The 63,715-nt window shown below is 43.4% G+C and overlaps 5 protein-coding genes across 6 annotated transcripts in view; all 5 read right to left on the bottom strand.

Annotated features, from left to right (window-relative positions):
* Nucleotides 1–4,020: 4,020 nt before the first annotated feature.
* On the bottom strand, nucleotides 4,021–4,825 carry LOC145345371 (histone H2B 7). The gene has a single exon (XM_080193191.1). It carries the CDS (start codon nucleotides 4,594–4,596, stop codon nucleotides 4,216–4,218), a length of 381 nt encoding a protein of 126 aa, XP_080049317.1. The 5' UTR covers nucleotides 4,597–4,825; the 3' UTR covers nucleotides 4,021–4,215.
* Nucleotides 4,826–8,188: 3,363 nt separating this feature from the next.
* LOC145345370 (histone H2A-like) lies at nucleotides 8,189–8,708 on the bottom strand. Its single transcript, XM_080193189.1, has one exon. It carries the CDS (start codon nucleotides 8,588–8,590, stop codon nucleotides 8,201–8,203), a length of 390 nt encoding a protein of 129 aa, XP_080049315.1. The 5' UTR covers nucleotides 8,591–8,708; the 3' UTR covers nucleotides 8,189–8,200.
* Nucleotides 8,709–9,895: 1,187 nt separating this feature from the next.
* Nucleotides 9,896–10,273, bottom strand: LOC145345369 (histone H2B 1.2-like). Its single transcript, XM_080193188.1, has one exon. The coding sequence runs from the start codon at nucleotides 10,271–10,273 to the stop codon at nucleotides 9,896–9,898; it is 378 nt and encodes a 125-aa protein (XP_080049314.1).
* Nucleotides 10,274–14,363: 4,090 nt separating this feature from the next.
* LOC145344712 (uncharacterized) lies at nucleotides 14,364–56,118 on the bottom strand. Of its 2 annotated transcripts, XR_013886967.1 has the most exons (5): nucleotides 55,907–56,118; nucleotides 54,469–54,568; nucleotides 51,144–51,248; nucleotides 43,820–43,922; nucleotides 14,364–17,754 (listed from the first exon to the last, which is right to left on the bottom strand). XR_013886967.1 is itself a non-coding variant. In XM_080191817.1 (4 exons), the coding sequence occupies exons 1-4, from the start codon at nucleotides 56,007–56,009 to the stop codon at nucleotides 17,596–17,598; spliced, it is 465 nt and encodes a 154-aa protein (XP_080047943.1). In that variant the 5' UTR covers nucleotides 56,010–56,118; the 3' UTR covers nucleotides 14,364–17,595. The 2 variants fall into 2 exon arrangements, 1 of the variants encoding a protein (XP_080047943.1); XM_080191817.1 differs by lacking the exon at nucleotides 51,144–51,248.
* A 6,413-nt stretch (nucleotides 56,119–62,531) lies between these two features.
* LOC145345302 (uncharacterized) overlaps nucleotides 62,532–63,715 on the bottom strand; it is a 22,778-nt gene continuing 21,594 nt past the window's right edge. The window contains exon 8 of the mRNA XM_080193118.1: nucleotides 62,532–62,648. Coding sequence (XP_080049244.1) covers nucleotides 62,532–62,648 — 117 coding nt within the window. The remainder of the gene's footprint in view (nucleotides 62,649–63,715) is intronic.

The following is a 63,715-nucleotide window of genomic DNA, read 5'->3' as shown; positions in this document are numbered from 1 at the left end:
TCATCTGTGAATTTTGACACATTACACTTGATCCCCAACTCCAAATCATCTTTGTAAATGATAAACAATTGTGACCCCAACACTGATCCCTGAGGCACAACGCTAGTCACTGATTGCTAACCAGGAAAATACCCATTTGCCCCGACTCCTTGCTTTCTGTTAGTTAACCAATCCTCTCTCAATGCTAATATATTACCTGTAACACCATGCACCTTCCTCTTACGGAGCAGTCTTTTGTGCAGCACCTTATCAAATGCCTTCTGGAAATCCAAATACACCACATCCATAGGTTCCCCATTGTGCACTATGCATGTAATGTTCTCAAAGAATTCCACCAAATTAGTCACACATGACCTGCCCTTCATGAACCCATGCTGTTTCTTACCAATGGGACAATTAATAACCAGAAGTCTCGCTATTTCTTCCTTGATGATAAGCATTTTCCCTTCCACTGAAGTTAAGCTAATCAGCCTATAGATAACCACCATTTGTCTACATCCTTTTTTAAACAGTGGTGTCACACTTGTTGTTTTCCAATGTGCAGAAACCACCTCAGAGTCCAGTGAATTTTGGTCAATTACCACTAGTGCGTTTGCTATTCCCCCCACCATCTCTTTTAGTATCCTGGCATGCAGTCCATCAGGACCAGGAGACTTGTCTATCTTTAGCCCCATTAGCTTGCCCAACACTATCTTTTTTGTGATAATGATAGTTTCTAGGTCCTCACCTGCCATAGCCTTCCTGTCATTAATTTATGGCATGTTATTTGTGTCTTTCACAGTGAAGACCGACACAAAATACCCATTCAATGCCACAGCCATTTTCCCATTTCCAGTTATTACATCTTCTTTCTCATTCTCTAAAAGACTGATTTAGTCACTCTTCTTTGTTTTATATATTTGTAGAAACTTTTGCTATTTGTTTTTATATTCTGAGCTAGTTTGCTTTCATAATTCATCTTATTTTGCTTTATAGCTTTCTCATGGATTTTTGTTGGCCTTTAAAGATTTCCCAGTTATCTAGTTTCCCACTAATCTTTGCCACTTTGTATGCATTTTCTTTCAGATTTGATATCCTCCTTTAATTCCTGAACTATCCATGGCTGATTATCTATTTTTCTACATTCCTTTCTTATCACTGCTGCATATTTTTGCTGAGCTGTGAAAAATTGCTTTCAAAGTAATTGTCCCACATAAAGTTTATGCTCACAGTTTACCTTAGCTAACTTGATCCTCATCCCATTGTAACCCTCTTTAAAAATAAGACACTGGTATTTGATTTTACCTTCTCACGTCCATCTGTATTTAAATTCAACCTTACTGTGATTGCTACTTCCAGGAGGACCCCTAACTGTAAGACCATTTATCATTCCTGTTTCATTACACAGGAATAGATCTAGGATAGCTTGCTCCCTTGTTGGTTCCATTACATGCTATTCGAGGAAGCTATCACAGATACATTCTATGAACTCCTCCTCAGGGCTGCCTTGACCGACTTGGTTTGACCAATTGATATGTAGATTAAAATCCCCCATGATAATTGCTGTACCATTTTTACATGCAACAGTTATTTCTTTGTTTATTTCTCACCCCAGCGTGTTGTTATTATTTGGTGACCTATAGCGTACACCTACCAGTGACTTTCTCTCCTTACTATTTCTAATTTTCACCCAATGGATTCAACCTTTTTTCCCATAGAACTTATAACACCTCTCACTACTGTTCTGATGCATCCTTAAATATCAGAGCTAAACCCTGCACATCCACCCCTGCCCCGCGCACCTATCTTCCTGTCAGTCTCTCTGAACAGTCTGATATTGATATGACTGATATGACATTCAATCACAAACTCAACCACAAACTTTATCACAAACTGCTGAGACAGGAGAAGTTGCCAATTGTTTCAAAACATCTGGAAAATGACAGAACAATGAGTGGTACATATCTGAAAGCTGGCACTCTCAGTGAGGCACTAGATGAGACAATGACAGATACAAAATGCATTCCAATATTACAAATCAAGACAAAAATTCCAACCTCCGAATAGATCTCAAGCACAGCATCAGGGACTGGATTCTACTGTTAATTTAATGAACACGGGTTACCAGAGAATGGCATGAATAAATCACACCCTCATTTCAAGGGGATTAAATCTCACTCTGATCCATTACAAGACATAGAACAGACAGTGGCATGAAAGGTTTGATGGGAGTGTTGTGATAATGTCTTTGGACCAGTACTTTGCAGGCCTAATCTAATGATTTGGGGTTCAAATATCACGATGACAGCTCGTGAAATTTCAAATCAATTCAATTGAGTAGTGATGGTCTCGTAGTATTATCACAAGACTATTAATCCAGAAATGCAGCTAATGTTCTGGAGAGATGGGTTCAAATCCCACCAAGGTACACGGTGCAGCCTGAATTCAATACAAAAAACATTTGGAATTAAGAATCTACTGATGACCAGTAGATGACAATCATTGATTGTAGGAAAGCCCCATCTGTTTCATTAATGTCCTTTAGGGAAGGAAATCTACCATTCTATCTGGTCTGGCTTACATGTGATACCAAAACCAAGTTGACTCTCAGCTGTCCTTGGGCAACTGGCTGCTGGTAGAGGTAGTGGAAGCAGATTCAATAGTGACTTTTAAGGGATATCTTGACAAATAATGAATAGGATGCGAAAAGAGGGATATGGTCCCAGGGAGGGTCAAGGGTTTTAGTTTAGATGGGCTGCATGGTTGGTGCAGGCTTGGAGGGCTGAAGGGCCTGTTCCTGTGCTGTAATTTTCTGGTATATGAATACAAATGGAAATTTAGCATGGCCAATCCACCTAACCTGCAAACCTTTGGACCCGAAGAGACAATTTAGCATGCCCAATCCAACTAATCCGCAAAGTTTTAGACTTATAATGGTGCATTAAAAAACTTATCGTTGGGGCCATTGTAAATAAATGTGATACATGTGAGGAGGTATTTTTATTAGATCAATGGCTAAAATATCTATTTCTTCAGACAACAATGAAAGAAAGCTCGGCTGCTATAATGAACACCCAGAAATAGTAGCCCTGTCACTGAGTACGTGGGTGGCTCTGAAAAGCGCCTTCGGGTTACTCGACTATTCACTTCTTCTGGGAGCTCTTAGTGTTTTTCGTGGCCAGCAACCCACCCCTCCTACAGCTTGTTTCGCTCACAGGAGAACTCGCCCATTAATTTACCTGCCTCCGGAATAATGCTGGGTATACCTGCTCTTGGACCCTCCGCACTGGATCCCGTTGGATGGCCCGTTCTACCAAACAGCCTATCATTCTGCACCAGTCCAGACAGGAAAATGCGATGAGGATGAGAATAAAGCACGCCAAAATTCCAGGACGGCAAACCAATTTTCTTTTTGGCTCAAATTTAAAAAGTCAGTCAGTGTATTCGTGAAATAAGCAACGGCATTATATAAAATATCACATCAAGAGGTAATACTTGTCATAACGTCAGACCTTTTTAGATTCGTCAAACACATTTCTCCTGACTGATTATTGCACATTTCCTCAAGCTTCCTTTCTGTAACTTACTCTTTTTCTGGTATATTCCATTTCTTGGACATCGCACCCCATTCACAGCATTCCGTAATCCAATACTATTCTGGCCAATCTTTACAAGGATGAGGCTTCAAGCGTGAATCTTAATCGAGGATGCCAACATGAAGGGCTTGTTTTTATATTTTAAACTTGTGTAAACTGGTGACTGGTCTGCTTCAGAATGGCACATAATGAATGAATTGTATAAACGGAGAAGGGCATCAAGTGACTGAAGACTGAAGGGTTCGACTTTGAACGGGTGGCACATACACTGAAACAAACATGCAAAACCAGCACACACAGACAAAGCGATTACACACTGACACATAGTTCTGATCGTGTAGCTATCACCCATTCTGACAAAACAGCCGCACACCGATAAATGCATGCTGCCAAAACTCACACACCCGCTTACAGTAATAACGTAATCATACGCACTAAATTCACACAGATAACAAACACGGGCAGTGAAACTGCACAACTCTGTGTTTGAGACAAAGACATACAATTACAAAAACAAAGATTTATTCAAAGACAAAATTCGAAAAAAGATTCTGTACAGATGGCATTGCTCTGTCTGAGAGGTTGTGGGTGGCTCTTAGAAGAGCCTTTGGGGTGTATTTTTACAGTGCATTGGTCAGTTTTACTTGGAGCTGGTGTATTTGGTCACGGCCTTTGTTCCCTCCGACACGGCGTGCTTGGCCAGTTCCCCAGGCAGCAGTAGGCGCACGGCGGTCTGGATCTCCCGGGAGCTGATGGTCTGCCGCCGGTTGTAATGGGCCAGACGGGAAGCCTCGCCGGCGATGCGCTCGAAAATGTCGTTAACGAACGAGTTCATGATGCTCATGGCCTTGGAAGAGATACCAGTGTCGGGGTGAACCTGCTTCATCACTTTGTAGATGTAGATGGAATAACTCTCCTTCCTGGACCTCTTCCTCTTCTTGCTGCCCTTTGGGGCCGTTTTCTTCACGATTTTCTTGGACCCTTTCTTGGGCGCTCCAGCTGTTTTCTTGTCTTCAGCCATGGCACCGTCTCACTGCAAACACGGAGTAAGTGAGCGAGCGCCAGTGCCGCGTCTTTTATAACCAAGCCCTGGGCTCTATGCTAATGAAGGATTGCTGAGATCCAGTTTCATGATTGGCTCATTCAGGATTATGTCAATTTCTTTGATTTATCTCTTTCCCATTGGTGGCTGGTTTTGTATTGGTTATGTCCTGACGTATGACTAGCGGCTATTATTTTTGCAAAACTCTATTTTAAACGTGTGAAATCTGAAAGGCACATTAGAAAGCATTTAAAAGTTTTATTATTAGCGCAGGCTTATATTGACACTGCAAAGAAGCTACTGTGAAAATCTCGTCGCCGAACTCCGGCGCCTGTTCGAGTACACTCAGTGAAAATGAACCTAACCAGCAAGTCTTTTGGACTGCGGGAGCACCCGGAAGAAATCTACGAAGACAGGGGAAGAACGTGCAACACGCCACACACTGACCCAAGCTGGGAATCGAACCCGGGTCCCAACGCTGAGGCTGCACTGCTAACCGCTTTGCCTCAATGCCACCTATGTGCCACCACGGTGCCCATTTCAAATAGTTATAACGGTAAAAATGCAATGATATTGATGTTTTAACATAAACATAGATAAGAGGAGGAGGCCACTCAGTCCTTCAAGCCTGCTCCGCCATTTATTATGATTATGGCTGATCACCAAATTCAATATTCTGATTTCCCCTTTCTCCCATACCCCTTGATTCCAATAGCCCCAAGAAATGTACCTAATTTCTTGATTGGTTTATATACTATTTTTCACATGCATCCCATTATTATTTTCACGTGTTTCTTCCAAGTAGTTGCAGAAAATAACATACCGTTTACAGAGGGCATGGCGGGAGGGGGTGCGGGGGGTGGAGGGAGGGAAGAATGGGGTGCAGAATATAATATTGCAGTTATTGATAAGGTGAAGAGAAAGATCAGCTTACTGTGTAATAGGACCATTCAGAAGTCTGATGGCAACAGGGAAGAAGTTGTTCTTGAATCGGTGGGGGAGGCTATGGAGTTTGATACAGTTATCCTCCCTCACCCCCAGTGTCCATTAGCTGGGAGATATAAGAACATAAGAAATAGGAGCAGGAGTAGGCCATCCAGCCCTTCGAGCCTGCCCCGCCATTCAATAAGATCATGGCTGATCTGTCGTGGCTCAGTTCCACTTTCCCGCCCTCTCCCCATAACCCTTAATCCCCTCTCCTATCAAAAACCCATCAACCCGCGTCTTAAAAATATTTAGCGAGGCAGCCTCCACCACTTCAACGGGCAGAGAATTCCAGAGATTCGCCACCCTTTGAGTGAAGAAGTTCCTCCTCAACTCCGTTCTAAACCGCCCCCCTTTTATCTTGAGGCTGTGCCCCCTAGTCCTATTGTCTTTTTTGAGCGGGAAGAGTCTTTCCACCTCTATCTTATCCATCCCATTCATCATCTTATACGTCTCAATGAGATCTCCTCTCATTCTTCTAAACTCTAACGACTACAAGCCCAGTTTATTCAGCCTCTCCTCATAGCTCAACCCCCTCAACTCCGGTATCAGCCTAGTAAACCTCCTCTGCGCTTCCTCCAAGGCCAAAATATCTTTGCGCAGGTGCGGCACCCAAAAATGCACACAGTACTCCAGTTGCGGCCTCACCAATGCCCTATACAGCTGCAGCAAGACCTCCCTACTTTTATATTCAATCCCCTTCGCTATGAAGGCCAGCATCCCATTCGCCTTCCTGACCACCTGCTGCACCTGCAAGCTGGGTTTTTGCGACTCATGCACAAGGACCCCGAGGTCCCCCTGCACCATCGCCTGCTGCAGTTTTTCGCCCCGTAAGTAATAGTCCTTCCTACCATTCTTCCTACCAAAGTGGACCACCTCACACTTGCCAACATTAAATTCCATTTGCCATTTCCTGGCCCATTCGCCCAGCCTATCTAGATCCTTCTGCAGACTCTCCACACCCTCCGCACAATTTGCCGTTCCCCCAATCTTGGTGTCATCAGCAAATTTCGACACTGTACACTCGGTTCCCTCCTCCAGATCATCTATATAAATGGTAAAAAGCTGAGGCCCCAGCACCGACCCCTGGGGCACTCCACTAGTCACCATCCGCCAATCCGAATAGCACCCGTTGACCCCCAGTCTCTGCCTCCTATTTGACAACCAATCCTCTATCCATGCTAACACCCTACCCCCAACTCCATGTCCCTCGACCTTCTGCAATAACCTCTTGTGACGCACTTTGTCAAACGCCTTCTGAAAATCTAGAAAGACCACATCCACCGGCTCTCCTCTATCCACCGCCCTAGACACATCCTCATAGAACTCCAGTAAATTTGTCAGACACGACTTCCCTTTAATGAAACCGTGCTGTGTCTGCTCTATCAAGCAATTCCCTTCAAGGTGCCTCGCAATTTCCTCCTTAATGACAGATTCTAACATTTTACCTACCACAGACGTTAAACTAACCGGCCTATAATTCCCCGCCTTTTGCCTGGCACCCTTCTTAAACAACGGCGTAACATTAGCCGTTTTCCAATCATCCGGCACTTCCCCGGAATCCAGCGACGTTTGGAAAATAACCAAGGCATCCACTATCACCTCCGCCATTTCTTTCAGAACCCTTGGATGCATTCCATCCGGTCCTGGGGACTTGTCCACAATCAGCCCCTCCAGTCTGTCGAGCACCGCCTTTCTAGTAACAGTAATGTCATTAAGACCCTCCAGTCCTACCACCTTTCCATCGCTAACACCCGGCAAATTATTCACGTCCTCCTCCGTGAAGACAAAAACAAAAAAGTTATTCAATACCTTAGCCATATCCCCATCCCCTACCACTAGGTCCCCTTTCTCATCCTCTAAAGGACCAACATTCACCCTAGCCAGCCTCTTCCTTTTTATATATTTATAAAAACTCTTGCTATCCTTTTTTATATTAAGCGCTAGCCCAGCTTATTATTATGCAGTAGCATTAAGTATTTTGTAAAAGTGCATTTAATGTTTACCCTGAAGTTGCACAGTGAATGGCAGGGTGGCAGTCGTCGGCACTGATGCATCACATCGCCAGGGGACACGCGTTCAATTCTGGCTTCGGGTCACTTTTGCTTTGGCGTGTACAGTTTGCACGTTCTCTGCGTGAGTTGCCTCCTTTAGGCGGGTTGGCAATGCAAATACGTGTGATTACGAGCGTCCATCCTGGGTCAGTGCAGGCTCGATGGGCCGAACGACCTCCTTTTTGCACTGCAGGAATATGATTCGAACTGCTTACCAACATCAAAACAGAATCTCAAACAGGACATTGTTGGACACGTCGAACTCGAATGACTCTGATCATCGTAGATCACTTTCTTGCCTCCTACATTTACTAGATGTAACAATATTAAAACTCTCAGAACTCTTGTGTTGTAAATCCTGAGACTGTAATGTATAATTGGCCTAAAGCCGGAATAAATAAAGTTCTCGAAACAGCATGGAGAACGATAGCATGGTACAGACGCTATATAGATAGCACCTCATTGACAACGATCAGCCCTTTTTCTAGAGAAAGTGGGTGGCTCTGAAAAGAGCCTTTGGGTTGTTAGATTGACGAATGGCCACCTTACTTCTTCTGGGAGCGCTCAGAGCTACTTTTCTTGGGCAGCAGCACGGCCTGGATATTAGGCAGCACTCCGCCCTGAGCGATGGTCACTCCTCCCAGCAGCTTGTTGAGTTCCTCGTCGTTGCGCACGGCCAGCTGGAGGTGTCTGGGGATGATGCGGGTTTTCTTGTTGTCCCGGGCCGCGTTACCGGCCAACTCCAGGATTTCAGCCGTCAGATACTCGAGCACAGCAGCCAGATAGACAGGGGCTCCGGCACCCACACGCTCCGCATAGTTGCCCTTTCTCAGGAGCCTGTGAACACGGCCCACCGGGAACTGCAGTCCAGCCCGGGAGGAACGAGACTTGGGCTTGGTGCGAGCTTTGCCGCCGGTCTTTCCTCTTCCAGACATTATCACAATCTCACAAAGACTTTAACAGAGAATGAGAAAAGCCGCCCAGATTCACTTCTCTTATAGCTTGGGGAGGGATGGCGGTGCACACATTGCTGATTGGCTATGGGGAAAACCAAATGAGATCTTCTCCACAATGCCCAATCAGATATCTGTTTAAAGCACCAATCGGGAAAGGCCCCGGTGCTGAGGGCGGAAAGTAAGGGCGCCAAATTCTCAAATTCCAACCAATTCTTTATTTCAAATTTTAAATTAGCGCCAAAATACACAAAAATTCCAGTAGGAATTGTAAAAAGACAGCTAATATATAAGTTTCAGTTTAAGACTATTGGAAACACTCCAGATGTCTCCCCAACCTATATTTTCCTTACAAGTCAGTTTGACTTCTTGTGGGATCTCTGACAGCAAAATAATTTCAAAATTATTTGAAAAAATAAAATACCGCGAGACATTGGAATTTAAAAAAAACAGAAAATTCTGGATAAACGCAACACCGGTGGAGAAACAAGAGCTAATGGTTTGTTTCTGAGCAAGTGTCATTTCCACCCGGAGCTTTAGCTGTCTCACTGCATTTCAGAACAAATCAGCGGTCTGAAATGTGATAGAACACCTCAGCAGTCACGGGCACTCAATCTCTGTTCTTCGGGTCAGCGTTCTCCAAGACGGTCTTCACGACACACGACAACACAGATTCACTGAGCAGAGACTGATAGCGAAGTTGTGCACACATGAGGATGGTCTCAATCGAAATTTTGGGTCCATTTCACACTATCTGTAACCCCCTTAACGATTTGCCTGGGCTTGCAACATCTCACTAACTGTCCTGGCTGGAGACAATACACACCTCTTTAACCTGTGCTTAATGCTCTCTCCGCTCAGATTGTCTGTACCTTTAAGACTTGATTACCTGTAAAGGCCCGCATTCGAACAATTATTTTGTAAATTGAGTTTGTGTCTTTATTTGTCCTGATGTCGAATGGAACTCCCACTAAACTGATGAAGGGGCAGCGCTACGAAAACTGCTGGCTGGTGGTACTAAATAAACCTATTGGACTTTAACCTGGTCTTGTGAGACTTTCCTATCGCGCTCACCACATTCGGTCAGACTTGCTGAATGTATTCAGTTTTTCCTCTAGCTCAAAAATGAAAGCGCCAAACTTGCAGCTTTTTTATGGATGACTAATCGTAACAAAACATCAACAAATAATTACTAAAAGCGGGTTCAGCTTCTTCATGGAAGTTGTGGGTGGCTCTTAAAAGAGCCTTTGGGTTTTTGGGGGTTGAATATTTTAATGTATTGCTGTTTTACTTGGAGCTGGTGTATTTGGTCACGGCCTTTGTTCCCTCCGACACGGCGTGCTTGGCCAATTCCCCGGGCAACAACAGGCGCACGGCGGTCTGGATCTCCCGGGAGCTGATGGTGCTGCGCTTGTTGTAATGAGCCAGGCGGGAAGCCTCACCGGCGATGCGCTCGAAAATGTCGTTGACGAACGAGTTCATGATGCCCATGGCCTTGGATGAGATGCCGGTATCGGGGTGCACCTGCTTCATCACTTTGTAGATGTAGATGCTGTAACTCTCTTTCCTGGACTTTCTCCTTTTCTTACCGGGCTTTGCTGGCGGCCTCTTCGGGGCTTTCTTAGCGCCCTTCTTAGATGGTTGGAGTTTCTTCTCTTCAGCCATGGTACACACAGTCAAAAGACACACAGTAACTGAAAATTCAGCCAGAATTCTTCTTTTATAGACCTAATCCAGATAACTATGCAAATGAGAGATGGGAGAAAGACATGTTCACCATTGGAGAATTTAGAATGATGCGACATTAAAGATTCATCTGATTGGTTAGTTCAGATAACCATTCACAGTCACTTATCTTCAGATCCACAGATTCTCAGAGCAGTCACGTCCTGCGCTCCCCTTCCTTATTCACACAATTGCCTGATGCCCCGACTCCCTCTGGTGGTCATGATGTGGAGATGCCGGCGTTGGACTGGGGTAAACGCAGTAAGAAGCCTCACACCACCAGGTTAAAGCCCAACAAGTTTATTTGATAGTAAACCCACTAACTTTCAGGGTTTTGCCGCTTCGTCAGGTGAGTGGAGAGTTCTGATCACAAACAGAGCATATAAAGGCGCACACAGTTTGCAGAATACTGATTAGAATGCGATTTTTTTTACAGCTAATCAATTCTTAAAGGTGCAGACAATGTATACACATCTCTTTAACCTATGCTTAATGCTATCCCCACTCACTCCGCCCGAATATTCCTTGATCCCTTTAGCCTCAAGACTTACATCTAATTGCTTCTTGAAATCACACAACGTTGTGTCCTCAATCACTTCCCTGGGAGTGAATTCCACAGATTCACACCCTTTGGGTGAATACATTTCTCGTCACCTCAACCCTAAAATGTTTGCCCTTTATCCTTGCACTATGACATCTAGTTCTGGATACGCCCACCAACAGGAACATCCTTTGTATATCAACACTGTCTAAAACTGATGGAAATTTATAAGTTTCATTAAGATCCCCCCTCACTCTTCTAAACTCCAGCGAAAATAATCATAACCAATTTAATCACTCCTTAAATGACAAACCTCCCACCTCAGTTAAATTATAATGGTTCCAGTCCTTGTCATATTCTGCTTCTCTAATTGCTATTCTGCCCAGTATCTCTGAGTTTCTGGTATTTGAGAGTGGAGTGATTCTTCACACTCTTTCACTTGTATGTGATTGTGTTTGTCAATCAAATTATCGGTTTCTCTCACATTTCAATGTCTCTAATCTGTACTTTTTTTTTGTTTTTGTAACGGAATATGAATTATGTTTGTATTATGTTTGATATTTACGTGTCTTTGCTTACAATTTCATATTTGGCTGCCATCGTGATGAAAACCTGTTGCTTTATTTTGCATCTCATATTCAAATATGTGAATATGGATTATAATCTGGACCACTTGTAGCACCATTGTTAACCTGTTAGCGTCTCATCTGTTATTTTTAAATTGTGCACTTGCACATCAGTTTCTAATTTGTGAATCTGGATTTGCCTCAGTGCCTGCTAGTTGCAGCTATGTAAATCATTGTATGTAAATGATTGTTTTACTTTATGTATGGCAATTTCATCTATTGATGAAAAATCATTTATTTGTACATTTTATGTTCTGGTATGTTAATGCGAGATCTTTCTATACCTGCCACATTCTGATATATATGTTACTTTCTCTCTGTGTCCTCTTTCAATCTACTATTTTTGATTTGTTCTGTATCTCTCCATTTCTGACCTATTATTTTTGGCGTTATTCTGTACCATTTTATATTATATTATTTCTGTTTTTATTCCGTACCAAGTCTGATCTTGTAGTTGATTGCGATCCAATCAAAGCTTTTGTGTTAATTTTATTTTGTGTCATTCAATCTATGGTGTGTTATATGTCTGTGGATTCAGTTCCGTGTCTATTAAGACTGTTCTCCAGAAATCTACTGCAGATATAACTGTCGATGTAGCTCTGCACTTATTTTTTTTTGTAATGTCTATGATGTGGCGTTCTTGTCTTGTTTCTGAATTTCTTGGATAGCCTGTGACTGTGGACACGATTCTATGTCAGTCGGCCTCTCAAAGCAAATGTTAGTATAAATTAATTGAGTTCTCATCAAGATTTAGCTGACATTGAGCTTATGATTCATTTAAATTCCCTGCGTAAATGCCGTTGTAAGTGAATGTCCCACGATCTGTGTCTTTCAGTGCGTGATACTTTGCATCATTTGGGACTGGCTTATATTTGATTGCAGGGTAGCTCTTGTTTTCCTTTAGATTTTTTGTGAATGCAATTATTTTCCAGATACTTGGTAGTTTCTATAACTAAGGCTGCATCCTTAACTTGTCAGCCCCTAGTATGGTGTGTATGTTTCTTCTTTAATGTGTATTTGAAGGTATTGCCCTAGTGTCTGTCTGAAGCAAGAATGTGAATGGTTGATTCATTTTGCAGCTATGTTTCTCGGTTATCCACTTAGTTTTCATTCACCATCCCTGCCTTTTGTTGCATGTAAGTTGGAATATGCTATATCTGAACTTTATTTTTACCTCAGGCACCATGTTGCAAACTATTCATTGAACGTCTTAAGTTATCAGTACATTAACCCATGGGGTCCAATTTATGGTGCAGATTTGATGTGTGTTATAGTAACAGGTTAATCTCACTAGTTGTATCTGAGTTGTGGAATGATACTCATTTTGAAATTATGTGAATAATATAATGTGGATGCTTTAATCAGATCCGTGGCCTCATATACAATTCTTGGAGTGTAAAGGAATTGTCAACTTAATTTTCAGTTTTATATAATGTCTTTTTTATGTTGGACCTGTGTGCAACATGCAGCCTTGACTGAATTCTTGGGCAGTTTATATAGCTTCTGTCTACAAGTTATACCCTGTTCATTCAAGGTAAGAATAGCTTTTTTTTTATTATTTCTGCAACATCAACAGGATATTTAAATTTGAAAGTGTGTTTTTAAAAAAAAAACATTCTGTAATTGATGTCTGCAACTCTCACCTGGGTTGGAGAGAAATTTTGTAAAGTCACTCAATGACGCTCTGTTTAACTCTTGGATTGAAAAGTGTTCTCTTACCTTGGGAATAGTGTGAAACTGAATAATTATTTTCTTTGTTACATTGGGCCTAATGGCTTGGCAGTATCTCTGTGTACTTTGTAAGTGATGCTTTATCTACATTGTGTCAGAATTAGCTCAGAATTTCAGGTGTTTAACTTCTGTCTTCTTATGTTAACACTATTTTGTATCTACCTCAATTATTGATTTCAGCAGGCATCAGGAGTATCCATTGCCCAGGTTTGCTCATTTTTTAAAATTGTATGTTTCAACCCAGTACTATGTTAACAATTGTTTTTGACTTCAAATTCATTTATTAATTTACAGGCCTATGCTTTTGTTGAAACAAGGTTTCTTTTGGACAACAAACAGAATTTTACTTTGAAAACACAGCTTTGAAAGGATTTTTTGTTGCTCTCATTTTAAGAGTAACTTAGTTCAATGTTGAAACTATCTCATGAAATGCATTAACAGGACGGGTCATAGGGATCATTGTAAAAGCTGGCCATCAAACTATGGTAGATTTTTCACTGCTACCTCATCATTGAACTTCATACTACACAATGAACATTTATAGAAATGCTTCACACCGTCAAACTTTGGGACTTTAAATTTGATTAATGTAAGGATTTGCGAACAATTGAATCTGTAGATCTGAAGTTCCTGTTACTTCACTCCCAGTTAAAATGTTTCTGAATGAATATTTGCCTTGGTAGGCATGGTGGCACAATAGTTAGCACTGCTGCCCCTCAGTGCCCAGCATGTTGATTCAATTCCAGCTTTGGGTGATTGTGAGGAGCCTGCACTCTCTCCCTGTGTCTGTGTTTTAAGGTTTTCTTTTTAGAAGTTTATTTATTAGTGTCATAAGCAGAATAGGTTTACATTAAAAACATGATGATGTTACTGTGAAAACCCTCTATTCACCAAACAGTCTGACACCTGTTCAGGTACACAGAGGGAAAATTTAGCATGGCCAATGCACCTAATCAGCACGACTTTCAGACTGTGGGTGGAAACTGAAGCACCCAGAGCAAACCCAATCAGAAACAGGAGAATGTGCAGACTCCGCACAGATAGTGACCAAAGGCCGGATTCAAACCTGGGTCCCTGGCACAGTGGTGCAGCAGTGCTAAGCACTGTTCCTCTCTGCCACCAGGTACTCCAAAGATATGCAGGTTAGGTGGACTGACCACGCTAAATTACCCCTTAGTGTGCAATGATGGTTAGCTGGATTGGCCATGGAAAATTGCTCCTTGGTGTCAAATTATGTTCCAGTTAGGTAGATTAGCCATGCTAAATTGCCCCTTAGTTTCCAAAGATGTTTGGGTTAGATGGATTAACTATGCTAAATTGCCTCTTAGTATCCCAAGATCTGCGGGTTAGATAGATTGGCCATGCTGATTTATCCTTACTGTCCCACAATGTGCAGGTTGGATGGCGTTAGCCATAGTGCAGGGGAGTGGACCTGGGTAAAGTACTCTGCCAGAGAGTCAGTGCAGACTCAATGGGCAGAATGGCCACTTCTGCACTGAAGGGATGCTTTGATTCCATAATGATTCCGTGGTAGAAAGATTAGAGGTGATCTGATTGTGATAGATAATATTTTAAAAGGGATTGAAAAAGTAAATGGAGACTAAATGTGTCCTTTTTTGGGGTAGTTTCGAGCAAAAAGCCAAAGATATACGTTGAGATGTGGGAGATTTAAAACAGAGATGAGGAGGATTTACTTCTCGCAAAGGAAGGCAAATTTGTAGAACTTGCTGCCCCGTAATGCGGTGGAGTATGAATTGTTGAATATTTTCAAGAGGGAGATAAATATCTTTCTAATAAAAAAAAGGAAAGAGGGATTAGGGGAACAGGAGTGAAGGTGGATTTAAGATAGGGGAGCGATCAGCTGTGATCTGATTGAATGGCAGAGCAGGTTTGAAGGGCTGAATTTGCCAACTGCTGCTCCTAATTCCTATGTCTGTATTTTCTTCTGTTTGTTGTATGTCTCATATCTCATTGCAGATGGCAACAGCCCACAACAAATTGGAGTTAGCTGTCTGCAAACAGAGAACTGGAAAGCAATGGGCCTGATGCTGCACTTTGAGCTAGTGAAGATAGCCTTCGACAAGAGGCAAGTGCAGTCACCTTCTAATTGTCCTCCATATAATAATTCACAAAGCTTTTAATTTCTGCAATGTGTTGTTTCTGCAATGGATACTGGATTCCATTCAGAAGTTTCCTTCCCACTGTGCTTTATTACCCCACGACACTACTCAACCAGTGCAGTGGGAAAATTGTGCCCTGAATGTTTTCAAGAAGCAGTTAGATATAGCACTTGATGTGAAGTGGGTCAAAAGATATGAATGGAAGGTGAGATCCATGTATTATGTTGTGATCAGCCATGATCAGAATGAATATCCAAGCAGGCTGAATGGTCTATTCCTGCATGTGATTGTGTATGTTTCTATGGAAATCTCTGGAACTGTGCCTGGCCTTTCTGAGTAATTTCTGTGTCAGAGGAATTGTCTGAATGTGCTCTACATTATATCCATCTTTTTTATTTGAGGGTAAATGTTCTGATTATCTCTGGCACTGTATGGGACAAGTAATGTAACTCAACTAAGGTCAGAGTGTCAGACCATTTGTCAATATTGTAATCCATCCAGTATGGTGTTGAGTTTGTGAGGCAGCTGTGACTGAATGTCAGAGGGAGTGTGAGATTGTGTGAGAGAGAGGGAATATGAGAGAGGGGTGAGTGTGTAAAGGATAGGGGTGACTGTGTGTGGGATGAGTTAGTGAGAGGGTGAGAAGGATAAGTGTGTGTGAGAGAAGTGCATGTGTGAGAGAGCGAGAGAGAGGGAGAAAGAGAGAGAGACAGACAGACAGAGAGAAGTGTGAGAGAGAGGTTTGTGTGAAACAAGGGGTGGGAGTCTGTATGAGGGAGACCAGTGTGTGTTTAAGAGAGAGAGTTGAGTTTATATGAGAGAGAGGGATGCATGTGTGTGAGAGGGGAGTTGAGCGTTTGTGGGAGAGAGGTGAGTATACATGAGAGGGTATGTGTGTGTGTGAGAGAGAGATAGGAGTGAGTGTGTGTGTGCAAAAAATGGGGTGAGTGAGAATAGCCCCTCCCCAACCAGGCTGCTGCAAAAGAGTGAAATGAGTGTGCATGAGAGATTGGGGTGAGTGTGTGCATGAGAGATTGGATTGAGTGAGTGTGAGAGAGGAGGCATGTGCATGTGAGTGAGGAGGATGATTGTTACGAGAGAAAGATGTATGTGAAGGGGAGCAATGTGTGTGTGTGTGTGTGTGTGTGTGTGTGTGTGTGTGTGTGTGTGTGGTGAATATTTAGGTTGAGTGAAGTATGTGTTTCCAATATGACAATCAAGTTTCTAGCATCACTTCATCCATCAAAAATGGCAAAGACATTTACATATTTTTTAATAAGTGAACATTTCAGATTTCACACTCCTCAAGTGAGCTCCAGGGATTAATGTTAAGGGCCAGTGGAATGTAGTTTGATCTGGGGTTAATATGAAGGAGCAATATTTCTTGCAAATGTTTTTGTGACTGTGTAACTCTTTCTGGTTCTATGGAGATGCAAAGTTTTAGCTCAAAAACTCCTGTTCACATTTCATTTCTCCAGTAGCACCCATATTGCAGCAAAGAACATTCTTAGAACGCTTGGGGTTCCCTGAGGTCACCAGGTAAGCAGCTTGAAGGATTTGGGAAATCCTGGAGTTGGGAAGTGGGAGGAGCTCCCAAAACGTGTCCTGGGGAACTTCCTTGATCAGTAATTGCTCGGCCAAACTAGGAAGGAGGAATCACTGGATCTGGCAGTGGGAAATGACATGGGACCAGATCTCCCTGGGAGAGCATTCAGGCAAGAGTGACCATTATATATAAAACATCAGGCTAGCAATGGAGAAGGGTATGGATCAATCAAATGTGGAAGCTATAACTTGGAGGTGGGCTAACATCGATGGGATAAGGGGTGAATCTAGCCCAGGTAAAGTGGAAGCAAAGGTGGATAGGCATTACCTGCAATGGGATTTGTATCAATGAACAGTAAAGTGGCCATGTTTTGTGTACAGCCTAGCTCCATTCGAGCTCAGATGAAAGGTTGAGGAATGGCAGCCAGGGTTTATAACGCAGCATTAGATCCTTCCTCAGCCCTCATTTCATCGGATTATTTTGTGATGAACAAGAGTCGGTGTGGCTCAAGTGGAACAGTGTCAACTTTGATATTCCACACCTTTGTGGTTGGATGTGTGAACTTGGCTGAGGCCCCCCACCAGGCTGCTACATTGGCACCACTGGAATCATTATCACCACCATGAAAAACAGCTCTGTCACAGAGCTGGTCCCAGGGACTGCCTGCACCCCAAATAGCATCATAAGCTAATAAGCTATCATGGGGGCATCATGCCCACTGTTCCCACCCAGCCTGAGTAGCTGACAGAGGTGTAGAAATTGTCACGCTGTATAGCTTCAGGAAAGTTGGCTTGGATACTCCTTCCAGAATTCCTCTGTCGTGAAGGTATTTCTTCTGTTTCGCTGTGATGTTGGAGCTGAAATCAAATGAAACACGGATAAGTCCTTCAATATTCTGGAATTATTTTTCCCCAACTCACAGTCCATGTCAGAAAAGAATCAAAGAACCCTACAGTGCTGAGGGAGGCCATTCAGCCCATCAAGTCTGCGCCAATTCTCTGATACTGACTCTCTATAAGAGTTTCTTACCCAGGATCTATCCCTATAGCCCCTCATATTTACTCCAACAATCTCCCTTGCCTACATATCTTGGGACGCCAGTGATAAATTTAGCATGACCAATCCACCTAACTTGCACATCTCTGGACACAAAGGGGCAATTTAGCAAGGCCAATCTGTTTAATCTGCACATATTTGAACTGTGGGAGGAAACAGAGCACCCCATAGGAAACCCAAGCAGATATGGGGAGAACATGCAAGCACCACAAAGGCAGTCACCCAAGGCTGGAATCAAACCCAGGTCCCTGGATCTGTGAGACAGCAGTGCTAGCCACTATGCTACCATGTCACCCGAGAAGGTTTATTCTGATGCTAATTACACCCAGGACAGATCTATAGAATCCCTATGTGAGGAGACCATTCGGCCATTGAGTCTGCACTGACTCTGACAGAGCATCTTACCAAGGCCCTATCCCCTTAAACCAACATATGTACCCTGCTAATATTGCTAACCTACACATCATGGGACACAAAGGGATAATGCGGCATGGTCAATGCATCTAATATGCATTATAGGAGGAAACCAGAACACTCGGAGGAAACCTGTGCTGACACAGGGAGATTGTGAAAACACTGTGTACACAGTTAATCAAGGCTGAAATCGAACCCAGGTCCCTGGTGCTTTGATGCAGCACTGCTAACCACTGTGACACCTTATCAGATTACCCATCTTACAGACAGACCCCCAAAACAAAAATACTTAATTGGCTGGAAAGTGAGGACTGGAATATCACATTGTAAATATGCAGTCAAATTATGTAAAGCTGATTGGAGAATAATAGCCCCAAGGGCCATTATAAAATATATAAAATGGGTTTGGACAGGCTAGATGCAGGAAGAATGTTCCTGATGGTGGAGAAGTTCAGAATCAGGGTTCAAAGTCTAAGAGTAAGGGGTAAACCATTCAGAATTGAGATGAGGAAAAACATCTTCACTCAGAGAGTTAAGAACCCATGGAATTCTCCACCACAGAAAGCTGCTGGGGACAGTTTGTTAGATATGTTCAGAGCTGGACATCGTCCTTGTGCTAAAGGGAGCAAGAGGTATGGAGAGAAAGCGGGAGTGGGATAATGAAAGTGCATGATCAACTGTGGTTATACTGAACAGTGGCACAGGCTCGGAGAGCTGAATAGCCCACTCCTGCATCTATTTTCTATGTTTCATTGTTTTCTACATAACACTAGAGAGAGAGGACTTTGCAGCTCTCTTTTGAATTGGTCACACAGGATCACCCATGTGCCCTTCAGAAAGAGCAGTCATAACCTCTATTCAAATGATTCATCCAAAAGTCTACATCTGGCCACACTGTGACACTCCTGCATCACTGAAGCATGAAAATGCGTGGGAAGTGGTTCAGAGGACGATTGCCAGGCAATTAACAGGAAGGAGCACTTTGTCTTATGAGGAAAGATTTGACAGGATGAGGTTCATATCTTCTGACTAGTAGGAAGCAGCGGGTCAAGGTGAGGGTGTCTTTATCAGCTTGGAGGACAGTAACTATGAAGTATCAGAGGGATCGGCACTGGGCCACAACTCTTCACTACATGATTTGGAGGAAGTAACAACATTTTTGATCTGCTGCACTTCACCAGGGTTAAGTGTCATTTTTTACTCAATGCAAAGTCACACTCAATCGGGATGTGAACCATTGTATGTTTAAAATCACAGAGGACTATCACACAGGAGTTGGGGAGTAACAGGAATTAATTCCACTGAGAGGCAGAAAGGTCTCAGCTTGCTCACAACTCTGAGTGACCCTGTACATTTGTAGAAACCCTTCAGCCTTGACCCTAGAAACACATAATCATAAATACCACAGGCAGGAATAGGCCATTCTGCCCTTCAAGCCTGCTCTGCCATTCAATATAATAATGGATGATCCTCTATCTCAATGCCAAATTCCCACTTTCTTCCCCTCCCCCTTGATGCCACCTTAACAGTAGCAGTCCTACTGTGCAGAAAGAGGCAATTTGGCCTGTTGGGTAAGCACCAAATGTCTGAAAGAGCATCCCTCGCAGGCCCTCCACTCCACTCTGTCTCCATGACCCTGTGCATTTACCATTGCTAATCTGCTAACCTGCACATCTTTGGACACTAAGGGGCAATTCAGCATGGCCAAACCAACTAACCTGCACATCTTTGGTCTGTGGGATGAAACCGGATGATCCAGAGGAAACCCATGCAGACACAAGGAGAACACAAAAACTCCATACAGTACACAAGGCTAGAGTCAAATGACACTATAAGGCAGCAGTGCTAGCCATTGTGTCAGCATGCCACCTTATCTTTCTCTTTCTTGAATATATTCAGTCACATGGCTTCCATTGCCTTCCGTTGTGGAGAATGCTGCAGGTTCACTACCCTCTGAGTGAAGTAGTCTTTCCTCATCTCAGTTCTAAATGGTCTCCCTTGTATCCTGAGTCTGTGTCCCTGGTTCTAGATTCCCCAGCCAAGGAAATCATCCTCCCTGCATCGAGTCTGTCCAACCCTGTTAGAATTGTATATGTTTCAATCAGACCTGCTCCCATCCTCGGAGCAATGAAATTATACAGTAAAGAACAGGCCATTCAGCCCATCAAGTCTGCACCAACAAAACCACACTAAATCTACACCATTCCAACTTTCCAGCTGATAGCCTTGAATGTTATGACATTTAAAATGCTCATCCACATACTTTTTAAAGTTTGGGAGGTTCCCACCTCTACAGCCTTCACAGGCAGTGCATTACAGAGTCCCATCCCCTCTGGGTGAAAGGGTTTTTCCTCAGATTAACTCAAAACCTCCTGCCCCTCAACTTGAAAGTATGCCCCTTGTTATTGATTCTTCAGATAAGGGTAACAGCTGCTTCCTATCCACTTTGTCCATCATAATCTTATGGTTCAGCCTTCTCTGCTCTAAAGAAAACAATCAAAACTTATCCAACCTTTCTTCTTGGCTCAGGTGTTCCATCCCAGGCAACATCCTGGTGACTGTCCTCTGTACCTTTTCCAGTGGCATCATATTCTTCCTATATTTTGGCAACAAGAACCGCACATAGCACTCCAACTGTGCATTAACCAAATTTTTCTACAGCTCCAACATAGCTTCTCTGCTCTTAAAATTTGTGCCATAACTGGTAAAGTGTCCCATATGCCTTTTGATATACCCTATTGACCTGCTCTGCTACCTCTGGGGATCTGTGGACAAGCACCTTCAGATTTCTCTGTTCCTCTGATTTTCCCAGTGTCCAGCCATTCATTCACTACCCCTTCTAAAATGCATCACCTCCCACTTTTCAGGGTTAAATCCCATCTGTCACTGATCTGCCCATCTGATCAATCCATCTATAGCTTCCTTTAACTCCTAACTTCCTCCTCACTACAAGCCACACCACCAATGTTCATGACAGCAGCAAACTTCCTTCTAAAGTCCAGTAACTACAAGTTCAGTTAAACCAGTCTCTCCTCACAGGAGAGTCTCACTAACCCTAATCTCAACCTCGTGAACTTCTGCTGCACACTCTCTCTGGCAAGTATAACCTTTCATAGTTAGGAAGTCCAGAATAGCATGCAGCACCTCAGGTATGGTTTCAACAAGACCTGCTCAATAAGTGCATTATGACACCCCTACTTCTGAACTCAACTCTACTTGGAATGAAGACCCATATATCATTTGCCTTCCAAGCATCTAGTAGTCTGCACAGACCTGTCTGCCAGATCCTGTGTTTTACTGGCACCTTCAGCAGCATTACTCTCACCTCTCTCAACAGCTCCCATCATCTCATCCAACTTATAGTTAAAGATTATTCATTAGTCACAATTAGACTTACATTAACACTGAAATAAGGTTACTGCAAAAGTCCCCTAGTCATCACACTCTGGTCCTTGTTCAGGTACACCAAGGGAGAATTTTAGCATGGCCAACTCACCTAACCAGCACATGTTTTGGATTGTGGGAGGAAACCGGAGCACTCAGAGGAATCCCACACAGACAAGAGGAGAATGTGCAGATTCCACACACATTGTGACCCAAGCTGGGAATTGAATTCAGGTCCCTGGCACTGTGCTAACCATTGTGCCACCCTGCTGCCTGAGGAGATACAAGGAAGGAACAGTGTGCACTGTGGCCAAATTTGCAGATGATGCAAAGGTGAGGGGGAAGGCATGTTGTAAGGAGAAAATAAGTATTTTACAGAGAGATACTGACAGGGTAAGTGAGTGGGCAGTAAATTGGCAAATGGAGTTCAACGTGGCAGAATGTGAGATTGTTCACTTTGGAAGAAAGTAATGAAAATGCGGATTATTATTTAAATGAACAGTGGATTTGAGGGTCCATGTCCATGAAACCCAGGAAAACAGGTACAATAGGTAATTGGGAAGGCAAATGGAAAGCTGGCCTTTATTTCAAGGAGACTGGAGTTTTAAAGTAAAGAGGAGTTGTTGCAAATGTATAAGGTATGACGGGCCATATTTTGATTTCTGTGTGCAAATCTGGACCGATTATTAAAGCAAAGTTTTTATTATCTTTGGAGAAGGAGCAGAGGAGGTTTACGAGGATGATTCCAGGTAAGGAGTGTCTGTGGTATGAGAAAAGATTAAACAGGTTGAGTCTGTTCTCCGCGGAGTTCAGAAGAATGGGAGGTGACGTGATTGAAACACGTCAGGAACAAAGTGTACCGTGGTCAAATTTGCAGATGCTGAAGGGATGAGAGGAAAGGTAGGTTGTAAGGCGAGAAATAAATAGTTTACAGAGAGATACTGACGGGGTTAGTGAGTGGGCAGAAAGCTGGCAACTGGAATTTAATGTGGGAGAATGTGAGGTTATTCATTTTTAAAGAAATAAAAAAGAAAAAGCAGATTATTATTTAAATGGAAAGTGGTTGCAGAAAGATGTCCCACAAAGGGACTTGGGGTTCCTTGTTCATGAAACCCAGGAAGCTGGCTTACAGGTACAGAATGAAATCAGGCTGGCAAATGGAAAGCTGTCTTTATTTTAAGTGGAATGTAGCTTTAAAGTTACGAGGTGTTACTGCAACTCTATAAGATAGTAGTGAGGCTACATTTAGAATACTGTACACAGTTTTGGTCCCATTATTAAGGCAAAGTTTATGTTATCTTTGGAGACAACACAAAGGATGTTTACTAGGATGAACCCATGTAAGGAAGGTCTGAGGTATGAGGAAAGATCAAACAGGTTAGGTCTGTTCTCCTCATAATTCAGAAGAATGGCGAGGTGATATGATTGAAATACATCAGATTCTCAGCGCGATTCGACCAGGAAAAGTTCAGAGGATGTTTCCACTCACGGGAGAATGTAGGACCAGAGGGTATAGTCACAGTATAAGGAGGCACTCATTTAAAATGGATTCGAGAAAGAATTTCTTCTCCCAGAGAATTGGGAACCTTTGAACTCTTTACTCATGGAAGGTTTTGAGGCCGAGAACTTGGACATTTTCAGGGCTGAGATTGACTGGGTTTTTAATCGGTCGGAGGATTAAGGGTTACGGAGTGAAGACAGAAAGTAGACTTAGTGAGTGTTAGATTAGCCGTGGTCTTATTAAATGGTAGAACACATTTGAAGGGCTGAATGACCTCCTTTTCTGCCTGGTCTTATGATCATACAGAGGTTAGAAGCGTAAGAGGCAACTCAATTGAAACAAACAACATCCTATAGGATATTCACACAGGTTGGATGTGGAGAGGATGTTTCCTCTTGTGGGAGAATCCAAAAACCAGGCCCTCCCTTCCACCCTATCCCCATATGTTTGAACACTAAGAGGCAATTTACCATCGCCAATCTCCCTAACCTACATACTTTGGGTCACTAAGGAACAATTTATCACGGCCAATCCACCTAACCTGCACTTCTTTCAATTGTGGGAGAAAAGTGGAGCACCCAGAGGAAAACCATACAGACACGGGCAGAACGTACAGACTCCTCACAGTTGGTCACCCAAGACTGGAATTGAACCTGGTTCCCTGGCATGAGAGGCACCAGTACTGACCACTGTGCCATCAGGCCATCTGAGGAGATACGAGGGAGGAACTGACTGCACCACAACCAAATTTGGAGATGATGCAAAGGTGAGAGGGATGGCAGGTTGTAAGGAAGAAATAATTTACAGAGAGATACTGACAGGATTAGTGAGTGGGCAAAAACTGACAAATGGAATTCAACGTGGGAGAATGTGAGATTGTTCATTTTGGAAGAAAAAAATGAGAAGGTGGAATATTATTTAATATTGTTTAAATGATGCACCAAAATATTTGGGGGGTGGTCTTTGTGCATGAAACCCAGTAAGCTAGCATACAGGTACAGAAGATAATCAGAAAGGCAAATGAAAAGCTGGTCCTTATTTCAAGGGGGCTGGAATTTTAAAGTAAAGAGGAGCTGCTGCAACTGTATAAGGTACTATTCAGGCCACATTTTGAATACTGCAATTTTGGACTGATTATTAAAGCAAAGTTTGTTTTATCATTGGAGACAATGCAGAGGAGGTTTACTCAGATGATCCTGGGTAAAGAGAGTCTGCGGCATGAGAAAAGATTAAATAGGTTGAGTCTGTTCCCCTTGGAGTCCAGAAGAATGAGAGGTGATATAATTGCAACACGTCAGATTCTCGGGGAGGGGGGTGGGGGGGGTTAGACAGGGTAATTGTTCAGAGGATGTTTTTACTCATGGGAGAGTGTAGGGACTAGAGAGTTTAGTCCCAGGATAGTGGGGAGCTCATTTAAGATGGATCTGAGGTAGAATTTCTTCTCTCACAGAGTGGGGAACCTTTAGAGCTCTTTATTCAGGAAACAATTGAGGCTGAAATCTCGGACATTTCCAGGGCCAAGATTGATCATGTTTTTTAATCAGTCGGACAGTTAGGGGTTATGGAGCGAAGGCCATAAAGTGGATTTTGTGAATGTTAGATCAGCTATGGCCTGACTAAATGGTGCAGCATTTTCAAAGGGCTGAATGGCCTGCTGTTACTATTTTTTATAGTGTTACGGTCATATGGAGGTTTGCAGAGTAAGAGGCAACTCAGTTGTGACGTGCAAGATCCTCAGGGATATTGAAAGTCTGGACGTGGAGTGGATGTCCCCGCTTCTGGGAGAATCCAAAACCAGGTCCTCCTTTTCACCCTATCCCCATAATTCCACATACTTATCATGACTAATCCTCCTAAACAACATACCTTGGAACACTAAGGGACAATTTAGCATGGCCAATCCCCCTATCATGCACATTTGGGAAATTATAGCATGGGCAACCACCTGCACTTCTTTTGACAGCGGGAGGAAAGCAAAGCACCTGGAGGAAAGCCATGCAGACATGGGGAGAACGTGCCGTCTCGTCTCAATTGATCACCCAAGGCTGGAATTGAACCCAAGCTCTGACACTGTGAGACAGCCTGAAATATGTCAGATTCTCGGGGGGGGGCGGGTGCGGTGTTAGACAGAGTAAATATTCGGAAGATGTTTCCACTCATGCGAGAGTGTAGGGATATTGTCCCAGGATAAGGGGGTGCTCATTTATGATGGATTCAAGGAAGCATTCCTTCCCTCAGAGAGTGGTGAGCCTTTTGAATTATTTATCCATGGAAGTTTAAGAAGCCGAGCCCTACTCTGTACCACCGTGTCACCTGAGGAGATACGAGGAAGGAACAGAGTGTTCTGTGGCCAAATTTGCAGATGGTGCAAAGTTGAGAGGAAAAGCAAGTTGTCGGGTGAAAATAAATTGTTTACAGAGAGATACTGACAGAGTTAGTGAGTGGGTGGAAAACCGATAGATGGTATTCAACGTGGGAGAATGCCACATGGAAGAAAGAAGAAATGAGAAGGCGGATTTTGATTTAAATGGAGAGTCGTTACCAAAATCTTTAGCACAAAGGGACTTGGGGTGCATGTTCATGAAACCCAGGGAGCTAGTTTACAGGTACAGAAGGTAATCAGAAAGGCAAATGGAAAGCTGTTCTTCATATCTGGGGACAGGAGTCTTATTGTAAAGAGGAGTTGCTGCATCTGTACAAGGTACTAGTTAGACCATTATATTTATATATATAGACTGTGTGCAGTTTTGGTCCCATCAATGAAGCAAAGTTTATATTATGTTTGGAAGAAGTGCAGAGGAGGTTTACTGGGATGATCCTGGGTAAGTGGTGTCTGGGGTATGAGGAAGGATTGAACAGACTGAGTCTCGTCTCTTTGGAGTTCAGAAGAATGAGAGGTGATATGATTGAAACACGTCAGATTCTTGGCGGCAGGGTGGGTGCGGTGGGGGGGTTGGTGTTAGACAGGGTAAATATTCAGAGGATGGTTCCACTCATGCGAGAGCTTAGGGACCAGAGGGTATTGTCCCAGGATAGGGGGTGCTTATTTATGATGGCTTTGAGGAAGAATTCCTTCCCTCAGAGATTGGGGAGCCTTTTGAATTCTTTATCCATGAAGCTTAAGAGGCCGAGTCCTCCATTGTATCACCAGGCCACCTGAGGAGATACGAGGGAGGAACAGAGTGCACTGTGGCCAGATTTTCAGATGATGAAAATGTGAGAGAAAAAGGCTGGTTGTAAGGAGGAAATAAATGGTTTACAGAGAGATACTGACAGGGTTAAGTGAGTGGGCAGAAAACTGGCAAATGGAATTCAACGTGGGAGAATGTGAGATTGTTCATTTTGGAAGAAAAAATGAGAAGGCGGATTCTCATCTAAATTGACAGTGGTTGCAAAAAGCTGTTGCACAAAGGGAATTACTGTTCTTTATTCATGAAGCTCAGGAAGCTGGCTTATGGAACGGAAGATAATCAGGAAGGCAAATGGAAAGCTGTCCTTTATATTTTGGAACAGAATTCTTATAGAAAAGAGGAGTTGCTGCACCTGTACAAGGCACTAGCGAGGCCACACTTTATGTACTGTGTGCAGTTTTGGTCCCATTAGTGAAGCAAAGTTTATATTACCTTTAGAGGAGATGCCGATGAGGTTTACTGGGATGATCCTGGATTAGAAGTGTCTGTGGTATGAGGAAAGATTAAACAGGGTTCAATCTGGTCTCTTTGGAGTCCCGAAGAATGAGAGGTGATATAATTCAAACACGTCAGATTCTCCGGGGGGGGATTAAGTGTGGTAAATATTCAGAGGATGTTTCCACTATTGCGAGAGTGGGACACAGAGTTTTATCCCAGGATAAGTGGATGCTCATTTAAGATGGAATCAAGGAAGAATTTCTGCTCTCAGAGAGTGGGGAACTTTTTAAACTCTTTACCCATGGAAACCTTTGAAGTTGAGACCTTGAACATTTTCAGGGCTGAAACAGATTGGGTTTTTAATTAGCTGGGAGATTAATGGTTACCAAGTGAAGGCAGATTAGCCATGCTCTTATTAAATTTTGGAGCAGGCTCGAAGGGCTGAATGGCCTTCTCCTGTTACTTTTTTTATGGTTTTATGGTCATTTGGAGGTTAGAAGAGTAAGAGGTGAATCCACTGAAACACACAAGATCCTCAGGGGTATTGACAGGGGGACATGGAGGGGATGTTTTCACCTGTGAGAAAAGTTGAAACTAGGCCCTCCCTTCCACCTTTTCTGCATAATTCCACACACTTACGATGGCTAATCCCCCAACCCTCACACCTTTGAACACTAAGGAACAATTTAGCATGGCCAATCCCCTGAACGCGCACATCTTGGGGCAATAAGGGACAATTTAGCATGGCCAAACTCTCTAATCTGCACATCTTTTGATTGTGGGAGGAAAGTGGAGCATCCGGTGGAGAACTATGCACGCAGAACTTGCAGACTCCTCTCAGCTGGTCACCCAAGATTGAAATTGAACCTAGATCCCTGGCAGTGTGAGGCAGTAGTACTGAACACTGCCACTGTGCCACCTTAGGAGATATGAGGAAGGAACAGAGTGCACAGCGGCCAAATTTGCATACGATGCAAAGGTGACAGGAAAGGCAGGTTGTAAAGCAGAAATAAATATTTTACAGAGAGGTACTGACAGGGTAAGCGAGTAGGCATAACACTGGCAAATGGAATTCAACGTGAGAGAATGTGAGATTGTTCATTTTGGAAGAAAAAAATGAGAGGGTGGATTATTACTTAAATGGAGAGTGGTTGCAGAAAGCTGTAGCACAAAAGGACTTCTGGGTCCTTGATCATGAAACCCAGGAAGCTAGCATACAGGTACAGAAGATAATCGGGAAGGCAAATGGAAAGCCGGCCTTTATTTCAAGTGGGCTGGATTTTTAAAGTAAGGAAGTGATGAAGATGATTAATGAGAGATGGGCTATGGATGTGGCCTACCTGGATTCAATAAGGCCTTTGACAAGATTCCTCATGGAAGTTTGGTGCAGAAGGTGAAGTTGCACGGGATCAGAGGTGAGCTGGCAATGTGGCTACAGAACTTGTTCGGTCACAGAAGACAGAAGGTAGCAGTGGAAGGGTGCATTTCTGAATGGAGGGCTGTGACAAGTGGCGTTCCTCAGGGATCAGTGCTGGGACCTTTGCTGTTTGTAATATACATATATATAAATGATTTGGAGGAAAATGTAAGTGGTTTGATTCATAAGTTTGTGGACGGCACAAAGATTTGCGGATAGCGATGAGGATGATCAGAGGGTACAGCAGGATATAAATCAGTTGGAGACTTGGGCAGAGAGATGGCAGATGGAGTTTAATCTGGACAAATGTGAGGTAATATATTTTGGATGGCCTAATACAGGTAGGAAATATATAGTAAATGGCAGAACCATTAAGAATATTGATAGGCAGAGGGATCTGGATGTACAGGTCACTGAAAGTGGCAACACAGTTGGAGAAGGTAGTCAAGAAAGTATACAGCATGCTTGCTTTCATCAGCCAGAACATTCATTTTAAAAATTGGCAAGTCATGTTGAAGCTTTAAAGAACTGCATGCTGCACTTGGAATATAGTTTTCAATTCCACTACCAGAAGGATGTGGAGGCTTTGGAGATGGTACAGAAAAAAAAACAGTATGTTGCCTTGCATGGAGGTATTAGCTATGAGGCAAGATTGGAGAAACTAGGTTTGTTCTCACTGGGACAACAGAGCTTGAAGGAAATCTGATAGAAGTCTACAAGATTATGAGGGGTATGGATAAAATGAATAGTCAGACCTTTTTTTCCCAGGATTGAAGAGTTAATTAATAGGGGACACATGTTTAAGGGGCAAAGAACAAGATTTAGAATAGATGTATAAAATACATCCAGAGGAGCGTGGGTGCCTGGAACTGGCTGCCGGGAGACGTAGTGGAAGTAGACTTGATAGAGACTTTTAAGGGTCTTGACATATACATGAATAGGATGCGAATGGAGGGATATAATCCCCAGAGGGATAGGGGGTTTTAGTTCAATCAGGCAGCATGGTCGGTACAGATCTGGAGGCTGAAGAACCTGTTCCTGTGCTGTAACTTTCTTTGTTCTTTGTTTTTTGCTTTGAGGTGCAACTGTACAAACTACTAGTGAGGCCACATTTTGAATACTGTGTGCAGTTTTGGTCCCATTATTAAAGCAAAGTTGATATTATCTTTGGAGGCAGTGCAAAGGAGAGTTACAAGGATGATCCCGGCTATGGAGGTACTGCTATACGAGGGCAGATTAAACAGGTTGGGTCTGTTCTCCTTGGTGATCAGAAGAATGAAAGGCAGTATGATTGAAACATGTCAGATTCTCAGGATTGGGGGGTGGGGGGAAAGGTTTAGACAGGGTAAACGTTCAAAGGATGTTTCCACTATGCAAGAGTGTAGGGACCAGAGGACATAGACGCGGAATAAGGTGGTGCTCATTTAAAATGGATTCGAGGGAGAATTTCTTCTCTCAGAGAGTGGGAAACTTTGGAATCTTTACCCATGGAAACTTTTGAGGCCGAGATCTTGAACATTTCCAGGGCTGAGATTGATCGGTTATTAATTAGTCAGGGTCTAAGGGCTACAGAGCAAAGGCAAGAAAGTGGACTTGGTGACTGTAAGATCAGCCATGATCTTATTAAGTGGTGGAGCAGGATTAAAGCTCATTGTTAGCTCATTAGCTCATATAGCTCATTGTTCCTGTGGAGCAGAGTCGAGAGGCAGCGATTTTTGGGCGTGCGAGGAGGCAAAAACAAGGTATATTTTTCTGTTTATTCCGTTTAACTTTTTATTTTTAGTGCTAAGTCGCGAGTTTTGGCGGTTTTTTTTAAATTAGTTAGAAACCGGAAGTCGTCACTAGGACGCTTACTGGTAGTTGTAGTTTTTTTTTCTCTCGTGCCCCTAACACTATAAATTAGTGCAGAGAGGATTCCCGATTCTCTACACTGGTAGAGAATCCCACCCTTCCACCTCCTCTAACCTAATTATAAGTGTGTGGGAAGTTTTTTTTTTATATTTTTACTTTTCTGCTGGTAATTGATTCAGGGATGGCAGTTCAGGCTGTAAGCTGCATCTCCTGTGGGATGTATGTAGTGAGGGACTCCCACAGTGTTTCAGGTGATTTTACTTGTGGGAAGTGTGTTAGATTGCAGTTTCTGGAGGAGCGTGTAAAGGAGCTGGAAGGGGAATTAGAGGAGCTCCGTATAATTCGGGAAGTGGAGCAGGACATAGAAAGGAGTTATAAGGAGATAGTCACTCCTAGGAATAAGTCTTGGGTCACTGCCAGGAAGAGGGGCAAAAAGCAGTTGGGGGGACAATCCCCTGGGGCTGTTCCCCTCCAAAATAGGTTTTCGGTCCTGGAGGCTACAGTTGAGGAGAAATCAACTGGGGATAGCCAAAGGGAGCAGGTCTCTGGGGGTGAGCCTATTGGCAAGCCTCAGGTGGTTAGGGGTAAGAGATTGGGCCTCGTGATTGGGGACTCCACAGTTATGGGGACGGATAGGAGAGTTGGAGGTAAGGGTAGGGACTCTGGGCTGGTGTGTTGCCTACCAGGGGCTGGGGTCCAGGATGTATCGGACAGAGTATTCAGGACTCTTAGGGGAGAGGGAGATCAACCCCAAGTTATAGTTCATGTGGGGACACATGACATAGGGAGATTAAGGGAAGGGGATATTAAGCAAAGATTTATGGAGTTGGGGTGGAAACTAAAGGCGAAGTCAGAAAGAGTAGTTATATCTGGACTCTTGCCTGTGCCACGGGATAGTTTAGAGAGGAATAGGGAGAGGGAAAGTTTGAACTCGTGGCTGAGGGGATGGTGCAGGAGGGAGGGGTTCAGGTACTTGAGCAATTGGGGCTCATTCTGGGGAAGGTGGGACCTCTATAAGAGGGATGGTCTACACCTGAACCAGAGGGGAATCAATATCCTGGGGGGTAAATTTGCAAAAGCGATGCAGGAAGGTTTAAACTGATTCGGAGGGGGGGAGGGATAGTGAGGAAAGGGGGTGAAAGTGAGGGGGGCATAGTTGGGGAATGCAAGGCACGGCATAGTGGGGGTGGGGCAGAGCAGGGTTTGAAATGCGTGTACTTTAATGCGAGGAGTATTCGCAATAAAGTGGATGAACTTGCAGCGTGGATCAGTACCTGGGACTTTGATGTTGTGGCCATTTCTGAGACATGGATAGAGCAGGGTCAGGAATGGATGTTGCAGGTTCCGGGGTACAAATGCTTTAGTCGGAGTAGAGAAGAAGGTAGAAGGGGGGGTGGGGTAGCATTGCTAGTCAAGGACTGTATCACAGTGTCGGAGAGAAAGTTTGATGAGGACTTGTCAGTTGAGGTAGTATGGGCGGAGATTAGAAATAGGAGAGGAGAGGTCACCCTGTTGGGAGTCTTTTATAGACCTCCTAAAAGTTCTAGAGAGGTTGAGGAAAGGATTGCGGAGACAATCCTGGTTAGGAGTGAAAGTAATAGGGTAATTGTTATGGGGGACTTTAACTTTACGAATATTGATTGGAGTTGCTATAGTTCTAGCTCGCTAGAGGGGTCAGTGTTTGTACAAAGCGTGCAGGAAGGTTTTTTGTCTCAGTATGTTGACAGGCCAACTAGAGGTGAGGCTATATTGGATTTGGTGCTGGGAAATGAGCCAGACCAGGTGCTAGACTTGGAAGTTGATGTGCATTTTGGTGATAGTGACCACAATTCGGTTACGTTCACCTTAGTGATGGGAAGAGATAGGCATGAACCTCGGGTCAGCAATTTTAGCTGGGGTAAGGGCGATTATGAGGCTATCAGGAGTGAATTAGGAAGCATGGATTGGATTAGGGGATTACAGGGACTGGGAACGTCTGAAATGTGGAGTTTTTTCAAGGAGCAGCTACTGCGAGTCCTTGATAGGTATGTCCCTGTCAGGCGTGGTGGATTTGGTAGATCTAGGGAACCGTGGTGCACTAAAAGAGTTGAGTCGATGGTTAAAAAGAAAAAGGAGGCTTATGTTCGGATGAGATTGGAGGGCTCAGATAGTGCACTAGAAAGCTTTAGATTGGCTAGGAGGGAGTTGAAGAGTGAGTTGAGAAGGGCTAAAAGAGGACATGAGAAGACTTTGGCTGATAGGATTAAGGAGAATCCTAAGGCGTTCTATAAGTATGTCAAGAACAGAAGGTTGGTCAGGGCAAGATTAGGGCCAGTTACAGACAGCAGGGGGAAGTTGTGTGTGGAACCGGAGGAGATTGGAGAAGTATTGAACCAATATTTCTCTTCGGTGTTCACGCAGGGGGACATGAATATAGCTGAGGAGGACATTGGGTTGCAGGGGTGTAAAATAGACAGTATTACGGTTGATAAAGGGGATGTGCTGGAAATTCTTGAGGGGCTGAAAATAGATAAGTCCCCTGGTCCGGATGGGATCTACCCTAGGATTCTCTGGGAGGCTAGAGAGGTGATTGCAGAGCCTCTGGCTCAGATCTTCAGGTCGTCATTGGTCTCTGGTGTAGTCCCGGAGGATTGGAGGATAGCGAATGTTGTCCCATTGTTTAAGAAGGGGAACAGAGACTTTGCCGGGAATTATAGACCGGTGAGTCTTACTTCTGTTGTGGACAAGGTTTTAGAAAAAATTATTAGGGATAGGATTTATAGTTATTTGGAGTGTAATGAATTGATTAGAAATAGTCAGCATGGTTTTGTAGCGGGTAGGTCGTGCCTTACTAACCTTATTGAGTTTTTTGAGAAGGTGACCAAAGAGGTGGATGGGGGCAAGGCTGTTGACGTGGTATACATGGATTTTAGTAAGGCGTTCGATAAGGTTCACCATGGTAGGCTTCTGCAGAAAATGCAGATGTATGGGATTGTGGGTAATCTAGGAAGTTGGATCAGGAATTGGCTATCAGATAGGAGACAGAGGGTGGTGGTGGATGGTAAATATTCATCATGGAGTACAGTTACGAGTGGTGTGCCTCAGGGATCTGTTTTGGGGCCACTGTTGTTTGTAATTTTTATTAATGATCTGGATGAGGGTATAGTTGGGTGGATTAGTAAATTTGCTGATGACACCAAAATTGGAGGTGTGGTAGATTGTGAGGAAGGGTGTCATAGTCTGCAGGGAGACTTAGATAGGTTGCAGAGCTGGGCCGAGAGGTGGCGGATGGAATTTAATGCGGAGAAGTGTGAGGTAATTCACTTTGGTAGGAGCAACAGATGTGTCGAGTATAGGGCTAACGGGAGGACTTTGAATAGTGTGGATGAACAGAGGGATCTAGGTGTGTGTGTACATAGATCCCTGAAAGTTGGGAATCAAGTAGATAAGGTTGTTAAGAAGGCGTACGGTGTCTTGGCATTTATTGGTAGGGGGATTGAATTTAGGAGTCGCAGTGTAATGTTGCAACTGTACACTACTCTAGTGCGGCCGCACTTGGAGTACTGTGTGCAGTTCTGGTCCCCGCATTACAAGAAGGATGTGGAGGCGTTGGAGAGGGTGCAGAGGAGGTTTACTAGGATGTTGCCTGGTATGGTGGGGAGGTCCTATGAGGAGAGACTGAGGGATTTAGGGTTGTTTTCGTTGGAAAGAAGGCGGCTAAGAGGGGATCTTATTGAAACATATAAGATGATTAGAGGTTTAGATAGGGTGGATAGTGATAGCCTTTTTCCTCGGATGGAGAAAGCTAGCACGAGGGGGCATGGCTTTAAATTAAGGGCGGGTAGCTACAGGACGGATGTCAGGGGTAGGTTCTTTACCCAGCAGGTGGTGAGGGATTGGAATGCCCTGCCTGCTGCAGTTGTAAATGCGTCTAGTTTGGGGGCGTTTAAGAGATCTCTGGATAGGTTTATGGACGAAAAGGGATTGGTATAGGCTAGTGGGTCATTGTTTTTGTAACTGGTCGGCGCAACATCGTGGGCCGAAGGGCCTGTTCTGTGCTGTAATGTTCTATGTTCTATGTTCTATGTTAAAGGGCTGAATGGCCTCCTTCTGTTCTTACCGTTAATGGTCTTGTGGTTATATAGAGATTAGAGCAATAAGAGGCAATTCAATTGAAACATACAAGATCCTCAGGGATATTGACAGGCTGGAAATGGAGAGGAAGTTTCTACTTGTGGGAAATTCCAAAACCAAGCCCTCCCTTGTACCCTGTTCCCATAATTCCATACACTTACCATGGTTAATCCGCCTAACCCCCATACCTTTGAAAACTAAGGGACAATTTAGCATGGGCAATCCCCCTAACATATACATCTTGGGACAATAAGGGAATATTTAGCATGGCCAATCCCCCTAACCTGCACTTCTTTTGACTGTGGGAGCACTTGGAGGAAATCCATTCAGACATAGGGCGAACATGCTGTCAATGCCTCAGTTAGTCACCCAAGGCCAGAATTGAGCCCACGTCCCTGGCAGTGTGAGGCAGCGGGGCCAATCACGGTGCCCCCAGGCCAGCTAAGGAGATACGAGGAAGGAGCAGAGTGTACAGTGACAAAATTTGCAGATGATGCAAAATTGAGAGGAAAGGCAGGCTGTAAGGAAACAATAAATGGTTTACAGAGAGATACTGGCAGGATAAGTGAGTGGGCAGAAAACTAGCAAATAGAATTCCATGTGGGAGAATGTGAGATAGTTGATTTTGGAACAAAAAAACGAGATGGTGGATTATTCTCTGAATGGACAATAATTGCAGAAAGCTTTGTTCATGAAACCCAGGAAACTAGATACAAATATGGACAGTAATCAGAAAGGCAATTATAAACCTGGTCTTTATTTCAAAGCGGCTGGAGATTTAATGTTAAGAGGAGTTGCTGCAACTCTACAATGTACTAGTGAGGCCAGATTTAGGATATTGTTTTGGTCCCATTATTAAAGCAAAGTTTATATTACCTTTGGAGGAGATACAGAGGAGGTTTATAAAGATGATCTTGCGTAAGGAAGATCCGCAGTATGAGGAAAGGTTCAACAGTTTGTCTCTTTTCTCCTTGGAGTTCAGAAGAATGAGAGTTGATATGACTGAAATGTGTCAGATTCTCAGGGGGGTTAGAAAGGATAAATGATTAGAGAATGTTTCCACTTAAGGGAGATTGGGGGCCAGAGGGTATAGTCCCAGAATAACGGGGTCCTCTTATAACATGGATTCGAGGAAGAACTTCTTCTCTTGGTGAGTGAGGAACCTTTTGATCTCTCTGTTCCTGGAAACTTTTGAGTCTGAGACCTTGAACATTTTCAGGGCTGAGGCTGATCAGGTTTTCAAATTAAGGGTTACGGAGCAAAAGCAAAAAGGACGATTTTGTGAGTGTTACATCAGCTATGAACTTATGACATGAAGGAACAGGTTCAAAGGCCTGAATGGCCTCCTCCTGTTTCTATTTTTTTAGGGTCTTATGGATATTTGGAGGTTAGAAGAGTAAGAAGCAAGTCAATGGTAACATACAAGATCCTCAGGGATATTGACAGGGTGGGCATGGAGAGGATTTTTCTCTTGTGGGAGAATCCAAACCTAGACCGTAACTTCCACACTATTCCCACAATTCCACACACCTATCATGGCTAATCCCCGTAATCCACATACTTTGGAACACTAAAGGACAATTTAGCATGGCCTGTCTACCTAACCCGCACTTCTTTCGAATGTGGGAGGAAAGCAGAGCACCCAATAAAAAAATCACATAGACATGGGGAGAACTTGCCTCTCGTCATAGTCTGTCACTCAAGGCCAGAATTGAACTAGGGTCCCTGGCACGTTAGTGCAGCAGGGCCACCCAATGTGCAACTAAGTCACCTGAGGAGAGAGAAGGAAGGAACAGAGTGCACTGTGGCCAAATTTGCAGATGCTGAAAAGATGAGAGGAAAGGAAGGTTGTAAGGCGATAAATAAACAGTTTACTGAGAGATACTGACAGGGTAAGTGAGTGGGCAGAAAACTGGCAAATGGAATTCAATGTGGGAGAATGCAAGATTATTCATATTGGAAGAAAAAATGAGAAGGAGGAATATCATTTAAATGTTGAGTGGCTGCAGAATTTTTTTATACAAAAGGATTTGAGGGACCTTGTTCATAAAACCCAGGAAGCTAGCATACAGGTACAGAAGGTAATCAGGAAGGCAAATGGAAAGCTGGTCTTTCTTTCCAGGGGGCTGAGTTTTAAAGTAAAGAGGAGTTGCTGCAAATCTACAAGATACTAGTGAGGCCAGATTTACAATACTGTGTGCCATTTTGGTCCCATTATTAACACAAAGTTTATATTATCACTGGATGCGGCACAGAGGAGCTTTACACAGATGATCCTGGGTCAGGAGGGTATGCAGTATGAGGAAAGATTAAACAGCTTGAGTTTGTTCTCCTCGTAATTCAGAAGAATGAGAGATGATATGATTGAGACATGTCAGATTCTCAGTGTGGTTAGAGAGGGTCGGATTTCAGAGGCTGTTCCCACTCATGGGAGAGTGTAGGGACCGGAGGGCACAGTCACAGAATAAGGCAGTGCTAATTGGGCGGCACGGTGGCAGAGTGGTTAGCACTGCTGCTTAACGGCTCCAGGGACCTGGGTTCGATTCCCAGCTCAGGTCACTGTCTGTGAGGAGTTTGCACATTCTCCCCGGGTGCTCCGGTTTCCTCCCACAGTCCAAAGATGTGCAGTTTAGGCTGATTGGCCATGCTAAAATTGCCCCTTAGAGTCCTGAGATGTGTAGGTTAGAGGGATTAGTGGGTAAATATGTAGGGATATTGTGGTCAGTGCAGACTCGATGGGCCAAATGGCCTCCTCCTGCACTGTAGGGTTTCTATGATTTCTAATTTAAGTTGGATTCAAGGAAGGATTTCTTCTCTCAGAGAGTGGAGAATCTGTATCCAGAAATGTTTTGAGGCAGAGACCTTGGACGTTTCCAGGGCCGAGCCTGACTGAGTCATTAATCAGTCGGGGGATTAACGGTTACGGTGCGAAGGCAGGAAGATGGACTTGGTGACTGTTAGATCAGGAATGGTCTGATTAAATGGGGCAGCAGGTTCTTAGGGCTGAATGGCCTCCTCCTTTTCCTATTTTTCAGGGTCTTATGGTCGTTTAGAGGTTAGAAGAGTAACAGGCAACTTGACTGAAACATACAATATCCTCAGGGATATTGACAGGTCGGATGTGAAGAGAATGTTTCCTCTTGTGGGAGAATCCAAAACCGCACCCCCCTTCCACCCTATCTCCATAATTCCACACACTAACCATGGCTAATTCTCCTAATCTACATATCTTTGAACACTGAGGGCCAATTTAGCATGGCCTATCCTCCTAACATACACATATTGAGGCACGAAGGGAGAACCTAACATGGCCAATTCACCTAACCTCACTTCTTTTGACTGTGGAAGGAAAGCAGAGCACCCAGAGGAAAACAACACAGACATGGGGGAAAAGTTCACACTCCCCACAGTTGGTCATTCAAGACCAGAATTGAGCTCAGGTCCCTGGCACTGTGAGGTAGCAGTGCTAACTTCTGTGCCACTAGGCCATCTGAGGAGACACAAGGAAGGGATAGAGTGCACGTTGGCCAAATTTGCAGATGATGCAAAGGTGAGAGGAAAGGCAGGTTGCAAGGAGAAAATAAAGATTCCAGAGACACACTGAATGGGTAAGTGAGTTGGCAGAAAACTGGCAAATGGGATTCAATGTGGGAGAATGCGAGATTGTTCATTTCGGAATAAAGAATGAGAAGGCAGATTATTATCTAAATGGAGGGTGGTTGCAGAAAGCTGTCACATGAAAAGACTTGTGGCTCCTTGTTCATGAAACCCGGGGTCCGGGTCCATAGGACTCTTAAATTGGCCTCGCAGGTGGAGGATGTGGTCAAGAAGGCGTATGGTGTACTGGCCTTCATTAATCAAGGGATTGAGTTTAGGAGTCGGGAGGTAATGCTGCAACTTTATAAGACCCTTGTCAGACCCCACTTGGAGTACTGTGCACAGTTCTGGTCGCCTCACTACAGGATGGATGTGGAAGCTATTGAGAGGGTGCAGAGGAGATTTACAAGGATGTTGCCTGGATTGGGAGGTATGTCTTATGAAGATAGGTTGAGGGAGCTAGGTCTCTTCTCCCTGGAGAGACGAAGATTGAGAGGCGACCTGATAGAGGTTTATAAAATGTTGAGAGGTATAGATAGGGTGGATTCTCGGACGCTATTTCCCAGGGCTGAAATGGTCGCTACGAGAGGACACAGGTTTAAGGTGCTGGGGAGCAGGTACAGAGGAGATGTCAGGGGTAAGTTTTTCACTCAGAGGGTGGTGAGTGAGTGGAATCGGCTGCCGTCGGTGGTGGTAGAGGCAAACTCGCTGGGGTCTTTTAAGAGACTTCTGGATGAGTACATGGGATTTAATGGGACTGAGAGTTATAGATACGCCTGGTAGGTATGGATATGATGGGCACAACTTGTGGGCCAAAGTGCCTGTTTGTGCTGTAGTGCTCTATGTTCTAAACCCAGGAAGCTAGCTTACAGGTACAGAAGGTAATCAGGAAGGCAAATGGAAAGCTGACTTTATTTGAAGTAGTCTGGAGTTTTAAGGTAAAGAGGTGTTACTGCAACTGTATAAGCTACTAGTGAGGCCATATTTAGAATCTGTGCAGTTTTCATCCCAGTATTAACGCAAAGTTTATATTATCTTTGGAGGAGGTGCAGAGGTTTACTGGGATGATCCTGGGTAAGGATGGTCTGTGGTATGAGGAAAGATTAAACAGGATGTGTTAGTTTTCCTTGGAGTTCAGAAGAACACGAGGTGATATAATTGAGACATGTCAGATTCTCAGGGCAGTTAGACAGGGTAAATGTTCAGAGAATATTTCCACTCATGGGACAGTGTTAGCCAAGAGGGTATAGTCACACAATAAGGGGGTACTCATTTAAAATGGATTCAAGGAAGAATTTCTTCCCTCAGAGAGTGGGAAATTTTGAATTCTTTACCCAGGACACCTTGGAGGCCAAGACCTTGAATATTTCTTGGGCTCCCTGGCTCTGCACAAGGTCCGGGCTATGGCCAGATGCATTACCGTGTCATCACTCACACCTCAACTGGACACATCGATGTGGCAGGGCCCCCCCCCAGCTCCCAGAGCTGGCCGTGGATCTCCTCCACGCTCTTGCAGAACTCCCAGGAGCCATCCCAGTCACCACCATGCCGCCATGCTGCCTGTGTCTAAACCATCACTTGGAATGAGCAAGGCCACATAGCACTGGAGCAGAGGTTCTGTTGGAGCACAGCCCAGCCCACACTAACACATCCCAGTCAGGATGTTGAGCTGAGGAGCTCTTCCTGACCCTGGAACTGCAGTAGGAGGGGAGCTAAGTAGCTGAGATTGAGGGAATGCCAGTATCCAGCAGCTGAGGCGAAACACTTGTCGCTGCTTATTAATCTCTGCTGTGCCAAACTGCAGCACTCTCTCATTTCCCACTGTGTGAGTCTGCAGTTCTGACCTGTTCATCACCATTGTTAAAATGGGGCTGGTGTTTTCACTCTGTCATTTGATTGTGAGTCAGGCTTTATTTTGTGGAACTCAGCAGTCTCAATGTGCCAGGGACCAGGGTTCAATTCCAACCTCGAGTGACTTTATGTTTGGATTTTGCACATTCTCCCAGTGTCTGCCCGCATTTCCTCCGGGTGCTCCAGTTTTCTCCCACACTCCTAAAACGTTCAGATTAGGTGGATTGGCCTTGCTAAATTGTATCGCAAGATGTGTAGGTTAGGTGGATTAGTGGGGTAAAGAAATAACATTACGGAGGATGGGCCATGGTAAAATGCTCTGCCAGAGAGTCGGTGCAGACTCGATGGGCTGAATGGCCTCCTTCTGCACTGGTCTTGCTGCAGCTGTATAGAGCATTGGTGAGGCCGCAACTGGAGTACTGTGTGCATTTTTGGGCGCCGCACCTGCGCAAAGATATTTTGGCCTTGGAGGGAGTGCAGAGGAGGTTTACTAGGCTGATACCGGAGTTGAGGGGGTTGAGCTATGAGGAGAGGCTGAATAAACTGGGCTTGTACTTGTTAGAGTTTAGAAGAATGAGGGGAGATCTCATTGAGACGTATAAGATGATGAATGGGATGGATAGGATAGAGGTGGAGAGACCCTTCCCGCTCAAAAAAGACAGTAGGACTAGGGGGCACAGCCTCAAGATAAAGGGGAGGCGGTTTAGAACGGAGTTGAGGAGGAACTTCTTCACTCAAAGGGTGGTGAATCTCTGGAATTCTCTGCCCGTTGAAGTGGTGGAGGCTGCCTCGCTAAATATTTTTAAGACGCGGGTTGATGGGTTTTTGATAGGAGAGGGGATTAAGGGTTATGGGGAGAGGGCGGGAAAGTGGAACTGAGCAGCGACAGATCAGCCATGATCTTATTGAATGGCGGGGCAGGCTCAAAGGGCTGGATGGCCTACTCCTGCTCCTATTTCTTATGATAATTCCATGATTTTATGAAATGGTAAAAATAAATAAATATTTACACACGCAAGACTTTCACAGTCAATGTTGTGAGCAATCAGCATACACTTCATTGCACTTGTCCTTGCTTTATCTGAGTATCAACTCATTCATATCGATAGGGAAAAAGCATCACAGTTGGAAATAACTGGAATGTAACAGGCAACCCTGCTTGGGGGCAATGGGCAACAACATGTCTTGTGGCCCACACTCAGAACCCAAGTGGGTTGCTTTGGCCCCTAAGCTGCAGGTTGTTCGTCACTACCCTGTACCTTTCAGTATATTTCTATTCTGGCTCCATGAGTATTATTCATTTGGTTTCTGTTCTTTTGATTCTGCATGATAGGAATTTTGGGATACTTTGACTCTATGAATTTTGCTCTTCTCTTTTTAAACATCACAGAATTGTTACGGTGCAGAAGGAGGCTATTCAGCCTATGGTGTCTGCACTGGTTCTCCAAACGAGCGTTATGACTTTGTTCCATTTGTCTGCCTATAACCGTAACCCTGCACTTTGTTTCTCTTCCAATAATCATTCAATGCCGCGACTGGACCCCTGTCATACATCCAGACAGTGCATTCCAGACCTCAACCACTCGCGATATGAAATCTTTTTTCTTTTCCCCATGCCTGCTTCTTTTGCAAATCACTTTAAATCTGTTGTCTGTTGCCCTTGATCATTTTTCCGAGAGGGAACAGTTTCTCCCTATCTACTCTGCTCTGCTTCATTGTGATTTTGAACACCAGCATTGAATCTCCTCTCGGTCTTCTTCTCCTCAAGGACAACAGTCCTGACTTCTCCTGTCTGTTCTCAGTACTGAAATATCTTATCCCTGCAACCATTCCTGTCGAACTCTTCTGCACTCTTTCCAATGCCTTCACATTCACATTCTACAGACATTTAGAGATGCAAGGACTGATTAGGGACAGACAGCATGGCTTTGTGAGTGGAAAATCGTGTCCCACAAATTTGATTGAGTTTTTTGAAGGGGTAACCAAAAAGGTAGATGAGGGCAGTGCAGTTGATGTTGTCTAATGGACTTCAGCAAGGCCTTTGACAAGGTACCACGTGGTAGGTTGTTACATAAGGTTAAATATATGGTGAGGTATCTAAATGGATATAAAATTGGCTTGATGTCAGAAGCCAGAGGATGATTGTAGACGGTTGTTTTTCAAACTGGAGGCCTCAGGGATCAGTGTTGTGTCCAATGTTATTTGTCATTTATACTAATGATTTGGATGAGAATATACGAGGCATGGTTAGTAAGTTTGCAGATGACACAAAGTTTGGTGGCAATGTGGACTGTGAGGAACATTATCTCTGATTGCCACGGAATCTTAATCAATTGGCCAGTGGGCTGACAAATGGTACATGAAGTTTAATTTAGATAAATGAGAGGTGATGCATTTTGGTAGATTGAACCAGGACAGGACTTACTCAGTTAATGTTGGCAAGAGTTACAGAACAAAGAGATCTAGGGGCACATGTTCATAGCTTCTTGAAAGTGGAGACACAGGTGAAAAGACTGTCGAAGAAGGCATTCAGCATGCTTGATTTCATTTGTCAGAACATTGCATACAGGAGTTGGGACGTCTTGTTAAAATTATACAAGACATTGGTAAGGCCACACTTGGAATACTGTTTTCAGTTCTGGTCACCTTATTTTTGCAAGGATATTATTAAACTAGAAAGAGTGCAGAAAGGAATTACTAGGATGCTACTGGGGCTTGATGGTTTGAGTTATAAGGAGAGACTGGATAGTCTGGCACTTTTTTTCTCTGGGCTGAGGGGTGATCTTATAGAGGTCTATAAAATAATGAGGGGCACAGATCAGCTAGGTGGGGGAGTCTAAAACAAAAGAGCATATGTTTAAGATAGGTAGGATAGTCTTAAACTGGAGGGCATAGGTTTAAGGTGAGAGGAAAGAGATACAAAAGTATCCAAGGGGGCATTTTTTTCACACAGAGGATGTTGAGTGTCTGGAACAAACTGCCAGAGGTAGTAGTAGAGTCGGGTACAATTCTATCTTTTGAAAAACATTTAGACAGTTATATGGGTACAATGTGTAAAGAGGGATATGGGCCAAATGTGGGCAATTGGGATTAGCTTAGGGGTTTAAAATAAAGGGTGGCATGGACAAGTTGGGCTGAAGGCCCTGTTTCCATGCTGTAAAACTCTATGACCTCTATCACTATGACATCCTTTCTATAATGTGGCACCCAGAGCTGTGCACAATATTTCAGCTGAGGTTGAACTGGTGTCTTGTATAAGTTCAGCATAACCTGCTTGTTCTTGTACTCTATGCCCCAATTAATAATATGATTCTAAATGCTGTATTAACTGCTCTCTCTGCCTGTCCTGTCACCTTCAATGATCAATGCACCCAGTTCCCACAGCAGAAACTGACAAATAGAACGGAATTCAACAGAATGATGAATCAGAGGCGGAAATAGAGAGAGTGAGAGTGGCTGGCACATAATAACATAGGAAGAGAGATCTCGTTAAAGCATGTCAACATGTAAACAGGCTTGTCAGAGCAGACATTGAGAGATTGTCATTCTGGGTGGGGAATCCCAAACACAAAGTCACAATATAAGAAAAAGGGGTGACATCACCTTGGAACAAAGAGAGGATTAAATCTACACTCAGAGGGTTTTGTCAAAAGAAAAGGAAATTTTGCTTTTCAAAGTACACTCCTGAGGATTGAAAAGAATTGTTTAGTTCAGCGATACTTATTCTGTGTTCCCAAACAACTACTCATTGTGCAGTGAACATAAGGGATTGGCTCCTCTGATAGGAATTGGATGCTCAACACTCAAGTATATTTCAGCATGAAATAACACGGGGTTTTGGTTTCTCAGAGGATAGTGGATATGGGGCGAGGACGGGAAGATTGAGTGAAGGTGGAATGTCAGTCATGACTGTATTTAATGTCAGAGCAGGCTCAAGGTGTTGTGTGGTGTGCACTTACCCTGACCTGATTTATTATGGTATCATCTAGGAGATGTTTTAAACAATTCCTCATGTCTCAGCTTCGACAGTGTTGGGCCCAAATGTACGCTTATTGCTCAGACACCAGTTTTATAGCAATGATTATCATTGTCCATTAGATTCACTGTACCTCCGTAAATGTTGTCTTTCTGAATGTCTGGTGAGTTCTCAGCTTAGAGGTGTTTGACATTTTCATCTTCATTTGTTTGTTCAGCCACATTGTTCTGGTCACCCTATTATAGAAAGGATATTATTAAGCTAGATAGAGTGCAAAAAATATTTACTAGGATGCTCCTGGGACTTGATTGCTTGAGTTATAATGAGAGGCTGCATAGACTGGGACTTTTTTCCCTGGAGCGTAGGAGGCTGAGGGGTGATCTTATAAAGGTCTATAAAATAATGAAGGGTATAGATCAGCTAGATTTTTTCCCAAAGGCAGAGGAGTCTAAAACTGGAGGACATATGTGGAAGGTGATTGGGAAAGATACAAAAGGGTCCAAAGGGGCAATTTCTTCACACAGAGGGTGGTGAGTGTCTGGAACAAGCTGCCAGAGGTAGTAGTAGAGGCGGGTACAATTTTGTCTTTTAAAAAGCATTTTGATAGTTACACGGGTGCGGTGCGTATGGAGGGGTATGAGCCAAATGCAGGCAATTGTGACTAGCTTAGTGGTAAAGAAAAGGTCAAGTTGGGCCGAAGGGCCTGTTTGCATTCTGTAAACCTCTATGACTCTATGACTTTATGACCAGAATGTATATAACCTATTTGTATTCAGGCAAGGGATGTGGACAATGCTGGACATTCCAGTATTTATTGGCTATCCCTAATTGTCACCTGAGAAGGTGGCGATGAGTGGCCTGCATACAATCCATGGTGTTTAGGAATGCCAAGGGGAAATGTACTAATGAATGCTCACAACTGAGATACAGAGAGAACTGGGTGTGCTGGGACATGAATCCCAAAGGATTGTTATACAGGTACAGTAAGTAATTAGGTGGGCTATTAGAATGTTGTCTCTCATTGTTTGAGATTGATTACAAAAATGCAGAGGTTATACTTCAGTTGTACAGGATGTTAGTGAGACCACACCTGGAGTATTGTGGACAGTGTTCATTGTGTCAGAAAATATGTAAATGCATTGGAAGTTCAGAGAAGGCTAACTAATTTTATATATTGTCTGGGATGGAGCGTTTGAGCTATAAGGAAAGACTGGATAGGTTTGGATTCTTTTTGTTAATGTAGAGAAGGCTGAGGGGGAGCATGATTGAGGTTTGTAATATTATGAAGGGTATGGCCAGATTGAATAGGCAGCAGCTGTTCCCTTTGGTTGAGGGGTCAATTACAGATGGGCATAGCTTTAGGGAACAGAGATTCAGAGGGATTTGAGAACAAAAAAGAGACACTCAGACGGTGATGGGAACCCCGGATGTACTGCCTGGGAAGGTGGTGAGGTTGGAAATTTTACAACCTTTAAAAAGTATTTGGATTAATGCTTGAAATATTATAACATTCAAGGATATGGGACAAGTGCAGGAAAATAGGATTAATGCACAGTTAGTGTGAGTTATTGTCGGTGCAGTCTCGATGGGCTGTAGGGGCTTTTCTACATTCTACGACTCAATGACTATGACTCGATGGTGATGGGTTGTCTTATGAGGAAAGGTTGGAGAGGTTAAGTTTATATCCACTCTAGTTAAGAAGAATAAGAGGTGACTTGGTCAAAACCTTTAAGATTCTGAGGGGTCTCGACATGAAGGATGTGGAGAGGCTGTTTCCTCTTGTGGGAGAATCTAGAACTAGCGGGTCACTGTTTAAAAGCAAGAAATCATCATTTCAGTTGGAGGTGAGGATTCTTTTTCCCCTCAGAGTGTCGTGTGGCTCTGGAACTCTACGTCAAAAGGCAGTGGAAGCAGAGACTTTGAACATTTTTAAGGCACAGTTAGATATATTCTTCATGAGTAAGTGGGTGAAGGATTATCGGGGGTCGGTAGGAAAGTGAGTTTGAGGTGACAATCAGATCAGTTCAATGATTTCATTGAATGGCAGAGTAAGCTCGAGGGAGTATAGAACCATCGTTAGGCCACAATTGGAATATAATGTTCAATTCTGGTCACCACACTACCAGAAAGATGTGGAGGCTTTGGGGACGGTACAGAGAAAAAAATACCAGGATGTTGCTTGGTATGGAGGGCATTAGCTATGAGGAAAGGTTGGAGAAACTTGGTCTGTTCTCACTGGAACATGGGAGATTGAAGGGTGACCTGATAGAATCTACATGATTATAAGGGGCATGGACAGAGCAGATAATCAGAAGCTTTCTCTCAGAGTAGAAGAGTCAATTACTAGGGGGCACAGGTTTAAGGTGTAAGGGCAAGGTTTAAAGGAGATGTACAAGGCATGTTTATTACACAGGGGGTGGTGGGTGCCTGGAACTCGCTGCTGAGGGAGGTAATGGAAACAGATACAATAGTGACTTTTAAGGGGCATCTTACAAATACATGAATAGGATGAGAATAGAGGGATATGGTCCCCAGAAGGGTAGGGGGTTTTAGTTCAGTCAAGCAAAATAGTTAGTGCAGGCTTGGAGGGCTAAAGTGCCTTTTCCTGTGCTGTCATTTCTTTGTATTTGTGTTCTTTGAGTGAGTGGCCTACTCTTGCTCCTAACTTGGATGTTCAAATTTATCTATACTTAGGAACATTGCGTTAGAGATATATATGTCACTGGTGAGGCTGCACTTGGAGTATTGTGTACAGTTATAGGAATGACATTAATCAACTGGAAAAAGTGAAAAAGAGATTTATGAGGTTGTTACCAGGACAAGAAGGCCTGAATCATCGTGGGGGGATTTCAAAGCTGCAACTTTATTCCTTTGTATATAGGAGAATGAGGGGTTACTTTATTGATGTGTATAAAATCATGAGGAATCATAGATAGGGTGAACACACATGGTCTTTTTCCCAGGGAAATGGAATTGAAAACTAGAGGGGATAGGATTAAGGTAAGTAGGGAAAGGTTTAAAAGGGACCTGACAGGCAACTTCTTCACACAGAGGGTGGCACGTATCTGGAATGAGCTGCCAGAGAATGTGGTTGAGGCAGATACAATAGCAACATTAAAAAAAACATTTGGATAAGAACATGGAATGGAATGCATTAGAGGGATATGGGCCAAATGTAGGCAATTGGGACTAGCTGGAAGGACACATAGTTGGCATGGATAAGCTAGCTTGAAGGGCTTGTTTCCATGCTGTATTGCTCTGTGAATCAATGGGCAGGATTTTACAGTGTCATTCAAGTGAGACCAGAAATTCCCACCCGAGGTCAACAGACGTTTCTGTTGTCTGCTCTGATTCCATGGTGGGTGGGGTGGTAGCGTATGACTCTCTGACTAGCAGGTAGACACCTAATCTCAATTTTAACAAATACAGAATATAGCAGGCTTTGGTGAGACTTTTCACATACAAGATAATGCAAATGTGGGGATAATTGAACATTCAGACGTATGGAACTGACACCAAGAGGATGAGAACCAAATTTGACATGCAGACATCAAAAATTATTCCTAAACATTAGATGTTGAAAGGTGCTTGTCAAAACACAAGTTTATAATTAGTGCATGAAAGGGGAGCTCTACACTCATATCAGAAACTGACAGGTACAGAGTTAAAAACAGACATTGTATGCTGAAATTTATAAACAATGTCTCTGACGTAACAAAAGCTAAGCTACGGGATTCGAGTTCTGAATTAAAATTGAGCGGACTGTGGTTGTTTGAACCGGAACATTATCTGACAAAGGGAGATTTAATTGAAGTGCAAAAATGCGATGGGTTTTTGATTCCGTGGATAGGAAGGTCTTATTTCCTTCTATACACAGGCCCAAAATCTAATACTAATTCTTGGTAGCAGTTCGGAGTTTTACAGGGGAATTCAGAATCAATATCTTCACATAGCAAGTGGTAGGTATCTCAAAGTCACTGCTGAAAGTCTGCTGGAGACAGAAAACCTAATATTTTTTCTTAATTTTTTTGGATTTCCGATTTATAGGTAACAAGGGGATGTGGTGGCATAATAGCATTCCTACTGGACTTGTAATGCAGAAAAGCAGACAGTGTTGTTTTTAAGTTGTATCTCAGTTTATGACAAAAAAAGGCACAGTCTCTCATACCATTTCAGAGATATTTGGATACACACTTACGATGCTAAAGCTATGGGTCAAATGCTGGAATATGGAATGAGAATTGTTGGATTGTTTGAATTTGACCAGTGCAGACATGATGGGCCAAAGGGCATTTCCCAGTGTTGGAGATTTCTATAGACTCTATGAATGGAAGGAACAGAATGCAGGAAACACATTCAAAAGGAGAATTTTGAGAAATATGTGAAGCCAGGGATACATGCAGTTGTGAGGAAAGAGCAGGAAATAAGCAAAATTAATTAGTCTCTGTCTCAATCTTTGATTCTGAGAAAGGCAGTTGGTTCAACTAAATAAATTGACTAACCGATCATAAGACATAAGATATTGGAGCAGAATTAGGCCATTTGGCCCATCGAGTCTGCTCCGCCATACAATTCATGGCGTATATGATTCTCATCCCCAAACTCCTGATCTCCTTATTGATCAAGAACCTATCTATCTTAAAGACACTCAATGACCAGGCCTCCACAGCCCTCTCTGGCAATGAATTCCACAGGCTCACCACCCTCTGGCTAAAGAAATTCCCCCTCATCTCAGTTTTGAAGGAGCGTCCCTTCACTCTGAGGTTCTACCCTCGAGTTCTAGTCTCTCCCACTCATGGAAACATCCTCTCCATGTCCACTCCACTCTATCCAGGCCTTTCAGTATTCTGTAAGTTTCGATTAGTTCCCCCCCTCATCCTTCTAAACTCTGTCAAATATAGATCCAAACTCCTCAACTGCTCTTCATATGACAAACCCTTAATTCCTGGAATCATTCTTGTGAACTTCCTCTGGACCTCAGAGAGGGCCAGCACATCCTTACTTAGGCCCAAAACTGCTCACAATATTCTGAGCGGGGTCTGACCCTACCCTTACACAGATTCAGCAATAAACCCCTGCTCTTGCATTCTAGTCCTCTAAAAATGAATGCTAATATCGAATTTGTCTTCCAAACTTCCAACTGAACCTACATGTTAACTTAAGAGAGTTGTGAACCAAGATTCCCAAGTCTCTTTGGCTTCAGATTTCCAACACTTTTATCCATTTAGAAAATAGTCTATGCCTTTATTCTTCCTACCAACATGCATAACCTTAAACTTTCCCACATTATATTCCATCTGCCACTTCTTTGCCCACTCCCCTACCTCTCCAAGTCATTCTGCAGCCTCCCCAGTTCCTCAAAACTACCTGACCCTCTGCATACCTATGTATCATCGACAAATTTTGCAACTATGCCTCAGTTCCATCGTCCAAATCATTAATGAGTATTGTGAAAAGTTGTGGTCCCAAAACTGACCCCCGTGGAACACCACTAGTCACCAAGTCCCCTTTATCCTCACTCTTGACCTTCTGTCTGTCAGCCTATCTTCTATCCATGCCAGTCCCTTGCCTCTAACACCATTCACCCTTAGCTTATTTAGCAGCCTCCTGTAAGGCGCCTTGTCAAAGCTTTTCAGATAACCAAATAAATCAGTCCATTGATATGGCAACTCTTTTGGAAACGGGATTAATAAGACAATGGTGTGGTGTGTTTTCGTTCACCACACTGTGAATTTGATCAGGCAGTGTCATTACACGTGCACCAACTTCCCCCCACCCTCCCAACACCCACCTACATACACACACACACACACACACACACACGCACAAACACACACAGTGGCTGGTATCAGCTCACATTGAGAGCAAGCTCCAAACTCCTGGTGTTTGCTGCCATCTCCTGGCTACAAGAGAACACTGCATCCAGTCCAGACCTTCCAGACCTTCTCAGTAACCATTTCATACTGCTTGCTCTCCCTTTTGGCATTTAAAATGGTTGCACAGAGTCCTGTTAATATGTGACTTCCAGCTACACAAAAAGATTAAACACACGGGCAGTCAGAGGGCTGGTTTTGAGATGAGCAGAGGTTGAGCAACTTTGGCAGTAGCTGTCCTACTGTTCCTTTCCTGCCGGACTTTGCAATAAACATTACTAATTACAAACCCTGATGTTCAGTCTGCCAGGGATTGGTCCTGGATTTGATTCCCTGCGCTAGGATTTCAGGGCGAGAGTCAGAAGTGCCCATTTGCAAACTGAAATTCACAAAACATTGTCACTAACCATTTTGCCTCCCGTGAAATGGAATTGGGGTGGCATGGTGGCACAGTGGTTAGCACTGGTGCCTCACAGTGCCAGGGCCCAGCCAGATTCCCAGCTTGGGTCACTGTCTGTGCAGAGTCTACACATTCTCTCCATGTCTATGTGGGCTTCTTCCCAGTGTTCTGATTTCCTCCCACAGTCTGAAGATACGTTGGTAGGTGCATTGGCCATACTAAATTCTCCCCCCCCCCCCAGTGTATCTGAACAGACACCAGGGTGTAGCAATTCAGGGATTTTCACAGTAACTTCATTGGATTGTTAATGTAAGCCTACTTGTGACACTAACAAATAAACATAAAAAACTTGAAACATAACTGCAAGTTCCTCTATTGATTCCATTCTTTATATACAGATTTAATCTAGCACATAATGCTTCTGATCTGAACGAAAGATCAGTGAATTACGTGTGTAAGATTATGAGGGATAAGGACAGGATGAGTTGGAAGCTATTCCCCTTGCTTGAGGAGTCATTGAGGCAGTAAAGGGCAGGAGATTCAGAGGGGATTTAAGAGAAAACCTTCTTCACTCGGAGAGAGAGGAATCTGGAATGCACTGCCTGGGACGGTCGTGGAAGCCAGAAACCTTACAACATTTAAAAAGTATTTGAATGAGCAAGGATATAGGACAAGTGTAGGAAAATGGGATTGATGTGACTTTAATGTAGTTATTGTTAGTGCAAACTCATGGGCTGAATGGTCTTTTCTGTGCTGTACGACTCGATGGCTCTATGATTCTAAAGAAGGATTAATTTTTAGATTAGCATTGTTAACTCTCTTCCTCTCCAGCGATGCTATTGAGTTTATCCAGCATTCTGTTTTCTGCTTTAGTTGCAGATTTCCAGCATCTATGATGTTTTATTTCTATTTACAATATCCAAAATTGGGAAAACAACACTGATTGGGCGATACTGCCTTGGCGAGGTAGAGGTGTGGAGATAGTGTAGGACGAGTAATCTCAAAACCCAGGATAGTGTCTGGGAACCTATATTTGAATCCCAACATGGGAGATGGTGAAATTCCACTTCAATAGAGACTCAGAATTAAAGATCTAATGATGAACTCGAAATCATTGTGAAATGTCATTAAAAATCCATCTGTCTCACTAATATCCTTTACGGAAGGAAATGTATCATCCTTACTTACTCTTGCCCACATGGGATTCCAGAGCCTCAACAACGTGGTTGACTCTTAAATGCCCTCAGGGATGAGCAATAAATGCCAACCCAGCCAGCGACACCCACGACCTATGAGGGAATCAGAAAGATACTATGTACAGCTGGTGAAATCATTCATTCAGTTACTTCATGAGTGTAACTTTAGAAATAAGTTGGTTAAACAATCTTGGGAAAAGACACAATCAATGGAAAAGCTAGTCGAAAATGTCTTGTCTAAGTAAAAATTGAATATACTCATTCAACATGCTCAAAGGATCATAGTATCCTACAGTGCAGAAGGAAACCATTCAGCCCATTAAGTCTACACCAATGACAATGCACCCAGGCTCTATACCCATCACCTCATGCAATTACCTATTTAGTTTCCCTGACAGGGGCAATTTAGTATGGCCAATCCATCTAACCCATACATCTTTGGACTGTAGGGGGATACCAGAGCACCCAGAGGAAACCCATGCAGACATGGGGAGAATGTGCAAACTCCATACAGACAATGACCCAAGCTGGGAATCGAACCCTGGCACTGTGAGGCAGCAGTGCTAACCACTGTGTGGCTCTGAATGCTGAATATTATTAATGAACATTCATGTTAAAACTTGCTGACCTTAGCAGTTAGGTTAGGCCACAGCTAGAGAACTGTGTGCAGGTCTGACTTCGTGTAAGAACATCTTATGAGACTTGTGAGACTTCTTAAAGTGTTTACCCCAGTCCAATGCTGGCATCTTCACATCAAGAACATCTTACCCAGGCCCACTCCAGCTCACTGCCCTATCCCTCTAATGCCATGAATTTGCCATGTCAATGAACCTAACCCATATGTCTCTGAACTGTGGCCGAAGCCAGAGGAAACTCAAACAGAATTGGGGTGTACATTCAAGCTCCATACAGACAGTCACCAAAACTGGAATCGAACCTGGATTTGTGGCACTGTGAGAAAGCAGGGCAAATCATTGTGGAACTGTGCCATACTTTAAGCATTTAGATGAACACTTCAAACACCATAACACCCAAGGCTATGGACCAAGTGCTGGAAAATGGGATTAGAATACTTGTGTGCTTGATAGTTGCTGCAGATATGATGGGCTGAAGGGTCTCTTTGTGTGCTATAAAACACCATGATTCAGTGAATTAGAGCTGTATTTTCCTTCCAAAGTAAACAGTAAACCAGGTTAATAATTTGTTTTTGATGTGATGAGCTTGAACATTAGCTTAAATCTCAGACAAAGAATCTTGCTTAGTGCCTTCTGCAATTCCATGTAAACTGCAGCAGTTGACAATCCTCTACATATTGCATTCCTTAACCCCTCTGAATTTTCCATTAGATTCATTAAACACAAATGGCCTTTTGCAAACTCATGTATCCTTTCAAATTTGTCCAAATTGCTCCAGTTGTTCAGCAGCTCTGCCCTTGAAACACATACTATTTTCAAGTCTGTTGTGAGGGAGATGGTGTAATGTATCATCATGTCTTGATTTTGTTCTCTTATCCTTCTTAAATAATGGAGTCACATGTAGCCAAACAGGCCAGCTAAAATGGTGTTTTGTAAAGCATTCTGGGACAATTGGGCAAGAAACTAAACCGACAGGCTGCAGTTTAAAGACAGAGACAAACAGGCTGCGACCCTGATGAGTGAATTCACAGGATATGGGCCATCTCCAGGATGAAAGAGACTTTCTGGTCACACTGGATTGTGTGTCAGACATAAAGGCACCGTGAATCCTTATTTAGGAGGAAGGTATGTGACCTATGTGCCTCCAACACCTACAGACATGGCCGCTGGGGACACACCCAGAGATTCTATGGCACCTTTCATCTCCCAGACTTCTACCAATGCCAGTGACCTCAACTATCTCTTACATTGCATCATAGCGGCAGATTTTCACAGCATGGAAGTGACAGGCGGACTAGCTGTGTTTATGGGGATTGGATCTGGGTGGGATTGTGGTTGGTGCAGATAGGGTGGGCTGAATGTCTTCCTTTTGCATTGTAGGATTCTGTGATTCTATGAAAGAGGCTCTTTGGCCCATCATGTCTGCACTAGCCATCAAACAACTATATATTCTAATCCCATTTTCCAGCACTTGCCCCATAGCCTTGTCTGCTATGGCATTTCAGGTGTTCATCTAATTGCTTCTTCAGTGTTGTGAGAGTTCATGCCGCCATCACCTTTTTAAGCAACGAGTTCCAGATTCCCATCACCCTCTGGGTGACAAAGTCTTTCCTCAAATCCCCTGTAAATCTCCTGCTCCTTGTCATAAATCTATTACCCCTCTGGTTAATGACCCTTCTATGAAAGAGAGAAGTTTCTTCGTAGCTACCCTATCTATACTTATGCTACTCATAATTTTGTACAATTCGATGAGTTCCTCCTTCCCCACTCCCCCCTTCCCACCTCCCAAACTTCTCTGCTCCAATGGAAACAAGCCCAGCCTAGCCAGCCTCTCTGTAGCTGAAACACCCTAGACCAGGCAACATCCTAGTGAATCTTGTCTGCATCCTCTCTCGTGCAATTGCATCCTTCCTATGGTGTAGTGACCAGAACTGCACACAGTACCCTAAGGGTGAGATTTTACAACTTCATCATAACCATTTTTGCGTACAGAAATGTCATAAAATTGGACATGAAGCAACGAGTGGGAGTGGCACTGGTTCCCACTTTACCACGTAAGAAAATTGGTATGATAGGGAGCCCTCCTAACATAGGTGAGACATCTGTTTACATGTTTTTGCATTCATCATAACGTCATTAACAGACCTTAATGTCCAATCATCCCAGCTCGCCTGCCTTTACAACCTCACTCAGTACAACTTCATCGGTCTGGAAAACACCTCCTCTGTATAAGTTGGAGCTGAATTAGTGTGTGTGAGAGCAAGGAGTTAATTCTGTGTTCAAAATGCTCTGAGGGGGCTATTTTGTGGTGGCATGTTGCTTTTCAGGTTGGGGAGGGCTGTGAATGTGTGTGGGGCTTGGGGTCTCTTTTTGCTCGCGGGGGGCGGGGGGGGGTGTGCTGTAACCATTCTGGAACCTGTGGGGGGTTATGGACAGTGTGTATTGCTGGGGGACTGTGGGGGATGGGTTGGGTGTATATGTTGCTGGGCTGCAGTGGGTGTGGGTGTCAGTGAGCAGCATTCTTTAACTTTTCTGTCTGTTTGTCCATGTCTCCCAATTTCACCTCCCACACCCCAGATTCTTACAATCTCCTGCAACATTGTCATGCCACTGTGCTGGGCCTGGATATATTGTGTTATCCAGTTTCTGTGGCAGACAAGAGAGTGATGACAACTCACCATGTACCATTGTGATGAAACCTTGGCACAAACTTGTCTTGATGTGGAGATGCCGTCATGGCTTGTCTGACAGGTGACTCTTGGTTGGATAGATGTTGCACTGTAAAAGAAATGTAATAAGATTGTGTTAAAGAGATGGGGAATAAGGAGGGCTAATCCCATTAGTTTATTCAATACATTTTCCCCAGTGATGGTTGTTGCACCAAAGTTTTCTTCATTGTCTGTAGTTCTGAAATTTTTTCACTAATTTTGGCTGTGAAGATAGAGGAAAGCTATAGATTTAGTGCCTCTATCAATTCTGTGTTCCACATTATTACCTCACCAGTATCTAAAGAGCCACCATTTACTTTGGCTGTTCTCTTCCTCTTTATACAGTCATAGAAACCATTGAACAAAGTACAAAGACAATTACAGCACAGGAACAGGCCCTTTGACCCTCCAAGCCTGCATTAACCATGTTGTGTGACTGACCTACCCTTCTGGGGACCATATCTCTCCATCCCATCCTATTCGTATATTTGTCAAGATGCTCCTTAAAAGCCAGTATCATATCTGTTTCTACTACCTCCCCTGGTAGTGAGTTACAGGCACCTACAACCTTCTATGTAACAAAATCTGTCTCGTACCCGTCCTTTAAAGCTTGCTCCTCATACCTTAAACCTATGCCCCCTAATAATTGACCCTTCCACCCTGGGGAAAAAAAACACTTCTGACTATCCACTCTGTCCATGTTCCTCATAATCTTTAGACACCTATCAGGTCGCCCCCTGAACATCTGTCATTCCAGTGGTGTCAGTGTTTACTTTTTCTGCAAGTGTCCTTTCATAGTTCATCTTTTAATACTCGCTGATAGCAAGAAGCATAAATGCAAGGTTAACATACCAAACAGCTTCCATTCAGGAAGACCCCCTCCCCTGTCCATTATACCCACTCATCCCTCTCCCTCACACCTCCACTCCCTCTTCCCATCCACCCCATCTCCCCTCCTGCTCCACTCCTCTTCCCATCCACCCCATCTCCCCTCCTGCTCCACTCCTCTACCCACCACCCCCTCCGTCGTGCTGACAATGAATGGCAGCGTTGCAGGATGATTGGATATTTCCTTTTCATCCTGCAGTCTGCCAGGGAAAGAATGGTGGCTGTATGATATTTTGTTTCATACGGTGATAACTAATTTCATGAATTTTATGCTATGCTCCGGTTTCGAGTATTATTCTGTCGCGTGTGGCGACGAACAAAAGACTTTATCCAAGAACAACTAAAATTTACTGTGTGTAAAACGAAGAAGTTGAATGCTACCTTGCCGATAGCATTTGGCTGACATTTCTGTAATTCCTAACACTTTAGTGACAGTGACTTTCGTTTGTTGCTTTGTTTCTGATTTCTATACAAGAATATTGACATGTTTATTTCCGCATCATGTTGCTTTATTCCTTACCCTTCTCTGCCCCATTCATCACTGCAATGACTTTACACAGGAGAGCTGATTCTGTTTCCTTGGAGTCGCGTAAATGTTCCGCTCCTTCATTCCCTTGAATCATATCCCGATTCGATAAGCAGATCGAAACAAAGTTGAAACGAAACCTGCTGGAATGTGACCCTGTAAGAGCAGAGAAAATGGCGAATATTCCAGTGTGTTAGCAATCGCTGCTCCAGCTGACAAAGCTGGGTGTCGATCCCCACCTTGTGGCGGTACTGCGTAATACATGTCAATATTCTTCTTGTCTGTGGGGTTGGCGATGGAAGGGTTAAACATTCGACCAGCAGACGCTCAAAAAAGTTAAGATGCGACCATTATAAATTACAAAGTCCCTTCTGGTTAACTGGCTTGCCACCACTTCTCTATTTGCCGTCTCTAAACTTGCAACATTCCCACTTTTCCTCCTGCTTTTGAGAACACAATCGCATCAAATTATTTTACAGCGGCATACTGTGATCACTGCAGCTCAACTGGCTTTATGATTGTAAGTGAAGTGATTGCCTCAAATAAGATATAAATGCGCTGCACCATAGAACATAGAAAAACTACAGTACAAACATGCCCTTCGGCCCACAAGTTGCAACGAACATGTCTCTACCTACTAGGCTTACCTATAACCCTCAATCCCACTTAGTCCCATGTACTCATCCAGAAGTCTCTTAAAAGACCCTATCGAATCTGCCTCCATCACTGCCGCTGGCAGCCGATTCCACACACCCAACACCCTCTGAGTGAAAAACTTACCCCTGACATCACCTCTGTACGTAATCCCCATCACCTTAAACCTGTGTCCTCTTGTGGCAGCCATTTCAGGCCTGGGAAAAAGCCTCTGAGAATCAATACCATCTCAACATCTTATAAACCTCTATCAGGTCATCCCCTCATTCTTTGTCTCTCCAAGGAGAAAAGACCGAGCTCCCTCAACCTATCATCATAAAGCATGCCACCCAATCTAGGCAACATCCTTGATCTCCTTTGCACTCTTTCAATGGCTTCTACATCCACCCTGTAATGAGGGGACCATGTTAATTTTCCTGGAACAAATTTGCAACGTCTTCCCAGGTGTAAACAATCGATACACGTTCTTCATTATGCACCAAGACAAATAGTGGTAGAATAGAAGGGGAGGTGATGGCGTAGTGGTGTTATTACTAGATTATTAAGCGAAAAACGCAACTATTATTCTGGGGACCCGATTGCAGGTGGTGGAATTTGAATTCAGTAAAAAAAAAATCTGGAAGCTTCTCGGGCGACTACATCTGCAGGAAATGCCCCCAGTTGCAGCTCCGTACAGGTTGCATGGGGAGGTTGGAGCAGCACTTGGATGCATTCAGGAGCATGGAGGTGGCAGAAAGTGTCATAGATACAGATACACAGGTCACTGAAAGTGGCATCGCAGGTGGAGAAGGTAGTCAAGAAGGTATACGGCATGATTGTCTTCATCGGCCGGGGCATTGAGTTTAAAAAATGGCAAGTCATGTTGCAGCTTTAAAGAACATCAGTTAGGCCCACTTGGGATACAGTGTCCAATTCTGGACACCACAACAGCAGAAGGAAGTGGAGGCTTTGGAGAGGGTACAGAAAAGATTTACCAGGATGTTGCCTGGTATGGAGGGCATTAGCTTTGAGGAGAGTTTGGAGAAAGTTGGTTTGTTCTCACCTAAACAATGGAGATTGAGGGGCAACCTGATAGAAGTCTACAAGATTACGACAGGCATGAACAGAGTGGACAGTCAGAAGCTTTATCCTCAGGTTGGAAGAGTCAATTACGAGGGGGCACAGGTTTAAAGTGTGAGCGACAAGGATTAAAGGCACAATTAGTATGAAGCAAATCTTTTGCACAGAGGGTGGTGGGTGCCTAGAACTCATTGCCAGGACATCTAATGGAAGCAGATATGATAATGACTCTTAAGGGGCGTCTTAACAATGCACTGCTAGAAGGGACAGGCAATCAGTGCAGGAATCCCCTGTGGTCATCTCCCCCTGGAACAAGTATATAATTTTGGTTACTGTTGGGGGTATGTAGATAGTCCAACTAGGGAGCAGGTCATACTGGACCTGGTATTGAGAAATAAACCTAGCCAGGTGGTTAGCGTTTCAGTAGGGGAGAAGCTTGGGAACACTTACCACATTCAGTAAGATTTAAGGTACTGAAGAATAAGGGAAAGTGTAGTCCTCAAGTTAAGGTGCCAAATTGGTGGAAGGCTAATCACAACAATACTAGGCAGAAACTGAAGAATGTAGACTGGGGGCAGATGAGGGCAAATCAACTTTGGGCATGTGGAAGGCTTTCAAGTGTAAGTTGATAGCAATTCAGGACCAGCACATTTCTATAAGGCAACTTTGGGAACCTTGGATAACGAGAGATATTGTGAGACTAGTCAAGGAGAGAAAAAAACATTGACAAGGCTAAGAGGCTGGAAAGAAATGAAGCAAGTGTGGAATACAAGTAAAGTAGAAAGAAACTTAAGCAAGAAGTAAGGACGGCTAAATTGGGACACAAAAAATTATTGGCCAGCAGGATTAAGGAAAATCCCAAGAGATGTTTTTTTATAAATGTATAAAGAACAAAAGGGTAGCCAGGAAATGGATTGGCCCTCTCGCACACGGGGAAGGGAATCTATGTGGAGCCAGAGGAAATGGGCAATGTATTAAATGAGTACTTTGCGTCAGTGCTCACTAAACAGAAGAAATTTGTGGATTATAGGTCTGGGAAGGGGTGTGTAGATAGTTTGAGTCATATTGAGATCAAAAATGAGGTATTGGGGTTCTTGAGAAATATTAAGGTAGACAAATCCCTAGGCCCTGATGGGATATAGCCCCCAATACTGGGAGAGACAAAGAAGGACATTGCTGGGGCCTTGAGAGAAATCTTTGCATTCTTACTGGTTACAGGGGAGGTCCCAGAGGATACGAGAACAGTGAATTTTGATTGTTTGTTTAGGAAGGGTAGGAAGAAGAATCCAGGTAATTACAAGTTGGTGAGCCTGATGCCAGTGGTAAGGAAATTATTCAACAGGATTCACTCTCACTTGGAAATATGTGGATGTATTAGTGAGAGACAACATTTTTTTTTGTGACGAGAAGGTCGTGTCTCACTAACTTCATAGAAATCCTACAGTACAGAAAGCGGCCATTCGGCCCATCGAGTCTGCACTGACCATAATCCCACCCAAGGCCTACCCCCCACTCCTGACATATTTACCGACTAATCCCTCTAAGGACACTGAAGACAAAGGGCAATTTTAGCATGGCCAATTAACCTAACCTGCACATCTTTGGACTGTGGGAGGAAACCAAAGCACCCAGAGGAAACCCATATAGACACGAGAAGAATGCACAAACTCCACACAGACAGTGACCCAAACCAGGAATCGAACCCAGGTCCCTGGAGCTGTGGAAGGCTAGGGAGTTTTAGTTCAGTTGGGCAGCATGGTTCGTGCTGGTTTGGAGGGCCATAGGGCCTTTTCCTGTGCTGAAATTATCTTTATTCTAATTATCTATTGATGACAATGAAAATGTCCATTTGGTTCACAAATGTTTTTCAGGGTAAAAGTTCTGCCATCTTTACCAAGTCTGGCCAACATGTGACTTCAGAGCCACAGAACTGTTGTTGACTCTGAACTGTCCTCTAATGTTAATTAGGGATGGGCAATAAATGCTGACCAGCCAGCGACACCCATGTCGAATGGGGAAAAAAAGACATATAATTGTCAGTGATTGCTCCAGTCAGAGAAACTTGAACTCGCCTCTTTTGACGGGTTTTCATTTCAACAACTGACTTCCAGATTGGACGGGATGCACTTGCCCATCACTGCCAATTATAGCATCTGTTGTTTTGTTTGTATTCAGGGGATATAAGGCCAGCATTTATTGCTTATCTCGATACCATTTAAGAGTCAAGCACATTGTTGTGGCTCTGAAATCAGATATAGGTCAGACTGGTGATGACGGCAGATGAATGAACCACATCTGAATTCACTGTAATCAATTAGATTTTTAAACAAATATGAGACATTTAATTCCAATTTCGAATTCGGGATTCGAATCAGGGTCCCCAGAGCATCACCCTGGGTTTGATTAGTCTTCACTGTGAGCCTTGAATGGTGAATCACAGTAAGGATGGGAAGTTTCCTCTTCTGAAGAATATTTTGTGAACCAATTGTTTCTGCTTAGGACAATCTCTTGGCCAGATGAACACACACATAGACATATCATTGTTAGAAGGCAGTAATTATCAGAGATTAGAGAAGCTCTCACTATAATAGAACAATAAGAAGTCTCACAACACCAGGCTAAACTCCAACAGGTTTATTTGGTAGTACAAGCTTTTGGAACACTGCACCTTCATCAATTGAGTGGAGAGTTGAGTTCATTAACAGAGTATATATAGATACAGACTCAATTGCTAAATAATGGTTGGAATGTGAATCTTGACAGATAATCAGATCTTTACAGTACAGACAATGCGAGTGGAGAGAGGGATAATGACAGGTTAAAGAGGTGTAACTTGTCTCAAGGCAAAACATAGTAGGATTTTATAAGCCCAGAGGAAATGGTGGGGGTTACACTATTGTGACATGAACCAAGATCCCATTTGAGGCCTTCCTCACGTGAGCAGAACTTGGCTGTCAGTTTCTGCTCGGCGATTCTGCATTATTGAGTGTCTTAAAGGGCACCTTGGAGAACATTTATTCACAGATTGGAGGCTGAATGCCCTTGACTGCTGAACTGAACCTTCCACGCATCCGGTGAAGGAACACTGTTTCCGAAAGCTTGTAAAATTATTATCAGATAAACTGGTTGGACTCTAACCTGGTGTTGTAAGACTTTGAACTATTCCCTGACAAGAAGGGAATACTCCTGCCTGGTGATTGCAATAACCATTATCTTGTGTTGATATTTGTCATGTTTGTGAACCCAACTCTTGTCTCGCCTAATGAAGGAGCAGTGCTCTGAAAGCTCATGCTACCAAATAAACCTGTTGGATTTTAACCTCGTATAGTGAGACTTCTTACCATGCCCATCCTGCCCAATGCCAGCATCTCCATATAATAAAGTAGAACAAAATATAGAATTCAGTATGTTTGTAAATCAAAATTACTTCCTCTCAAGGAATTCCTAATTTCTAATATTGATATTTAGTGGTGGAGACAATCAAACAAACATACTAATGTTCAGGCAATTCCATTTTCAATTGCTCAACAACACTGATTCAAATTCAGAGGCGGCACTGTGGCACAGTTATCTTCACTGCTGCCTCGTATTGCCAGGGAGCATGGTTTGACTGTGGCCTTGGGTGTCTGTGGGGTTTCCTCCAGGTCCTCTGTTGTCAACCCACAGTCCACAGACGTGTGTGTTAGGTGAATTGATGAATCAAAATTGTCCCTTAGTGTTCAGGGTCTAGCTAGGGTAAATGCTAGTGGTTATGAGGACAGGGCCTAGGTGCGATTGTGGTTGGTGCAAACTCGATGGGCTCAATGGCCTCATTCTGCACGTTAGTGATTCCATGATCCTATGATTTGCTGCAAATGTACAGAATCAGACAATAAAAGCTGCAACTCGCACGAGAAAAAAAAATTGTTTTAGTATATCACTGTCTAAGCTTTAATTATTAATACTCTTTACATTGCATCAACAGCTGCCATTTCCCCCATATATCACCGTTCCTTCATGGCGCAAATCCTGGAACTCGCTTCCTGCCTAACAGCACTCTAGTTGTACCTGCGCTGCATGGGCAACAGCACTTGAAGGAGGCAGTCCACTATCACCTTTTCAAGGGCAACGAAAGAAGGGGGATAAATGCCGGCTTAGCCAGCGACAGCGACATCCCAAGATTAAATACAAAGAGACTTGGAAAAAAAATGAGATTAATAGTAACAATAAGAATAACATGACAGTTAAATGTGTACTTGCTTTAAAAGTACAGAACGACGTTTCACATTTTCCAAAAAACAATTTAACATTTAGGTTATTGTGCTTTTGCAGGTCCTAAATGATTATATGTATAGTTTATTTGTTCAATTATCTCATTAAATTTATTGACTAGTTGTTCATATTTAATGCATCAAACATCTTCCAACTTTAAAAAAATATATATTTTGCGTTTTACTTCGCCAAAGTTTTTATCCCCTTTCTGGAAAGTTATGGAGTACTACGAACAGAATCTTGTACTGAAAATCCTGTGAATCACAGTGGGATTTGAGGGGAACGGCCAGCATTCTCTCCCCTTTGGGGGGCTTACAGACACCATTGGAACTTTACGCAACAGTGCATCTGAAACATGTGTCGTAATTCCGGCTAATGTTATTTATTTGCTAATTGGGCTACTTATTCTCCATGATCCTGACTGGAGCTCTTGCAGCAATTTTATATCCCGCACATCCCGCCCCCCCCCCCCCCCCCCGATATTTTGTGCACGACACTCCCACCAGCACGGGAGGAAGAGTAACGAATAATCTATTTCCTGCGAAGGATATTCTACGACCAACGAGGAACCCAGGCAGGGTTGGAATCTATTGTAAGTAACGGGATGTTTATTTTTACCACGACAAAATATAGATTTATGTAAACTTGTTCAATTTCAGCGCGAAGTGCAGACTGGTAGCGCTTTTTCGTAATGCGTTCGAACAGGCGAATTTGTCTTTTTAGGACGAGAGATGTACGCATTTGCTGCCGGCTTCAGGAAGCCTTTGACTCTCTGAAACGCAAACACTCAATATAATGCTTCACAGTGTACGCCCTGGTCAAGCACAGTGTACCAAGTTGTTCATTCTCGTTGGTGTACAGAGTCAAATTATCTCAATTTGCCTCCACCCAGAATGGAGCTGCTGTTAACCGCTAGCGAGCTCTGTCAAACAATCGTATGATTAACTTGTTACTGTCAACAACATTAGCAGGTAAGATCTAGCATTTAGTTTCCAAAAAGGAGTGATATTTCGTTTACCGCAGAAGAAATTCTTAAATTTGCAGAATTTACAAAGTAATACGTAGATTGCTTAATATTTAAATAGTGAAAATTATGGAGAGACAAATTGCTTCAATTTTATAACCATTCCTAGAGCGGAATATTGTTTATATTGCGTTGTGTATATCAACATTTTCCAAAGTGTGTTAGAGACTAAAATAGATACATTGCTTGAAGTGCAGGCAACGTTGCACAGGTAGTAATTGTCACAGCCACTTCTTGTATAAGATTCCTCCACTGATAAATTGAATAATGATCTAATAAAGAAAAATCGTTTCTTCCTTAATTGGGTAGAGGGATCAATACAGCTCTAGTTACTTAACGTTGTTAGCTGTGCTTTATAGCCGGCTGGCATGTACAAGTTAGCTTCATTGGACCATACGGGGTAGTTTAGCACGCGCAAAGATGTGACGATTAGGAGGATTGACTCTGCTAAATTGCCCCTTAGCAGCCAAAAATCTGCAGGTTAGGTGGATTGGTCAGGTTAAATTGTCCCTTAGTGTTCAAAGATGTGTAGGTTGAAGAGTTTAGCGACATAAATACATGGGATTCCGGAGACGGGGCACGAGTAAGATGCCGTGTGGGAAAGTAGGGTTTAGACTAGATGAGCTGAGTGGCCGCCTTCTGTACTGTATGATTCTGAGATCACGGAGGATTTATCGACATCTGGAGTCTGCTAAACCAGGGTTCTTCCTATAGAATTCCAGCGTGATTTTTTTTTTCTCTCTTTCAACTTTATTGAAGTTTTGCTTGCTTTTGGTAGTTACTCCTTGCTTTATTTTTGATTGCGTTATGAACCA

This window comes from Carcharhinus amblyrhynchos, chromosome 7 (assembly GCF_965287045.1).
Source record: "Carcharhinus amblyrhynchos chromosome 7, sCarAmb.v2.hapA, whole genome shotgun sequence".
NCBI lineage: Eukaryota > Metazoa > Chordata > Chondrichthyes > Carcharhiniformes > Carcharhinidae > Carcharhinus > Carcharhinus amblyrhynchos.
Note: the sequence above shows the minus strand (reverse complement) of the source record. Positions and strands in the feature narration are given on the sequence as shown.

Bases quoted from the DNA above. Each gene is read 5' to 3' on its own strand.
- LOC145345370 (XM_080193189.1), bottom strand. From the start codon at position 8,590: ATGTCTGGAAGAGGAAAGACCGGCGGCAAAGCTCGCACCAAGCCCAAG.
- LOC145345371 (XM_080193191.1), bottom strand. From the start codon at position 4,596: ATGGCTGAAGACAAGAAAACAGCTGGAGCGCCCAAGAAAGGGTCCAAG.
- LOC145345369 (XM_080193188.1), bottom strand. From the start codon at position 10,273: ATGGCTGAAGAGAAGAAACTCCAACCATCTAAGAAGGGCGCTAAGAAA.
- LOC145344712 (XM_080191817.1), bottom strand. From the start codon at position 56,009: ATGATTCAAGGGAATGAAGGAGCGGAACATTTACGCGACTCCAAGGAA. The intron at 43,923-54,468 runs GTGAGTTGTCAT...TTTCTATAATAG, and splicing joins TTTCATCACAATGGTACATG to GGTGACCAGAACAATGTGGC. The intron at 17,755-43,819 runs GTACAGTGAATC...ATTTGATTTCAG, and splicing joins GAAAGACAACATTTACGGAG to CTCCAACATCACAGCGAAAC.